General features: G+C 39.7%; 3 protein-coding genes across 4 annotated transcripts in view; 2 read left to right on the plus strand and 1 right to left on the minus strand.

Moving 5' to 3' along the window:
- Window positions 1-9,598: 9,598 nt before the first annotated feature.
- LOC109477715 (DNA-directed RNA polymerase II subunit RPB1-like) lies at window positions 9,599-10,732 on the minus strand. Its single transcript, XM_019779061.1, has one exon. It carries the CDS (start codon window positions 10,730-10,732, stop codon window positions 9,599-9,601), a length of 1,134 nt encoding a protein of 377 aa, XP_019634620.1.
- Window positions 10,733-12,129: 1,397 nt separating this feature from the next.
- Window positions 12,130-57,958, plus strand: LOC109477883 (heparan-sulfate 6-O-sulfotransferase 2-like). Of its 2 annotated transcripts, XM_019779338.1 has the most exons (3): window positions 12,130-12,771; window positions 36,152-36,166; window positions 56,751-57,958. In XM_019779338.1, the coding sequence occupies exons 1-3, from the start codon at window positions 12,248-12,250 to the stop codon at window positions 57,358-57,360; spliced, it is 1,149 nt and encodes a 382-aa protein (XP_019634897.1). In that variant the 5' UTR covers window positions 12,130-12,247; the 3' UTR covers window positions 57,361-57,958. The 2 variants fall into 2 exon arrangements, with proteins under 2 accessions (XP_019634897.1, XP_019634898.1); XM_019779339.1 differs by lacking the exon at window positions 36,152-36,166 and having other exon boundaries at window positions 12,131-12,771.
- Window positions 57,959-60,975: 3,017 nt separating this feature from the next.
- Window positions 60,976-72,089, plus strand: part of LOC109477901 (heparan-sulfate 6-O-sulfotransferase 3-like) — a 43,895-nt gene continuing 32,781 nt past the window's right edge. The window contains exon 1 of the mRNA XM_019779362.1: window positions 60,976-61,733. Within this exon, the coding sequence (XP_019634921.1) occupies window positions 61,219-61,733 (515 nt within the window). The 5' untranslated portion in view covers window positions 60,976-61,218. The remainder of the gene's footprint in view (window positions 61,734-72,089) is intronic.

Consider the following 72,089-nt stretch of genomic DNA (forward strand, 5'->3'; position numbering starts at 1 on the left):
CAAAACGTAACCATCATCACCACCTTAACAAGATAAATAGTGCGACGGGAAGGTTTTTTCTGAACATGACCTGCGACGGAACAAAAACAAATCATGATCAGGGAGGCCTGTCGACGTTCTTAACTTAAGGCCATGTTTATTTGATTATATGGATGACATCCACGCGGGCATGAATTTTCCAAGAAAAACGTTCTCGGCCATATTATTGTAAATCATTCAAAGAATCTGCAAAATGAGCAAATATATGTCGTAAATTGAAAAAAAATGATAACGGTACTAATGTCGTAGAATACCAAAATCCACTCCAAAGGAAAAGAAGAAAATGTGAAGAAATGAAAATGAAGAGTTTATTATTCACCATACCATATTCTGCCATTTGTTCAACCTTCATGACCACGTAGATTTCATAATGAAGGCAACTATTTTTGCCAAACGATTTTTTCTTTGCACGCTCGATCAGTTTTTGGGTTCCCAGAGGATGTCATCCATATTATCAAATCAACATGGCTATAGTGATTTGAACCTTGGCCAGAGATGTAAAATTATAGCTAATACTGTAAGACCTCACAGTGGCCCCAAGAGGATAGAACGTAAGCCGGCACAAATCTCCTTGACTTACCAGTGGATTATGTTCTTCTTGAGCGATCTGTGGTCGAATCATTTTTCCTGCTCGACACTGGTACATTTATCAACCTTACCTCATGGCAAAACCTATAGTCTGATACAAAGGATCCTACAACTAGAGAGGTTACATTTTCAAAGCAAAAGCATAATGTTCACCATCGCACGTCTGTTCTGTTAATTTTCACTCAAACACGTTAACGTTCATATATATGGTGACAGGAGTTTAAATCCCTCTTTCTATAAATTGCAACATGATGTTACCATGGTGACGGATGTCTGGTTCAGGCCATTGACCTTATTTGTTTGGAGAGGAAGGGGAAGAAGAAACAGAGCAAAAACAATATGTTTCCTTCGGTAAACTTAAAAGTAATGGACGTATTGGATTGATTACTTGAATAATTACACCAAATTCTCCCTACAGTCTACCTGTTGCAGTCGGTTTACCTGTGAATTTAATAAAACAAGGATGGATTATACCTAATTATGTAATTCGTCTTTTGCAACCATCAAAACGTAAAACCTAAATGTCAATTAACCAAACTGTTGATTTTACTTATTTATCTCTAATAACAACTATGTCAACGGGTTTCTTTGCAATCAAAGAACATATATTTGTATACGTGATATTACGTTTATGAAGGTTAGACATCCAAGTAAACAATATTCAAAGACAAATCAAAGTCTACCCATGGATAGATCTCCGTAATTTATCCAATAGTAGAGTTTGACATGTCTTCGAATGTGCATGATATCATTTCCAATGCATTCTCAATCACAAACAGCGTTTTGTGGTTAACGCGGACGCACAGTTGAGCGAACACCGTGAGCCGTTTTGCAGATGCATCATCAGAAATGATCATCGGTTAGGCCATGTTGATTTGATTATATGGATGACATCCTCCGGGAGCCCCAAAACTGATGCGCGCGTGCGAATAAAAAAAAAAGTTCTTTTCATTATGAAATCTACGTGGTCATGAGGGTTGAGCAAATGGCACAGAATATGGTTTGGCGAATAATCTAGTCTTCAAGTTCATTTCTTTACAATTTCGTCTTTTTTCGTTTGATGTTGGCATTCTACGACATTGGTATAGTTTTTATTAATTTTTTTGGTAACTTATATATGGTATATTTTTGCTCATTTTGCAACTGTTTTGTACGATTTACAGTATGGTTGAAAACTTTTTTTTTTTTTGGAAACGGCCGAAAATTCATGCGCGCGCGGATGTCATCCATATAATCAAATCAACATGGCCTTACCGGAATTGCTAAATCCCTTTATTGGACGGCGTTTATCACGGAGTACACATGGCTGAACCAAAACCACGGTCTTCTATCATAGCGGACTTAGCCTTTGTGTGAGACGCCATGTTGGCGGCGTGAAGATTAGCTTAACTCGACCCCGTGATTTTTTTAATTGAAATATTTATTGACAAACCATAGTGACGACACACTCACGTTATACCTATGTTCATGACGCCACCAACAAATGAGACAATCCATAATACATAGGACAAGCTTAAAGCACGAATTTAGATAGTAATTAAATGATGAAGAAGTGACCAAATATTTCCAAAGACTGACAGGACTGACATGTTAAAAGATTACAAGAACCGTTTGGAAATATATATAAATGATATAATGCAGACTAAATATATGACATGTACTAAGGTACACACACACACACACACAAACAAAAAAACAAGTATTTACATATATAGTACATATGTACACCTATAAATAAAAAAAAATGATGATGAAATCAAAAGATCACGATTCGTGCTGGTAATTTTTGAAATTCTCTATAAATATACCTGACTAAACCTACCCAATTTAATCTTGTTGATAATGAAATGAGGATGCGGTACCTAATTACAAGTAAGAAATTGACAAGAAGCCAGTTGGTATAATTAGGATGAGATGTGAGAGAATACCAAAGAATGGTATGGCAGAGAAACGATACGACTTGCATATATATTGTACCCTAAAGCCAAAGAAGGATGTCAAAATGGATCGGATGCATATGCAAATTTAGAGAATGTAGAATCCAAAGAAGAAAACTTGGAGAATGTAAAATCCAAAGAAGGAAATTTAGAAAATTACGAAGAAGAATGTAACAATGGATCCGATGCATTTTCAAATCAGGATCTAAATATATCTAATGCTGGGGTTTCACATGCCATCAACAGATGCCATCACCAGACATATTTAGATCCTGATTTGAAAATGCATCGGATCCATTGTTACATTCCTCCTCGTAATTTTCTAAATTTCCTTCTTTGGATTTTACATTAATTCTCTAAATTTTCTTCTTTGGATTCTACGACGTTTATTATTCGTGATCGGAAGAAACCTCGTATAACAAGTTGTTATACGAGGTTTCTTCCGATCACGAATTACGACGTTCTGACGTTCTTTCCTTCCTCTGTGCGCACCACGTCGTGAGTTCGTATGTTCAAGTAGCCAGCAAACGACCGGAATCAATATGTTCAGGTAGATAGCGGCGATGGGGAACACAGTGCTAATTGCTGCTTGTGAATGCTTGCGATGTTTTTAACGTCTTCATCATTCACAGCACGTTATAGCGCTTATCTTGTGTCGTTTAGACTGTCTAGGCTCTGCTAATCGAGGATTATTTCTAGAGTATATGTGTACTGGATATAGGGATTTTTCTTCTTACTCACCCTGTACTGTACTTTATTCCAACATTTTTTTTATATTCCAACATGTAATCACAAGACGTGGTGTCGGCACACTCAAGTTTTTCAACTTATATAACTGCCGCCACCAATACAGGGGACAATACCCTGTACTGTGTCTCACCTGCTTATGTTTCGATGTCTGTCAGACACCTTCCTAAGAGGTTCTGACTGGGGTTTAATGCTTCTCGGAAAATTGTTTCCTGTACTATGTAGGAAAGTAGAGAAAAGGGTGGCAGGATAATACAATAAATGTTTTCTGAGCTTTTTTACCACCTTCTCTTTGAAGGTTATGTTTTGCCAGCGTTTATTTGGATGTTTGTGGTAAAATACAAAAAGTCAAGAAGCTTTGAATGGATTGTCATGAGATTTTGTAGGCGAGTAGGTCTTGGTGCACCAAAAATGATCAGATTTTGGGCCCACTGGTGGCTGTCCTTGGTGCTGAAGCAGAACGTCCAGAGTTGATCTCTTTTTATCATTCACAGCGCGCTAGCGCAAAGCCTCATTCTCTGTCTCAGCCTATTAGAAAACAAGTTGCTGAATTCTGTTTTGAGAATTAAGGTAGACCTGCTCTAAGAATTCGGGTAAAAATGAAGACGAACTAGAAATATAACAATACATTTCATTTGAGAATTAAGGTAGACCTGCTCTAAGAATTCGGGTAAAAATGAAGACGAACTAGAAATATAACAATACATTTCATTTGAGAATTAAGGTAGACCTGCTCTAAGAATTCAGGTAAAAATGAAGACGAACTAGAAATATAACAATACATTTCATTCCATACATATGGTATGGTGTGAAATATAATAAATCATCAACTGTGTTTCGAAATAGGTGACCCCTCGCCACAGGAGATACCGTTATATCGCAATGATGCCTTCACCGAAGAATCACGACGATTTTACAAGTAATTTCAGTCGCCTTTTTTGATACATCTTTCAATTAATATTTTTCATTGAAAGTTCCACCCGTGTATGACATATAGAGTACAGAATGCAAAATAGTGTCTGTTAGATCCATTTCCGTTATCACCTAGGTCCAAGCTGTTGTATAACTGATGTTGTATAACTGATGTTAATTGGGGACAGGTGGTGCAGGCAGATATAGCAGTGGCACGGATAACCGAGAGACGTGAAATGTTTAAGAACTCTCAGTGCGACACTGGAGATAGTGCCCAAAGTTGGAATTTATAATTTACTCATAGCTTTTGGTATCTTAGGCCATGTTGATTTTATTATATGGATGGCATCCTCTGGGAACAGCAAAACTGATGCGAGCGTGCAAACAAAAAACGTTTGGCCGATTATGAAGTCTACATAGTCATGAAGGTTGAACAAATGACGCAACACATAGAGTATGGTGTGGCGAATTTTTCTTTGGAATTGATTTTGACATTCTATGTCATATATTAAGTATCGTTTTCCATTTTTTTATTGCAATTTAGGGCATATATTTGCTCATTTTGTAGATGCCTTGTAGGAATTACAGTATGGTCGATTTTTTTTAAACGGACGAAACTCCCTGCGCGCCTGGATAATGAAATCAACATGGCCTTGCCACTCTATAAAATAACTGTCTTCCAGAAATGCATGGATCAAATCCATCTGTATCACCCACTCTGTGAAGTATTTCCTATTCCAATGCCTTGATATCTACAAAAAAATGGTTACACTTTGGACCCCCAGGCGGCATTCCTTGGTACTGCAGCAGAGTTGAATGTTTTGTTGCCCTTGTATAACTAGTGTTTCACTTGTATCTCGTAAATAGTTCAAGGCTAACCGAATTGACAGTACTACACAGTAGCTTACTGTAGTTAATGCGGCAGTCCGTTACAACCAATGAACCTTGCCATTCGTGCATGCCCTTACTAAGGCTTACTTCCAATTACCAAGGGCTTTTAATATAAGGTTTTTGGGGTCAGTGATTAAAGTACTAGTAATTAGTTTAGACCGTACGTGCACTCACGGGGAAGCCTGCCTCCGGTCACCCTTACTCACGGGTACGCATTAATGAGCAGACAACCTCAAACGGTTCGATGTAAGTACACAGCAGTAGAACACATAGTTAGGCCACAGCAAGTACATTTTACGGATGACATTCTCCGCAGATTCCAAAAATTAATGCGATGGGGCAAAAACAAACAAGGTGGGCAATAAATAAGATTCCTACATTTTCCAATTTTGCGAAATTTGGCGAAAATTAATGCGCGCGCTGATATCATCCATGAAAATTATTTGCTGTGACCTTATGTTAGTCTTTGGAGCAAGTCCAAGTCTCCGAGCAGCGGAGAACTTACGGCAATCATTACACAACCTGCTTTGAAGCTTCGGTTTATCGGAAAATTGAGGAAATCAATGCTTTTCTCAAACCTTTCATGGGCATAAACTGGAGTTTTTCTCGAAGCTTTTGTGGACCTAACCGGAGTTTTTCTCAAAGCTTTCATGGGCCTAACCGGAGTTTTTGCAAATATGCAAAGATTTTTCGACCTGAAGCAGAAAGGACGAATAGGCTAGGAGGAAGATGGCTTGAATTGGAAATACATAGATGGAACTTCAATGTGTTATGCCTATAGCTAATATCACAAAGTATCCTAAACACACGCATCGTTCATAGCTAAGCCCATTGTAGTTCAATCCCTGCATTTCTGGCTGTGTCATCTGATCCGACACTGAGTGACGCAGAGAGGGTTCTCGTCTCTTTATGATCAAATTCTCCCCTCAAATCATTCTAGAGTGGAGAGTTTTGAAAGGTTGCCAATTCTAGCCTACGGTCCAGGCAAGTGTGGTTGACTGAGATAGCACGCGTCTCTAAGGGCTAGCATAAAGGTTCGAATTTCTGACTACTTTTATATCACGCTACCCTCAAGGTCCGCTGAATAGCAGAGCAAACTTAAAGAAGTGTACAGGGCTTTCAAGTGAAGCATTTGTGTTTTCATTGATTCTGAGAGAGCAGGGTGAACACGCATGCCGTGACATTATCGACCTCTAGGAGTGATGTTGAAGAGTTTGAGGCACAGAGCACGATCTGTGTTGCTTTTGAATATGTGGGAAGAAAAGTTGGAAACCGCTCTTTGAAATTCGGTAAAGGTCCCGCTTTGACAGGAGATATACACCTGCGTCATATTCGTCTCAGTTGCTCTCTTTTATAGATTGATAACTATTTTTTTATTTCACTACACTATCAAAGGAATGTACGTCGATGAAGGTTATCCTGGTAATGACATACACAAGGAAATTCACTGGATAGGTTTTCAAAAGAATTTAGATTAAAAATCAGAAAGCTCTTGACTTGAGTTATGTTCAAGACTAGCGACCATTTAGAGGACACATCTTCACCCAGCTTGTAGTCAATCGCTTTCACACATAGCCGAATATGGCCTTCCGCACACTGTCGAACTCCCTCGAACCATGGTTGGGAGTTGGTCGGGAGCAAGGTTGGCTGTGGCTGGCTGGTGTTCGGCGAGGTTGGCTACTGTTCGGCTGCGGTGTGGACGGGAGGTTGGGCCATGTTTGTGGGCTGGTTGCATTGGGAATGGGTCACCAGTTGCCAGGTTAGGATGTGTTTGGCAGTCAAATTATTTAACTCAAATTTGATTCGACTCGTATCGCAAGGTACACGTGGCCTAAATCTGGTCAGACTTCTATGCAACCTATACCGCCAACCTTGGTTGTTTTGTGGTCGACGTCGGGGGAAGGTTGTGAATGTGTGACAGGGGCTTCGCACACGGAGCGTCTTTCATGAAAATATAGAGGGCATTTCTAACACCCGGGCCAGCATACCTCTTCGCGTCTTGGTTCACGCTGCAATTAATCTATGCCAATTCGCAGACGTTAACACCTGATACGTGTGCGTGAAACTATATAAACTATATGAGGAAAATTAACCCCAGTCTAGACGCCTATCATGTTTCCAATCTCCAGCCGTCCGTGTGATATCCGAGAGGGATTTGTTGTATCTTCTGACGATATGAATGCTGTGTGCATTGTTCCTCCGGGGGTCCGCTAGGTGTGTAATCTCTTGACTGATGTCCTTTCAGCCGCTGTACAACCCAAGCCGCTCTGGAGAGGGATTTACCGTGGTTAGAGTTCGCCGACGTGGACAATTTTGCAAAATCCCACGCTAATGGCTGCGCGGCACGCTCCCAAGGATGATTGGCAGCTGTGTTAGCCGATACTTTGCCTGGTACGGCACCTATGCAATTGAAAGACGCGTAACTTGATGATTCAAGGTCACACGCGATAAATTTAAATCAGAAAGTTTAATTCACATTGAGTGCGGTTTTATAGAGATCATCGACGTGGGCAATAGTACAAATAGGCCAAAAGCCTTGGGTGATGGGGAGGGGGGCTGGGGCGAGCTCCAGACATGACAGACAGCCGATAGTTTGCGTTATATAACCTATATAATTAGAAGAGACGGGTGGACTACTGGTATTCATGGTTGGTTACAAGTGATGAATTTTCCATAAGTCTCAATGCCTGTCATCTTAAAATGCGTCACGAGACATATGAAACACAATTGGAATTCCTAGAATCGCGTGGACTGGAAAACAAAAATTTCTCCGTATTTTGCATTCGCTTCCAAGTAACATACAATCACGTGGAACTATCGTGCCATTCAAGGTTTTCACATTCCCAGGATGCATAGCGGCGGGGATAAAAACTCCCAGGTTGCATAGCACCGGTATTTACATTGTTATAGGGAACCCAAAGTGAGAAGGTTCGACGCATTGAAATTTATGGTAAAGTAAGATTGAAAAAATGAATACGTTTGGGTTCTTCAGGGTACACTCTACAAAGTATGTAGAAATCGACTTACATTTGTCGGCTCGCTCCGTTGTCAGTAAAGCCATCTTTTATGTGTCGCCATGCGGGAGTCATGTAAACTGCAGCCAACGCACAGTTAACAGTAGATATCCAGGCGCCAGTCTACGGCGAATTAACGAACAAACATCATAATTCAACTTATACGGCCACAAACCTGACGCATTCCTCTACCATTCAGCACAGTTTCTATCTTGATGTCGTGCACAGAATATGTCAGTAGCTTTTCAAGTGCCGCACTACTTGATCGGACTGTTGTATTCCAAAACGTGTTGTGATTATTCCGAAACATGTTTTGGTATGGACTGCCTTGTGCCGCACTACTTTGTGCCCGAACGTTAGGGGTTCGCCCCATAAATACTATATTATTAGCTGTTGTATTCTAAAAACGTATTGTTCCAAAACATGTCAATTGGTGGGCACGTTTTGGAATAAAGATTCATTCCATTTCTTCATGTTCTTTAACAGAACACGTTTTAGATGGGCCCATCTAACTTTTTTGGTCACCCACCATGTGAAATGTAGGCAACTCGCCTTGATATATGGGATGATTATAACGATTTCTTCGTGTTCTGTTGCATTCTAATACCTAGTCATATCGCATTCTCAATGTATGTTGGCAATACATATCTAATGGTGGCAATAGGGACTTCCCAAAGACAGATTCAACTTAACGTTTTCATAACGATTTATACGATTTTTACATTCAACGTCATTTTCAAGTTCAATACAAAATATCAACTTCAATAAATATGGCAGTGATGGGGACAGTTTTGACTTCACGACATATATATATGATCACATCGAATGACAATCCAAGTACAGCTTCTTTTTGTTTCAAATTACAGTTCAAACCCATATACAAGAATTATTTACAAAAGCTGCAACTATTTCTTATTTCTAGCAGAAATGACTATTACAGAACAAATATCGGACTTACTGACAATTCAATCAACAATATTCCCAAAATACCAACGGCCTGAATTCACCACACATCTCTATATGCACGTTTCACAATATCAGATATGCAAAGATAACAACGCAACAAAACAAGTACAGTAATACCCAACATAATGAAATTACGAACTGCAACGCCGAAAAATACAGCCGAAAAATAAAATATTATAAATGTTTAAAACATTTGGGCGTGGTCTGGAAGTTTGGCAATGTTTGGCTGGTGATCAGGAGGTCAGCAGTGTTCACAGTCAAATTCGACTCAAATTTAACTCAAACTCTATTCTATTCGCAAAGAAAGGTAGTCGTGGCCCACATATGGTCAGACTGCTCCCAAACTTCGACCTTGGTTGGTTGAGGGTCGGGGGAGGTTCTGAATGTGTGACAGGATATAGGCCTTTACATTGCATGTCATGGGCCTGTGCTACTCACTCAGTCCCGTAGCTACAAGCCGTAGCTAGGGGCAGTCTACAAAAGTTCTCCAACTCTGTCGGCAATTTACAAGTACGACAGATAAAATGAAATGAACACGAGATCTTCGTCGTCTGTAGGCAGATCGGTGGTTTCGGCTCGTAGATCTGGGGAGTCGGCTCGAAAGTGGATGGCTTGAAGATCGGTGGTGCCTGGTTGTATGCCGGTGGCGTCTGGTTGTATGTCGGTGGCGTCTGGTTGTATGTCGGTGGTGTCTGGTTGTATGCCGGTGGTATCTGGTTGTATGCCGGTGGTGTCTGGTTGTATGTCGGTAGGATCTGGTTGTAGATAGGTGGGGTCTGCTTGTATATCGGTCGCAGTTTGAGCTGCTTGTAGAATGGTATTGTCGACTTGTAAATCGTTGGAGTCGGTTCGGAGGTGATTGGGGATGGCTGGCAGATGGTTTGGGTCGGCTGGCAGATGGTTGGAGTCGGTTCGCAGATTGTTGGGGTCGGTTCGCAGATGATTGGGGTCGACCGGCAGATGGTTGGAATCGGCTGGCAGATGATTGGGGTCGGTTCGCAGATGATTGGGGTCGACCGGCAGATGGTTGGAATCGGCTGGCAGATGATTTGGGTCGGTTCGTAGCAGGTTGGGATCGGTTGGCAGATGGTTTTGGTCGGTTGGCAGATGGTTTTGGTCGACTGGCAGATAGTTTGGGTCGGCTGGCAGATGGTTTGGGTCGGCTGACGGATGGTTTGGGTCGGCTGACAGATGGTTGGAGTCGGCTCGCACATGGTTGGAGTCGGTTCGCAGATGGTTGGGGTCGGCTGGCAGATGGTTGAGGTCGGCTGGCAGATGGTTGGAGTCGGCTCGCAGATTGTTGGGGTCGGCTGGCAGATGGTTGGCGTCGGTTCGCAGATGGTTGGGGTCGGCTCGCAGATGGCCGGGATCTGCTTGTATATCAATGAGGTCGACTATCACATCTATCGGGTTGGCTGGTGGCGCAGCCGGAGACGCTATCCACACGGCACAAACGATGAAGACAATGGTGGCTACTGACGCCAACAACCCGAAGCCGGCCCCAATCAGGATGTGGACTACGCGATTCTTTTGGTTGTAGAATCCTACCTTGTCGTTTTCCTCCTCGCGAGATTCCTGCGTGCAAGGAACAGATGATGGATCCTCCCCGCGGCTCTTCTCTGAACTCACAGTGTGCATTCTGTCCAAGTCGGTAGAGGTCGCGTCTACTAGGTAGGTGTCAGTAGTTTCATACTTGGTCAATGGTGGCCCCGAGAAATCAACGGTTGCGGTTGAAGTTTCTACACAGCCATCGAATCTGCTTGGTGTGTCAGTTGGCAGTTGTGCTGGAGGGATTTTGCCTGGTGTTGTATCGGGTGGAAGGGTGATTTCTATGTCATCTGCAACCGGTGTTTTGATTGTTACAGCTGGGGTTGGTGCTGAAAAGATGACATCGACAGCGACTGTAGCAAGTAAGATCAGACTGGCTGACCGACACACTCCGCCGATGATCATCATGCTTGTGGTTTGCAATTCCAACCTCTCCGATCCCACATTAGTAACATCGCAGACCTATTATGGTTCTCCTGGAAGATAAAAAGAAAGAAAAAATGTATATATAACTAGAAAGGTAAAATTTGCAAAGCAAATGCATCGATTCGTGTTTACCTTCATGTGGTCTAAGCCAAACTACTGCCGCTGTTTATTCTTACTACACGTAACACTACTTTAACACATCTAACGCGTTCAATAACAAATTACGAATCGAATCAGGAAGACATAACCGCACTCCTCTAGAACAAAGAACCTGTCAATTCTGCAGTTTAGGCCGAATAGAAGATGAAATACATTTCACAATAGATTGCCCCTTGTATAGTAGAGATAGACTCATATTTTTTAGCCATGTATTAAATATATTTCCCCACTTTAGTTATTTGACTAGTAAAGAGAAATTTGTATTCCTTTTAACTTTTGATAAACCTACTCTAAGTAATCTCACAGCCGCATATATCCATACAATCACTACCAAGCGAGATGAAGCCGAAAAGAATAGAAATTAGACATTTATTTACACTCTTATATGTTCGTATATTTGTAATGTATATGTTTATGTTCATGTTCTGTACCCATGCGACCTGTACTTAGTTCTGTAGAACACAAATGTACAATAAAGGTCTTCATTCATTCATTCAATAACGTAATACTATACATGGTGACCAGCCCCTCCAAGTCCATTGCTACATAATGTATGGACCTCTTGTAGATAGTGGCAGTTATGAAGGCCATAGATATCTCTACGGTGTAAGATTTTGGGGCATTTTATTGGCAAAAGCATGAAGAAGTTTACGTGCAATAGGAGACCATGCACCTACAAGATTTTCCATTGCATATGCAGCCACACAATGTGCTTATTGGCAATTTAGGTTTTTTTCTATAATTGCCAGCTTATTTATCATTGTATCACATAGAAATCACATTGTAGCTCAGAGAAACTGGACCCCATTTTCACATGACTTGCTCCCTTACTCATTGGTACCACCTAGCGATTCGGACCGTCACTACATAACAGATCCTGTTCTCGTTCCCGGGATATCCCAGGATACACAGTGCACGAGTTCCGCCATGACGTCACTCGTAAACATGGCGGAAGCGGATTTACTTTGTTAGGACGCCTCTAGGTTTTAGGACTGTGATTTTCTCTCTCTCAGTGCTGCGATGGCGGAAAAGCAGTGGTTAAAAGCCTCTGTGGGTGCTGTGCTAGGACTGTTAGCGTTCGGACTGATGACCTATCAGTATTTGTGCCCGGGGAACTCTTGTGTGACACGGGCGGACCGCTACGTAAGCTACGGAGGCGACCGGCCCGACTACGCGGGGGCTGTGGACCGCTTGCTTCAAGGACCCCGACGAAAAAAGTACACCTTCCGTCCGTCGACTCTCGACAGGGACGTCGACTTTAACATCTCAGGAAACGATGTCATCGTCTTCCTGCACATGCAGAAGACGGGAGGGACGACGTTCGGCCGGCATTTGGTGAAGAACGTGGACTTGGAGAGACCGTGCCAGTGCCGGCGGGGGCAGAAGAGGTGCCAGTGCTACCGGCCAGGCACCGACCGGGACATCTGGCTGTTCTCCCGCTTCTCTACCGGCTGGTCCTGCGGTCTGCACGCCGACTGGACCGAGCTGAAGGACTGTGTGCCCGACATGATGGACAAGAAGGAGAAAATGGCCAAGAAACGAAGGTGAGTTAGAAAAGGAAACAAAAGAAAAGGATACGATCACTTCCTGTTTTGTTCTAGCGCCATGTCATTTTTCCTGACGCAGAATTACCAGTACGTACGGTAGGCTTTATTTTTATAGTGCATGATACGTAAATAATTTATGGCACATAATAAAAAAAGACAGTAAAAACATACAAGCAGTGAAGTGTCTTCAACTTCAAGAACTGTACTACAAGTTAAAGTACAAAGCTCTCAAGTTGAAAATGACGTAGTCGTTCTTGCTGTATCACAAACAATACATCCCACGTGTTGTTTACATTTGAGGTGACACATTTCACACGAGCTTTGTTTCATTTGACACTTTTTTTCATCACTCCCTCACTGTTTATACACAATCATGGTGACTTCATACACACCCCCTATGATCATAGAGTAATCAACCATCATAATTACTATATGATTTAGCACAACTCAGTTGTGCTAAATCATAATTATGATGGTTGATGTAATCCAGCAAGTAGAAAGTATTCTGAAATACACTTATTGTCAATCAGAAGATCATTTGCATAATTGATTATGTTTGTGGGGTATGTGGTGCGACGGCAGAGCTTTCGGCTCAGAACCAAGAGGTCCTGGGTTCGAATCCTGCCATGTCACAGACTTTACGCCCTTGGGAAAGGAACTTTTGTAACAAAGTTTGTTCTACTTTCCTCACTTCACTCAGGTGAAAATTAGTGTAATGCCAGAATGATCATTATCATGATCACTGGCATTAAAGGAAGAAGAAGAAGAAAATCTCTAATTGTTGGTGGAGGTATGATATCGTTGATTTCTAGTTTCAGTTATTTTCACTTCAAGCAGACCATAACCTAAGGAAGTGATGATGGCATTTTCAGGACAGGTCACTGGTTGTTTATGTTGCGTGTATAATGGTTCTGTAAGCTGTCCTCACAGATAATGACTTGAAAGGTTTCCATATGCTGGTGTAGTTTGCCTGTCAGCACTTATGCTATACACATAACGCTATGACCCCTATGACCCAGTATATGACCTAAGGGCATTTAATAGGATAACCAATCAGGGATGAGGTACTGTAAATTCACTTATTGCAGCACTGTTTGCAGTGCACTTGTGTTCAGTCAGGCCAAGGAAAAAAATATTGTGTTTCCTGTTTCCCGACCGACCCTAGAAAAACCCTGCTGACCCTAGACTTTTTTTGGAGGTGGACCCCTGCAAGGGACATAAATAATTAATTTTTTCGAGATGATCAACCTTTTCTGGCTCCATGATCCTGAGTGATAAAACGTTGTACAATTGGTTTTCTAACATTGACATTGAAAGTTATAGTGTCCCTAATGACTCCCTATGCAAGTTTTACTTTGTTAAACTGTATTGTATAAGTTGGACCCCTATATAGATTTCACTGAAGTCTAAGAAAAAAAGATAATCCCTACCTACCGACCCTAATTTTTTCAGGACTGAAACAGGAAACACGATTTTTTTCCTTGCCCTCATGGTTCAAACAAGTCCTCCCAAACTTGGAATTTGTAGTTGCTACCTGTCTATGCACTATTAGTCAGTACTGTAAATAAATACAAACTGATGATGCAGTTGAGTTACATGCCTGTATCAACAATTAAAAATGAAGCACATCTTTGAAATGCTTTGTAAAGCGGTGGGTTTATTACAGCATGGCTGGAATTCTCCCCTCACTGTTGTTTATTCAGGAGGGAACCCTGCTAACCCATACTGGAGTAATCAGCTATTATGTAAACTATGTAAAAGATGCAACTTGCAGATGTGTGTACTGTAAATTCTGAAATATTTGTGTGTTTTCAATACTTGCCGCTTTTTTCAAACTCAAGCCCTGGATACAGTAATTTACAATTGATTTTCACTGTCCTGCACAAGTCTAGTATAGTAAAGTTTAAGTTAAAATGATTTGATGAAGTTTCATCCTTGTGTTGTGTGAAAATTATGTCATACATACAATAAACATCATTGTCATTGTCATTATAAGGATCTACTGTAGATATTGAAACTTTTACAGTGGTTTTATTTTTAATGGCATTTTTTTTAATATTATACACATGTAGTTCTGCTGTACTACAGAATTGCTTGAACTGAAAATTCCATATAATGCAAAAACTTCTCTTTCCCTCTATTAAACCACAGAATAAAACTGCTGCAAAGGTAACTGCATTTACTGTGTGTTACAGTAATCAAGTATACTGTTTTCTGATTGGTCAAGACATTTATGGGAGTGGTTACACTGTGGCAAACCTATGTGATTGACAGGAACAGAAAGGGAATTTGGCAACATCCCACGTGGGCGGGGCCCTACTGTCATAATTAATCATAAACATAAGGGAAATATCATGGGCTGTGCAAATATGGAAATTCTATTGATATTACGTATTAGCTTGTTGAAGCTTCAGTTTAACGAGGGTCTGCATGGGGGGGTCCTGGCAACGGTTAACGGAAAATTCAGCAGGGCCGATAACGCTTAACGGTAAATTCAGGACGGTCGGCAACGCTTAACGGTAAATTGACAGGCTTTTTTTCGAGCTGCACTGGATTTAGTATCTTGCTTTGTGAGAAAGGTGATCACTGACAATACAATGTACATGTAATGAAGCATGCATTTAAGGTATGTGTTCCCTGTGTTTCCCACCTGCCCTGGTCCCCGAGTGCGTCCACAAATAAAGGTGAGTCCGAGTCGACGTCGGCCAGCTTGCATTTTTTCAGTTTAGGATTTTGAGAGGGCGCTCGTAATCTAGGGGGTCCGGGGGATGCTCCCCCGGGAAATTTAGGATTTTTAAGCCTTCAAAAACGCAATTTCCAGCATTTTGAGAGGCAAATCATGGTGTTGAGAGTGTTTGTCGGTCCTTCTGATGTTTACATGTTTTTACTCAAGATTTTTGTTAATTTGCCTGTCAAGGTTGACGGATTCGTTAAAAAAATTCTGTAACTCTCCGCAAACTTCCGGAAATTGACGGGAAAGCTGGTTCTGGCTCAGAGCCGAAGGGACCGAGCGCAGAAGCTTGAGTCGAGTTCCAAAAGCGCGAACAATGTAGGGGGGTCCGGGGGCATTCTCCCCCGGGAAAATTTGTATTTTTAAACCTTCATTGGCGCATTTTCTTGCACTTTGAAAGGCAAAATTAGGCGTAACGAAGAATTATTCATTAACGCTTAACGCTGAATTTAGGATGACAAATAACGTTTTACGTTGAATTAAAAGGACCAATAACGCTTCACGAAGAATATACCGATAACGCTTAACGTTGAATTAGAGCGGGCCGGCAACGATTAACGGTAAATTAAAATAGCCCATAACGGTTAACGAAAAAGGGCATGCAGACCCTCTTTAACTAGTTTGGATAGGAGGTCAAAAGGTCAGACACAGGAAGTGGGGTGAACTTGACCGACCACAAAACCCCAAAATACTTCCCGTAATTCTAAAGTCTCTACCTAGTAATTTCTTTTAACAGTGAAGAGAAAATTAGACTATCCTAGTTTTCAAAACATAATACAGGCCATAAAAATGTAGACAACTGTTAGGCATCTTGATATATTTACTGTAAACTAATTAACTTAATATCTGTAGCATCTAGATATCATCATAATTGTAAATTGGGATTTTATACAGTCACTGCCAAACTAGCCTTAAAACTGGGCCCTTGGGAAAGTGAAAATTAAGTGGTGTCTCAGATTGCTGCACAGATTGTGCCTTTCCAAAGAAGCATCTCTAAGAGCCCTTAATTGCATTTTCTGTTTGTAGCTTGGATGTGTGCAGATGACCTTGATTTTAGAGCACCATTTGGGAGACGTAAGTGAAGAGATGGGAAAGATACCGAATCATCTTACCCAGCTGGTGCCTTCTTCCCTTAAGAACCACCTTTTGCCTTGTATACGATAGCAACCCATTTATAGTCATTGCGGAAATAACAAGTTTGCTGCCAGACATTTTATGATTTATTCCATCAACATGTACTACACATAACTAAGAGCAGATATCCTGTAGAAATTGAAAGTTTTGATTTTATTTCCAGGATTATTGTTTTGCTTGAGTCGTCAATAAACACCTACATGTAAATTGCGGGCAAACCAAAATGGAGCTAAAGCTGCAATGGAATTCAACAATGACTCTCTTTGATAAGGCAATGCCAGTTTGGTTTTTGGTTTTTTGATTTGCAGCTTGAAGATTTAAAAGATAACAAACATTATACACGGATCCTTTGCTGAGGTAAGAAATGGTTTATAGTTTTCGACATTGTAGATACAAATGTTACAAGGTAATAAGTCATTTGGTCCTTTTCTTTGTAACTATATATTATATAAGGTCTGACATTGAAAAATGTAGCATACAGTATTTCCAGTTTATTGTATCAATAAAATCATAACATATCTGAAGTAAAACCCATCATGTTTTTTATTTGATAAGGAAGATGTATTTGCTATTATATTTTTCAAAATGTAACTTTGTTTGTGTCTATAGACTATAGAGCTTATAAGATTGCGCAATTCAGCCAACCATGTTACTGCAATGTGGTTTTAGAATATGCTATATGTGAATAAATAAACAAATTTCACTACATTTTATGGCAAAATATATAGTATTGGCCTTGATGTGACATCCCTTAGGGCCTTTGTGATGTGTTTCAAAGATAACAGCCTACCCAACAGTTACTTATCCTAAATGCCATCATTTTTATATCGCGGAGCAATCATAAAACTGCCGCCAACAGCGAAACCATTTTTAAGCAGCCCGCAAGTTCTCGAAATTGTCCAGATTTGTTTGATTGCAATATTTCATCTGACAGTTATTTTTACATATCTCCGGTAATGTTGAATTTATTTCCAAGCAATAATAGATGAATACATATATTTCACAGCATTGAGTCTTTTTTTTATTCCTGGACAACTTCAGAAGCTCTGAAGCAAAATTGAACCGAATCTCCAATACAGACTTTGAAGTTATTGTTACCGAATTATGAATTATAAATAAAACTAGTAGGAGCTATTTTTGGTTCTCGGTATGGTATTTGTGGCATTTAAATACATGCTTTTTTGTGGCGTAGATCTGAAAGTTTATTTTCATTTGAGACCGTTTAACCATGATAACACATTCTTGCTTCAACAGAAGCATTCGGCCACGTTAGAATCATTGTTATAAAATATGCAGCATTGATTCTTGTTGCAAACTCACAAAGTTCTATAGATGAAATATGATCTGGATGACAAATGCAGCCGAAAAATGTGCCCGAAAGCAAAATTCAATAGTCATTGCACGTTACCGTTATTCATTTCCTAAGCCTGCCATGATTTAGGAAATAATCCCTTGGTTTGCTTTGTGTTTTTCGTGTGAAAAATGCTTGCGTGTTTGGGGAAATTGCATGTGAATCTGCCACAAAACCTTTAGCAATGTGAAGTAAGAATAGTTCGACTTACCGTAAACTCTTTTAAGTTTGCAGCACATAAAACTTTACATCTCGAGAAACGCAAATGCAAAAGAATTGCGAATAGCGGTAAATCATGATTTACACAGTGTAATATTCATCTGATCACCATGACCAACTGCAAGAAGTACAATCAAAGTATTGTCTGCCCATTTTCTTCATATAAACCATCAGCCACAAGCCAGCCAAAGCTCAGCCAGTGTGGTAGGCATTTTATTGATTAGAATCTGGGGTGACATAAAATACTGTGCAGTCAATAAAGGGAAGTGTTAAGGGCGGACATGTATGTAAATGGCCAATTCCCATGATGGTAATAAGCTCATTCACTCTCTGTCAAGGTCCTGACATGCAAAACTGTTGTTTAATGGAAGATATCCTCCCAAGGCAAAACTTCCTCACAAAATATAGTCGTAAATTCACGATAAAATATGGGCTAAAAATGTGTTAAAAGCAGGTTTTTGTGAAACGCTCTCTTGAATAATTAATCAGTTTCTCAGCAGATATGCCGTGAAATTCAATGTCAAATAGTCGGTGGGGGTCGCGTTGTTCTTGATGCGGTAACTTTTTACCTTTTTGCTCATTCAGTGCCTGCTTTGCGTTGCAGCTGTCAAACTTTATTACCAGAAGGTAAAGGTGATAGAGCGAAGGTAGGTCAATATGGGGGAATACCTGTAATCATTATCGACAAGTGTTATTGTCTGCAAATGGTTTAAGAATGGTTTTATTGGTCAGGACCTGGGCAGAATTGAAATGAGAAAATTACAGTTTCATTTGCACCTGTGTGGGGATGTTTCAGGAATGGGTGGGGGGTACACATGATTGTATAAGGCCATACCAATTTAATCAATTGGTTCTGGGATTTGCCCACTTCTTTTTTTTTCTCATTTGCAAAAATAAAATACAAATTACAATGTATCTGGTTCTGAACCAACGTGCTCAAAGTGCTCATATTTTGGCGCCAACAGTTGAAGAAAGTCTTTTAGATGTTACTGTTTTATCAGCTTCGAATGAAAGCTCATCTGTGTTGGTAGAATCCATTAGTTGCAGTTACTGTTATAATAATTGTACATTGTACACAAGAAAGGAACTCATCATAAAATCTCGTCAGCGAATGGATAATACATCTGAGGAAGGTTGACAAGATAAACAGAAAATATATCGGTGCCAGTTCCATTCTTGTGTTGGAACAAAGCTTTAATTCTACAACTATATTTTCCATCTATCAATACAGTGGTTGCATTAGTGTTATTTCCAGCCCTGATTACTAGTACTGTGGCCTAAATTCACTTAAAGAGGGCCGATCCAGGACTTGATGATCCGAAAATGGGCATTATGTCTGGGAGGCAGGAGGTCAGTAACATCAGTGCAGGGGTCACTAGCACGGAATGGCTGCAGAAATTGAGGGGGACTTAGTTCACTACTGATGCTGGGCTGGTAGATAGAGCCATGCAAGAAGCAGTTTAACATGGAAGCATAACAAAAAAAGATGTCTGCACATTGTAAGTCTTTTAACTCTCTACCTTCTAATTTTTATTGTAATCTACTGGCCAATGGGACAACAGCAGTTAGAAAATCACAGAATTGTTTTATGTGTTATTTGCTGCAAAGTAAGTTGAAGGGGTGGAGTGCAGAGGACCAAATTCGTGTTTGTGAATTAATTTTGCAATGGTTTTACTGTAGAGACGTTGCTATAAAAACTGTGAGCATAAAACCACAGTAAATATTTTGTGTCTTACAGTATGTATATGCTTTGAACTTTTGGAGGAAATTTTGGCAAACTAGCATTTTCAAAAGTTAGGGACACGCTCGTTTTTTGATCCTCTCTCTTGTGTGTGTTCAATGCATTAACACAGAATATAGGAAGAAATTGAGGTGGCTGCAGTTCACTCCCCATGTATTAGTGATAGATGGAGAAACGAAACGCCTGACAACACCCTACTTTAAGCATGACATTGGGAGAGGGATTTTCGTTCCGTGGTATATTTCTCGCAAACCGGGATTCTCTTTTATCTTTGACTCTGATCAAAATATACGTCCCTGAAACCTGCACAGGCCACTGACACAGAGTGTCTCCAGCAATTGGGGTGGACACAGGTCAGTACCAATGTCTTGGTGATAGATAGCACAATGGAAAGGTACACAACACTTGAGTTTAAGTGCAAATGTTTTGGACAGGACATACAATGTGCATAAATATTGTATAGCTGGCATTGACACACAGAGTGCCACACCTTTGAGAAACCCACCATTGAACGCGCCCTCACATCCCAAGTTTTTACTACATGTACTTCAAATCTTCCACAGATCCTTCAAACTTGACAATTAATTCAGGACAATTTATTACAACATACATATTAAATATTGTTCATAGTTGGTAGTTACAAAGAATGTCACACCTTTTGAGGAACCTACGATTGAATGTGCTAAGCCTTCAAGGCCCCTCACATCCCAAGTTATTACTACATGTACTTCAAATCCACCACAGATCCTTCAAATTTGACAATTAATTCAAGACAATACAATGTACATATTAAATATTGTGTATTTGGCATTGACAAAGAATGCCACACCTTTGAGGAACCTACGATTGAACGTGCTAAGCCTTCAAGGTCCCTCACATCCCAAGTTATTACTACATGTACTTCAAATCCAAAACAGATCCTTCAAACTTGACAATTAACAAGACAATACAATGTACATATTAAATATTGTGTATTTGGCGTAAACAAAGAATGCCACACCTTTGAGGAACCCACAATTGAACACGCTAAGCCTTTGAGGTCCCTCACACCCCAAGTTATTAATACTTCAAATCCACCACAGATCCTTCGAACTTGGCAATTAATTCATCTCTAAGCCGCTGCCTTGGATTGGGCATCAATACCTCGGGCCCCAAAGACTTTCTTCCTCAGAAGAAGTGCCGTCTTACATTATTCATCAGGAACCCACGCTCCCAAGACACGTTCTCCATTACACCTACTGATGAGGAGTCTATACCAGCCCCTCCGTCCCTGCACAAAGTCCTGATACATTATTGATTGTGAAGTAAGTGCTCATTTGCTCGCATTCAGGAGCCATTAAAAGTCAGGTGCAAGGGTGCCCCACCTAGTGGGATATCTAATTTCCCAGCCCGGGAAAGATTGAGTGCGTCGACGGTTGTTTGAAGTTCTTTAAAGTGTCGCTCGGAGGACAGAGGGCCCATCAGTCATTCCAGAATGCTGCCGTACCCTCTCCACGAAATAGGTGCAGAGGCAATAATTAGCTATTACAGTTCCAAGTCCACGTATTGCATTCTAATTGCAATAATGCAAGGAAGATGTGCCCTTAATATGAGAGGGGGACAGAAACTTACTGCTGCGTGCAATATCATGATAATTTATTGCTGAGTACTTTAATGTATAATTTAAGTTTGGAGGACAAGGAGAAGGTGGCACAGAAAAATTAATGTACTGCTGAGTGCAATACATAAATTTTAATGTTAATTAGGCTGAGTACGGTAAAGTCATTGAAGTTCCTATATATTTGGTGATCAGATGAAGTTACAGTGAGCAACTTATAAATTTACAACTCTTTTAGATGGACCATGAACTTGTCTTATTTGATTCCTAACAATTCAAGAAGGCTTTAAAGAATCCTATGCTGCAGCCTCTAGAACCCCTTGTTGGCCTCCTTTCTAGTTTAAACATTTCATTCAGAATGCTGACCAAGATAAGATTGAAGAAAGCCTCAGCGTACTCCTGTAACTGTCACTGTTCGTAAACCTTCCGCCCGAGATGCAGGTACAGATTTCAGGACCAATCAGTTTTCAGCTGGCTGTAATAACAGGTCAGCATTATCCTGACTTCCCAAAGGCAGGCCTGTGATATTGAATGATGCAGGACGAGTATAATGGGCACTGATTAGATCAAAAGAGAAACAGCAACCGTTATACACTCAACAAGATTTCTGGATGAAATATTCATGTGTCCAGATGGAACAGCTTTATCATTGATTTACCATTTCTTAGCATCTTTTTCCTTTATTAGCTATTCTAGGATGAAATGGATTTTAGCATATTATTGCTTATAGTCGCAAGAGAATATACAATGTTTTTTTAGCGAATATACAATATACCCTATCATGAAGGGAATATATGTCTTAGCATTATGATAATGAGAGTTTACTTTTTTGAAAATAAGAAATGTATTCTCTTTTCAAAATTAAAGTGAAAGCTGCTTCAGATCATCACAAGGGTGATAGCTAATAATATAACTGATATGCATGTAGTAGGAGGTTTAAGAGCTCCAATAAAAATCCACACATTACACATTACACATGTACATCTACATCTACATATACATTGTATATAAGTTAACCCGGTACATGGACCAGTGCAGGTAGACATCAGAAATACCTGCACAGATCCAATTTTTGCCTGCAATAAGGTGCATATACACCCAGTATTTTGAGCCCTGACATCTGCGCTAAAAGACATATGGTACAAAACATCACAAGTATTGTCTGTTACCAGTAGGCAGAAATGAAACTTTATACATATTATAGTTTGACATAGTTAACAAATCCTGAACTAGAGTACATGTACATATGCTTGTAATCTTTGCGGTTAAGTGTAGCGAATGTCTGCTCTCTTACCTGTACAGCTAGCGTCGTGTCTCTAACTGAATATGCAGAACGTTAGAACGACCGCGACTCTCAACTAAGTCAAACCGATGGCGGTATTCTCTTTGATCTTTGTCCGCATTTCTTGCAGGCGTCATTCTTATGTTATTATGTATGAGCTGAGATTAAACATAAAATGCGCGAGTTGCATTTCTGTTGCCAGCACTTGAAACCCTGGCAACACAAGTGTTTGATATATAATGTGGTTATACAGGGTGCCAAATGGGCTTTTTATCTTCCGTCTTTCAGCTCACTACTTCAAGAAAACCTTGCTTATCTATAAAAGAAAAATAACGCCGCCTGTCATAATTCTTCGGGGTACATGTACTAGTTTATGCATATATGGTGTGCACTTACATGTATTAATAGATTGACTGGAATTTTGGACTAAGTCTCTTGCATGGAAAAATTACTTGGGTCAGATACGTAGTTGATGAAGGTGAGAGATTTGAAAGTTCAGAGTGAGTCAAATTCCTTTTGAGTTGCTAATACTAATAAACTTGAGGTTCATGTAAATAGAAAATGTATGCCAGACATCCCAGAATAAAGTCAGTCAGAACCGTTTTAGTTGGAAAAGAGAACTTTAAAATGTGGATGTATCTAAATAGGAACAGTTAGAGATACATTTTATATTGAAAATGTTTATTAATATGAAGATGTCATTTGGAAAAAAGAAAACTTTCAAAACATTACTACAAAAATGTACTTGTTTGCTATTAGACTTCAGTTTCAGTTCAGTATGATTTATTATTCAAGTCTGTCTAGCAGTCTATGGTTACTGTCAATTATAGTAATCGAGACCACCTTAATATTCTGTTGTCAAAACGTGTCAGAAATACGCTCCCTCTATTGACATAATTCAGCCAGCCCTATAATCATAACGCCTGCACTTGAAAGGTGCGTTTAAACTTTGAAGAACTTGATGTAATATTTATAAAGTGCAGGAGGAAAACTTTTGTGGCTTATAGACAGTATTTTTTTTACTTGTAAGTTTTTAAGAAAACTTAACTTTACATGTAGAAACAGTTGTCTATACTAGTTGAATAAAAATTCAGTTGTATTCAATTTGGCAACTTGAGTTTGTTGCAACTTGAGTTGCATTTTACAGTTACAATTTTCTGATGACTAAATACTCTCTGAGTATTATTCCCTACATTTATTTCTCTCTATTTTCAGTTGGGTCGATCTCATTTAATCTTTGGGTGCTAGGAAGAACCTGGATCAATCCAAAGTTTACTGAATTGTTTATAATGAATGATAATTTGTACCAAGGAGGGTCTGCATGGGGGGAAGAGGCCTCTGAGGCCGGGTCTGCATGGGTGAGGGGCAGTCTTTTAGTTACTGGACTATAGTGGTCTGTTTCTTTGTGTACAATCTAACCTATATCTGTAATGATGAAAGTTCTCAAAATTTGGTTAATTTTGTTAGAATGTAAATTACATGTCTTTTGTTTAAATAACCCCCTCTTCTAGAATAGATCCCCCTTTTATGTAACAAAAATTAATACATTGTAATACAAGCCATGATGATAACTTAAAACTTTACAGTGATTGTTGAAGGCATCAGTTTTCCAAAGAAAAAGTTTGATAGATCCATATGGTATCTATCTTCAAAGTCAGCTTGATACAGTTAATACTGGGCAATTAGATTTCACTTGCTCTGTGCAAGATGTGAGCCTCAACAATCGCGTTTTTGTCAGTATTGAACTGCCGCTATCAAAGGCACCTTAATGAGGCTGAGCCCTCCCTTTTGACGTATTGAGAAACATGAGGCGGGGGTTATTTGAGCACTACGAGGAAAATCATGAGGCCATGAATATTTCAGCGCCGGTCTTAGGGACGCGACTGCCTCGTCAATACGTTGCCTGACAAGGCGGGCGGGGGAAAATTGTTCCTCACACTCGGAATCAATTTTCCTGCAGGGTTGAGATACAATTGAGCAGTTTATAGGCAGGACTTCCCAATCAGAGGGACTGATGTTGATCTTTTGGGCTTCCGGCCTCATGTATTATGCAGGCTTGGGTGTGGTGCGAATTGATCGCTCTTCAGAGAAACTACTCTACCAACTACGTTCACACTACTTTACCTACGTGTGAACGTAACTTTAACTACGTAGTAGTAGACTGTCACTATTGGTACTAAAGGTACAAGTACTGAGGTTTAGGTACAGGTCTGGACCTGATGAGCTAGGGGACTTTTCCGGAATTACAAACAATGAACATACTGTCTGTCTTCTGTGTCAGGACCAGTGGAAAAAAAAGTCATTTGGTAAATACATGTATAGCCAGCTGCCACTGTACCTGCAAATATCGTGTGTTACTCGAGGGGCAGTTATACAAGCTTTACAGAATATGAATATACAGATAAAACTGTATCACCTTCCTTTACAAAAATGTGCCTTAACAATTTTCAAAAAGTAACCTGTAATGTCTTCAGTGATGATAGGAAAACGAATTCAAGATAAGCCATTTCATTTTTTTGGGACAAACTCGTACATAAAAAGAATGTCAAGGACGAGTTCAGTTCCTGAACTTGTGCTACATGTATTTGTGCTGTACTCCTGACCAATAGAAGTCTTTTCCCAATATTTCTCTCTTGGAAAGTTAGCTTACACAGCTGCATATGTTCAATAATTCAACCTTCCCTATACTCAATGTTTAAACTTTCTCATCAGAAGTATAGATGCAAGCAATATAATTATTGATGACTTATGAATTTTTCAACAGTTTTTCCTAAAGTTGGAAAATCACTATAATAATAGTTATCCCAGTGCAAGGCAAGGCAATTTGGACCTAAGTGGTCCCAAGAGGAGGTAGCTATTAATTAACAGTCAGGGTACTAATTAGGCACTAATGACGCTTGTAATGTAAGTGATTAGTGTGGACCTGTTTTGCAACAGATAGGCCTCAAGCCGCAGGTGTTGGGAAGATAAAATATTATGTAATATTGATTTGTAACTTGAATGTGGTATAATTTGAACGATACTGAACTCTAGGAAGTTGCAGATTTCATCAAACTCAATCATTAGCTTTCATAAATTCCTGTCTTTGAAAAGTTTGAAGAGCCATCAAACTTGCCTTTTTTGTTTTTCCATAACTCTCTCACAGGTTACCTACATTGTAAGACACAACATTTTAAATGTTGAGACCTTCTTAAAAATTTCTTGAACACCCAAGATGCATTTTAGTACTAGATCTCTGAAAACACCTTTTTTTCGGAAACACCTTTTTTTTACTGGCAATGTAAGGGTAACCGATGGAATAATAATGGGAGTTGAAACCACACTTTGCAGTTCCCAGCTCCTTGGCAAGCTTATATCACCACCATTTTCATCAGAAGAAGATCCTTTTTGTTTAAAGAAAAAAAAAACTAGAAAATCATGGCTACCATGTACTGCACACCATAAATTTTATCTGATAAGATGTCACTAACCAAGATAGAGAAGCAATCGGTCCGGAAAACCGAGAGAGCACATTATGGTGTCATCATTAATTCATACGTCAGGGCCAGTAAAACGGAAACACCTGTGCCAGGGGACTTCAGGGGAAATAGTTTTAGTCTTACATTTTATTTGTGAATGTTCTGAGGGACACTGTGTCCTCTATCATCTATGAAAGGACATTTGCCGCATCATAGTAGATTTACATAATATGACTGAAGAAGATGACAGACACTGAGACAGTCACCGAAATGTAAAAAGCCTCAGGTCATTGGATAAAGAACGTCAACACATGTACAGCATCTTGCCAACCCAATGAAATTATTTTCACTGAAGTTCCAAAAAATTGAAATATATTGCCAATGCTCCAGATAGTATTCCTGGTGTGTTATGTGCAGTAAGTATTTTGCATTTAGGAAAAGACACAAGGGATGCTCCTAGTGTTTCAATTTGAGTTGACCTGCAAAAATCTATAGATTTTCAGCAAGTAAGAGACCAGGTGTCCTTTTGCCACACGATTGGTTTCTTACCTTGATTGGATTAAAAACTAATCACCTCTGCAATTAAGAACAGGCCATTTTACTGCTGCGCCAATTAGGCTAATTTCACACAAACTTTGTCTTTAATAGACATGATGTAATAGAATTAGTGTTTGTGTCTTTAAGGCAAAGATCCATAATTCTTGCTCACCAGCTCAAAATTTTTTGTCTGAGATTTTGAACTGAAACGATATTTTCTACAATCTGAGGAACCAGAATGAAATAAGATCAATATCCTCTTTGTTGTCCATTTTGCATTTTGAAAAATCTCTCCCATTATACATTTAGTTAAACTTTCTATTGTTTGAGCAGTGAATTCTGACAAATAAATGACCAGTGTTTTAGCCAGACTGAATTTTTTCCATAATCACAATTTTGTTTGATGTAACATCATATCGAGTATCCTGCCGAAAAGTGCCAAAATCTTGACCGAAACACTACCCGTACGTCCTTTCTTTATGGAAAGCCTTCAAGAACAATAGCCTTTAATTCAGCACCCTGGACAGGCAAGCAAATTTTGCTGGTAGACTAAGCTTAGTTTAATGACATCTCTTTCCATATCTTTACACACCAATTTTTGTCTGTTAATGATAGCAGATTGGGCAAAATTTTTGTATTTTTGGGACAGTGCTGAGACAATAGGAAGAAAAGTTAATTTCGAGGCCTGACACAGTCAGGAGAAAACTAGGGCAGAAAGTGGTTCATGTTGATTGACAGGCAGTTGGAGGGTGATCATTAAACAGTTATGGCACCTGGACAGAGGAAACCGCCCTGCTGTAACTGTCATGAATAATACAACACTCTGCCGGAGTAACAGCTTTTTGTTTTGGCAGAAGAGTTGAAAGATTTATAGACTAGAACTCCCAGCACTTTGCAAGTTAAACCAGGCTGTACGAATAAAGTTCCTTTATGCTTTTTTTTTCAGAGAAAGGTTTTAAACTTTAGTTTAGAGGAAGGTTTTAAACTTAAGTTTACGGTTTGTGGCACAGTAAAAATCGAAAGAGTTTTCTGTGCTTTTGAGTTTGCAACCGGGTACCATATGATAAATACAAGCAATTATAAATTATATACAAGCAATGATCCTTGTACAAGTGGCTAGTACAGTTTAAACCATGATGGGCTGCTTCTAGATGATTTTTCCTTTAACTACAATACTTATGCAGAGAAATGGTATTCTATATCATTCAGTATTACAGACAGGTACATGGGTGCTACTATGAATCACAATCAGCACCAGGGACAGATCCTAGTATCAATATCCTCTGACAGATTTGTAATAAAAATGATGTTCAGTCCTTTGCACAGATAAATCAGAATCAGTACATGAAAGTTATTCATCACCAGCAGTAGGTACGGTAACAAATCCAGCTCTGTTTCCAGCAGAGAAAAAGTAATATTCGGTGCGTAGAGATTTACAACAATGGTAGTGTAGAAGCTGTGCAACTTAGTTATGACAGATACATGTATGGTAGTGACAGAATCAATATTGTTTATATTTTACAGAACACCACATCAGTCAGTACCAGAGACAGATATATTAGCATGAGGGCGCTCAGACATCAATGAAATTATGAAGTCTATAGTATGTCCTCAAGCAATGGTGTCAAAGATATCTTTCTTCAATCTTGCTACCCATCTAAGGCGCATATGAAATAAATGCTTGACATGATCAAATCAGCATATCAAGTAAGGCATAGGAAAAATGTTTTTCCTGTATCCCGACCGACCGACCCTAGAAAAAAATGCTGACCCTAGCCTTGTTTTGGGTGGACCCCTGCTAGGGACATGAATTTTTTGAGCTGATGGACATTTTCCAGCTCCATGATCAGACATCTGAGTGATGAAATATCGTACAGTGTGCAGATGCAAGTTTTACTTTGATAAACTGTATTGTATTAGTCGGATCATAAGAGATCGCCTGAAACAGGAAACAGCATTTTTTTCCTAGGCTAGGCGTAATGTGTGTTTTCTCATACTCATCTAGCTCTTTAACATATTGATGCAGATTTGCATGCAAAAATAAACTTTTAATTGGAAGTGTTAAATCATGACTTTGTCAGGAAGTCTGCAATTCTTGGTTGGTTTTGGAGGTAGGTGATAGATTGATCAGCTTACAGAATAGGTAGCCCTAATGCTGATGTATATATCTGCTGGAATATTGGAGGCAAGCCTCCCCATCTCCTGTCCTGTTATCAATTTTATAAATCCTTCCAAGATAAGGGATGCAGCCTGGAAAAGGAAGGCCTCTATTTGTCACCTTCTTATCCGTGTCAAATTTTGCCGGAAGGCCAGTTTTTCTTGCAAACTGGAATAGGTCATTTCACTTGAAATTAACTGTCGGCTCGTTCTGTCGGGTTCTGTCCGACATTTGTCACAGTCAGCGTGTAACCGGGCGCTCTCCCCGTAGCGCTAAATTTTTTTTCTCACCGTTTTATGGAGCAAGAATTCGTGTTGAGCCGTGAAGGTGCACATGGGGGTCCAGAAAGGCTTTTTCGCACATTTTGAGGGGCAAATTTGAAACGGCGTCATCAACATTGTGGAGCGTTTTGGTTGAACTGTTCACAATTGGTGGAAAAGTTTTGATTTTTGTTTGTAAAGAAGGGTATTGTGGTTGAATTTGATATTCCCAGCCAAAACTACTCAGTTTCACCTGAGTCAAGTAAGAAAATACTACTAGGTGTAAATTGCCTTTCCCAAGAGCTCAACATTGGGGCAGGATAGAGGTGTTCAACAACTCATTCTTTCCTAGAACTATCGCAGAGTGCAACTCGCTGTCACTGAGTACAGTAGGGGCATTATCTTTAGATAGCTTTAAACAATGTTAAGAGTTAAAATCGTTCAAGGGTTAGGTGTAACAAGTCGTTTGGTGTAATGTAGCCATCTGCCGCACTGCGTGCCTGTGATACTGGTGTGTAATACGCAGAAGGGCGGTTATACCAATACAGAAATATAGATACAGCGTGCTACTGATTCAAACCCCAAACCTTTAGATGCTACATAAACAACCCTAGGATGTCCTTAGATTGAGCCATTCATTCATTTACAAGCCACACCCCAAACATGTAATATGGTGCAGATTTTTCACTTCAAAGATGATTATGAGCATGAAAAAAATGCACCAATCGAGACCTACAATGTACTTGAAGCTAACTCTGATGATGATGAAAAAACATAACATACCTTTTGGATTTCTGCCAAGAATCACAACAGTTGAGGCATCAAAAGGCTGATGTGGTTGTACAATGATACAAGGAAGGAGCCAGCTCTTGTACGAATCGAACCAGTGTTATGTCAGCTGCATCTCTTATTTTGAAGCACGTATGTCGAACATACAAGATATAATACAATGTTCTTTCATCAGTCGGTCTCCTAGCTACCACATCATTAGTGCCTGTTGAGCCTGAGGGTGTTCATTATGCTCTCTTCTCTATTCACAGCTCAGAACAAAACACCTGCAACCTGCAATTTTCAATGACTTTTAATATACGAGTGAAGCCGTAGCAAACTTCCAATTTTTCAAGAAAAATTTTATTTACTTATTCATTTATGACAATTTTTGACATACATGTGAAAGGCATGATGGAATACATTGTAGATGTTCATATTTCAAAGCCACCATATACCAATAAGGTTATACATAAAATCATGATTTTTGGCTCCTACAGTAGCAGCACACAAACAGCCAAGTAATTTGAGAAAATTTGCAGTTCTTAATTTTTGTTGTGGTTTTATGTCCCAGCCTACTAAGGTTGATGTGCAGTGAGATACTTTTGAGATTGATTAGCGAAATGGTAATCAAGTTAGATATTTGCAAAAAATTTTGTATATGTTGTTGGAAAAAATGTCTGACAATGCACAATATCTTGCTGGTACTTATCGAAGGCATCAGCTTTTAGCAAGGTAAGTTCATATCTAAGTTTATGGCCACAGGTGAGAAAAATTATGAGTTTGTTAGCCCAAATTTACACTTACTTTACCCTAATTTTTTCAGGACTGAAACAGGAAACATAACATTTTTTTCCGAGGACTTAATGGTTGCCGGCCATATTGCTGCCACCATCTCAATGCGGTAATGGCCTGCACAAAGGTGGCACCAGCTAATTGGCACCATGGAGTGGTCTGCGGAAATAGACAAGCTGGATAATGAGCAGCGTCAGGTCCCCTTTGTTGTGTAAGGCCTGACGGTGTGACATACAGGTACTGCGGAGAGATGACCCCATTAGATCCAGACAGGAGTTCCATCAAGTCCGACATGGAAGAATGAAAGGCCACAGCTTCGGGGGCGACAGGCCTCGAAATTAACTTTCCTTCCTATTGTCCCGGCCCTGTCGACCCCAAAAATACATTTCAATTGTCCTGAAGTGAGGATGAACTGTTACAACCTGTCAGGCCTCAAAATTAACTTTTCTTCCTATTGTCCCAGCACTGTCCCAAAATAAATTTCAACTGTCCCGAAGTGAGGATGAACTGTCCCAACCTTTTTTTGTGGAAGTGTTGTATGACTTCAACTTGAAGTCAACTTTATTTTGCTTATGTTCACTCTCAGGCACACTATAGTTGCAGAGTAGACAGGAAATTCGGGGGCATTTTTCCAGATCCAAAAGCCAGGATATGCCTGATAAACAAAAGAAGTACTGACAATCTGGTGTTGACTACTTTTCTATTGTCCCAAAAATGTCCCAAAGTGTCTTTTTAGTTGTCCCAGCCTGAATTTTAGTGGTCAGTGGCCATCGGACAACCTTTAATTTCGAGCCCTGGGTTGGAGATCGAGAGGAAATTCCTACCACCCATTGTCATATTTTACTGTACGGCCTGGCAAATGTGCAAACTGTAATGATACCTGAGCAAGATTGATGGCATTGTTATAAGTAGAGAGCGAGGGAGAGAGTATGGAATGGAATCTATTTGTGAGGTGACATAATTGACTAGCAAGAGAATTAGCTGTCAAGTTACATGCCTGCTTTTCTTCCTTACATTGTTTAAGGAAAAATTATTTCCTAATGTAACAAAAATGTACCCTTTTTAACTATTTTGAATGTATTTTCAATAGGTTGAAAGAGAGTGAAACAGTCCAGAATTGTTACATCTGTCCTTGGTGCTGAATTTATGGTGATGGTAGTGCTTAATTTATTACAGTTTAACAGCTTGTGCACTTTTAGTGTTGTGATTTACTGCAACATTTTATATTTGTAGTCAATATCTGGCCTGTTTTTAAGACACCTCTCATCAACAGCACATGCAGAACCCATCGGAAGGCAAAATTTTGAGGGCTGTTGCACAAGAAAAATGTTTCGATGGCCCACACTAAGGCCACACCGATTTACATGTATTTCCTTGATTCTGGGAGATTTAAACGCAGAAGTTAAGCAGGAAGACAAGATACAAATGGAAGGCTGTGAGGAACATTTGCCTCTGATTATATCATCTCCTTAAGGCCTTCCTCTCAGACACTGTTTTCCAGTTAAGCACATCCTTGAATCGAAGAAGCAACAAATGAAATTGTTGGCCTACAGCCCTGTGTGCGATTCCAGCCTACAGCTGGACATTATAAATGGGGGCTTAATGGCAACACCTGGTAGTTAAATTTAGTGTTAATGAGACTGTAACGACTGGGCCCGTGGGGAACTCAATGATTTACAGCTCCTGGACCTGTAAGTATCAGCTTTCAATTGCCACGTAGGTCATTAGGGTACTCACTCAAATCGTGGCAAGGCCTAGGAAAAAAAAATGTTGTGTTTCCTATTTTCCCGACCAACCCTATACATGTAGTATAAAAACCTGCCGACCCTAGACTTTTTTTGGGAGTGGATCTCTGCAAGGGACAATTTTTTGAGCTGATCAACCTTTTCTAGCTCCATGATCTGACACCTGAGTGATAAAATGTTGTACAATTAGTTTTCTAATATTGACATTGGAAATAAAAGTGTCCTCATTGAAGTTTTACTTTGTTAAACAAAATTGGACCCCCTATATAGATATCACTGAAGTCTTAAAAGAAAAAGAAAAAAAAAACACAATGCCTACATTTGTACCTACCGACCCTAATTTTTTCAGGACTGAAACAGGAAACACAAAATTTTTTTCCTAGGCCCAACACCATTTGTACTGATGGTAATAGAGAAGCAGATAAGAGAAGCAGATAAGAGAAGCACCAGTAAGTGTTATTGCGAATTTACCCTTCAATATACATGTAAAGTAACAATTTTATGTTGAAGTTCAGATCCTAAATATGACAATGCTCACAGCATTCCTTACATCCATTTTGTTGAAACAATGAACCACAACATGGCACAAAGTTTTGTACCATCTAGAAGCTTATGAAGAAAACTTAGGAACCCAGAAATGCTATGATGTGAGATTGGTAACCAACAGTGGCTGATGAGTGATAGATGGAAGTTGTTCCACCATGGTGGTGCCGTAATCCACCTAAGACCCCAGCAACGTGAGGAATCTTGGCATTAAGATTCTATGCATAGATTTCTGATAGCTCATTGACCTGAGGAAGGCATCATCTTGTCGAAAACTAATCCTCATACCTTTGCTCGCAAATGATCTAGCGGAAACTGCAGTTAGCGGCGGTCTCCAGCGGCCCAAATAACAGGGCTTATCACTCATACAAGTAAGCCTAAACTCCAGCTTAAATGGAGGTTAGGCGTTAGGTTACCACTTTGCTGTTATCTTCAGATGTGGATGTCAAATTGCTACCATTTTTTCAAATTGCTTACCCCCGAATCACATGAAATCATATTCAACTCGTAACAGCTTTGTTTTTGTGAGATTTATTTGAAATGAGTCATGTTCTTGTATTAATAATAAGCTGGAAGACTCTAGTCCTACTAGCCTTTGCTTTCCTATAAGACATGTAATAGGAGACTTTCTGGAAATAATTGAATGTACTGTAACAGTAATAGACTTACCTTGTCTTTGCTTGATGCAGGTTTTCACCATTGATCAGTGTGTTTTTGCAACACCTTCTTTCGACTGTGATCGTAAAATGCGATGTCTGCAGGAAGCAAACAAATTTGTGGTCTCGCAGCATGCAATTTATAAACACGCAAATATCTATAATACCCTGCCTCAAGGTACGACATACATGTACATAATTAGGAAACATGTGAAGAAACATGAGCATATCCTGTGAAGTCAATAGAATTTTTATACTTTCGACTGTAATTGTAGCGATGTCTGCAGGAAGCAAACAAATTTGTGATCTCACAGCATGCAATTTATAAACACTCAAATATCTAATACCTTGCCTCAAGGTATAGCATACATGTACATAATTGGGAAACGTGAAGAAACCTGAGCATATCCTGTGAAGTGAAATAGAATTTTTATACTTTTGACTGTAATTGTAGCAATGTCTGCAGGAAGCAAACAAATTTGTTGATCTCGCAGCATGCAATTTATAAACACTCAAATATCTAATACCTTGCCTCAAGGTATAGCATACATGTACATAATAGGAAACATATGGAGAAACATGAGCATATCCTGTGAAGTAAAATATTACCATTTCTAGCAGTCTAACCCTTGCGCAAGAGGGGGGGGGGCAAATGTTAAGGCACTGATAGTGAGTAATTGTTTTGTTTTTACCAGCTCTGCGCAACAAATATAGGATAAATGGGAAGAAACTTTACATCAGACTGTTAGATATATGTACATGTACATGTAATGTTACATGTAATCTACTTTCTAAAACTGTAGCAAAGTATAGACTTGATTTTTATAGTTTAACACAGTTCTGGAACCATCTAACACAGACTGTGCAGCCTCAACTCTTTAGCATTGGACATGAAATACTACTATTCGTTTTCTATTCAATGTCTAAGATGTATTGTGTCGCGTTGCTGCTCTGTCTCTGCAGATGAATTTCTCTCAGCAGTGTGATCTATGGTGTATATTACAAACATCAGACCCCGTGACCAATGTCAGCATGATAAGAGATGGTCGCAGCTTTCCAGAGGGCTCAATGTCCTGCAGAGATGGAAGCCTGCACAAAATTGTGTCGTCAGAATCAATATGGGGGCTCCCGATAACGAATGGCAGCTGCTGAAGGAAGCAGATTTACTCGCGATGTGGCAGCGCATTGAGCAAACCGAAGCCCCCAATGCAACCACCTGTCTATCTTACCAAACTCATACATAAGGCGCTGTGTGCGCTTCTGTGTGTAGAGGGTACATGATTGACAGAGAATCTGATAGTCACTACAGGTCTGTGTTCCAAAATTAGGATGGAGAGATTTGGGACAACCTTATTATCTTATAAAATCGTATTTTCATTGCAATTGTGATGCTTATTGACACTGAAGAAGAGTATTGGATGTCAGTGGAAACGTCTAGAATTTACCGCCATAATTTATCCAGCTACACATAGTTAATTGTAATAGTACAGTTAATTTTCTATGAGTATTGTTAACCTGGATGTCTTAAACCTTTACCAATGTTTAATATCAATGGTTTGCACCATCAGTGGCAACAGTTGGATCCTTAGTTTGTAGATTTTTATCTCTAATGCACTGGACTGATATCCCCCAGTTGGATAGTACCTGCTTTGCTTCATGATCAAGCAATAATGTGTAAAGACAGAAGTGCAGTTGTCAGCAAGCTAAAACAGAACGTATGGCTTCAAACCTGTGAAGTGAAGGACACATTTCTGGGAAGTCTGCCAGTACTAAGGGCTGTTCGTATGATGAACATGCCTTTCCCTTGATTAGATTTAGATTACAAGGTGTTGCATATGCTGTGGGACTTAAGGTCAGTCTGTACAAGACTTTGCATGCATAGAATGTGATACTCTGTGCAAGACATTGTGACCTGTTCTGGACCAATACACATAACTCTTTATCTGCCTATATCTATATTATGTATAGTTTCAAGCTGCTGTATTTCAGCACTTGGCACATGCAGAATGGTCTCTAAGTCATCAGTTGGGCAGTTCATTACAACATTTTCAGATTATTTTTGATTCTGCCACTATGTATCATTCTTCATTTTGTGTTTGCAGCACTTGAATTTCACTGTAAGGAAAAAAAATCAAGAGTTTGTTATGTCTTTGCATTCACCGTTAAAAGCACAATTATTTATACTGACTGTAGTTACTAATAAAAGCAATGCAAGGGCACATGTTCACAGCCATTTTACTTGAATGTTCCACTACTGTTAACACTGTTTTAACAAAGTTGTGTTTATTTCTTTTCTTTCCATGTCACGTATGTGATCTTCATCCATGATGTAATGTGCAACATGATGTCGTCACTGCTTCATGATCATCCCACTTATGTGTCAACTATAAATCTAATATTAGTAATGCTAAATCCAGGTAATTCTCATTTTTTCTAATTTCTATAAATTTTATTGTGTGATTATTTTCCTTCAGGCGGTGAGAGTAGTGGTAGTAGTGGTGGTGAGATTTTAACTTTTTTTCAAAAGTCTCAGTCTAGAGTTTTTAGTCCTCTTTGAAACTTTGCTGTGGTTTGCATATCAGAATAGTAGCGGGCCCAGTATGCTTCTCTGTGGTACACTGGCTTGTGTGAGTCCCTTTACTACATATTTTCCTTGTCCTAGCTAATTAGTAAACTACATATTTTACTGCCAGGACAACCCAAAGTCTTAGTATTGACAACAGTACTTTCTCAGCCTCAGAATTATAACTAGTTACAGTGCCAGAAAGTGTTGCAGACTACTGACAGATTCCGTGGGTGTCAGATTGATCACACGTTTTTACAAGGACAAGCTGGGCTGATGACAAAAGAGCCGTGCAACACGTTCTGTTCGAGAAATTCTTTACCAGCCCCATGAAACTTTAGGGGCCCAAACGACCCATGTCTTACAAAGCCTGATGTACGAGCTCATCAGACGGCGCCATCAGTCCACGTTTGCTCATGTCATTCAGGTCGCCTACCTGTTTCTTCATTGCCCAACCACGGGGCACAAATTTGGTCAAATCTGAGGCTGCACACGTCCCTCCTAGGTCTGTCCTCTCAAGGTGGAATAGGTTTTACACCCCTTCAGTAAAATCCACAGACCTGAAGGGGCCTGTAACTTTAAGTTGTGCCGGGTACTCTCTTATCTCTAGTGTGCCGTGGTGACTGCTGTGCTTACTAGATGAAAGTGCGACACAGGGTGTCCAGCCATAAGGCTGCACGACTGGAAAATCAATGGACGTCCGTCTTGTGCGGTATTGATAAGAAAGGCAAACTGATTAGTGTGTGTGTTGGTGAAGCATGCCTTCTTAGTGGTGCTAATTCCGCCATGATTAATCCTGTGTTCCGCTGGGCTCACTACGCAGGCAATCTACGCCATTCGCTGAGTGCAAGACGACATGCATAATGTAATGGTTGTGTCTGTGTGAAGCCATAGCTTAGTGGAATGAAAGAGAGGATTTTGTAGGATTGTGTACTAGACAATTCTGCCAAAGCATCCACTGGAAAGGTGTTAGAATAGCAGAAGAAGAAGGTTTAGCAAACTTTTTTTATGTGTTTCTTAGTTCCAAACAACTTCTTAAAACTAAAGCAAACTCATCTTGAAAGTTCATCTGTGTTGCTAGAAGTCATTATAAAACAACTGTAATGGCCAGCACAAAATATTGGACTCACCCAAATTTTCGACTGTACAACTCCAGTCTCTGTCAAGCAAACTCTATGTTTCTCAGTTCTAAATTCTTTCATTTGAAAACTTGACCATCCTTTTTCTGTTTCCCATTTCCAAACAACATGTTCTTGCAAACATAATAATTCAGTATAATAATAATAATTCATTTTCTCATTTCCAAAAAATATCCTTCTAGAAATAAGTGTCTTATTTGTGTTCTGGCATGTTGAACAACTGAAGTGAAGTTCACTGCAAAAATCTGCATGTATGCTGGGGGACACAGAGGGACCAGACTTGCCTTGTGATTAATGACATATGACGGCTGTCCCCTTTAAACAGACTGGAATATGACGACGAATGACACACTAGGGACACTCACTGTGACGTCATACAACACACTCATTCACTCTGTGCAAGAACCAGTGTCTATTGGGAATGTACACATCTGAAAAATTGTCTGAGGATCATGCTAAAATGTTCCAGTGATCACAAAACAGCCATTTTCAGAAGGAGAACTTTTAAATTCTGAGAATCTGACAAGATTCATTCTTAGAAGAATATAGAATTCTTTTGAGATATTGAGATATTGCTGCAACATTACCAAGAGACAGGTTGTAATGTACTTTTATTCCTCAACCTGCATGTATAACTACATGTAATATCTTTTGTGTCACCTCATATTTCCACCTGTCAGAAAGAATGAACACTTTCAAAACCATCTGTCAGAAAGTTTCAGGTTTTTACATTTTGTGGCAATTAAGTTCACTGACTGATACTGTAAATTCATTTCATATTGCGGCTCTTTTAACAGGTTTTGAAATTGTGTATCAGAGGCGGTGAAGCTTGTCCTACAATGGACACATTATTTGGTCGTACTGCTCTTTAAGTTGCTGCCATGTAAATTTTGGTATTGCATATAAATAAAGAAATATCACCCCATAATCCATGACCAGGTCAAATTAAAGTAAACTGGTAAAATCACATTGCATTCTGATGCAAATCGTGATCCGGTGAAATCGGTTTGAAACTACCTCCCGAGGTAGTTTGAGATCGAGGCGCTTTCAATGCCATTTGGTGTGTTCAGATGGGGCCAATTGAATCCGACTTTGGTGGAATCTGGATTAAAACCGGTTACAGCGTATTCATGTGAACAGGGAATTATCAATGGCCATGGGGTCTTCATGTAGACTGGTGATCATGATCACCAATACAGGTTTGACTGTAATTATCAATGGCCAGGTGGTCCCTACTTACACTAGTGACTTGACTGCTTATTTGAACAACTTGTATTAGTCTTACACATTCCCACCCCAGTGTATAGTATCAACGCCATCCCATCCTCACCACAGTAAGCCTACATGGGTGGGTTCCTGTCAGTCTTTCCACACAAAACTGGCAACTTCATTGATCTGGGAGGAGACCTTTATCAACAGGAGAGCCCACAGTTGGGCAAGTTTAGACCTGACCTGCATACAGATGCATCAACCCACTAGCTGCAGGGGTTGTCACAATTTTCCAGCTCTCTTCTCTGAGAAACTGTATACTGTAAGTCACTTTATGTCTGCAGTAGCAAAAGTTAGCAGTCTGAAAAAAATGAACATGTTCGCGGAACTATACCTTCGCAGTGTCGGCAAGTGCAGCAAAAAGAAAGTCAGCAAATTATTTGTTCACGGTAATGATAAGCTTGCAGTACAGAAGTAACCATGAAAACATTGAGTATTAAAAAAAAAAAGTGCTGCGAAAAAAGCATGATTTACAGTATTAAATAGGATACAGTAGCTCTAGGCGTCTGGCATCATATTATAAGAAGATGTTATGATCTGTCTTGACTCACTAATGCATCTTTTTCAGGTTCAGTGTCTTAGGGTTGGGAGAAAGCTATCATCCATTTTATGAACAGCAAGCAACCTGTGACATACCTGAATTAAAAGTCAGACAGGCAATTTGTCATGTAAAACAGTGTATGGTAAAAGAGTCTGTGTCTAGATGACACCACAAAGATCAACCAGAGATATTTTTAATTTTTTTGTCTGAACCAACTTGTTTTAATGACAAAATGGGCATCCCAGCAGCTTGCTTTGGCTAAACAGGAGAATTTTTGTCTGAATATCTGGACGTGGATGATTCAAACACTTTTTACTACTTTTGGGAAGCTACATTGTAGCTGCTGCCGCACAGTGTAAATGCAAAGCTGGTGTTAGTTATACTGGCTATACAGATACAGATACAGACAGACATGCCCTTCGGATGCATTTTGTAAACCAGGCACAACCTTTTTTTTATACTGAATGCATGCTGCCCTTTGCAGAGCTGACATCTGGGCAGGCCATAGATGCATCCATTCACCGACGACTAATGGTCAGGCTCATCGAAGTGCAGTCCTGATTTGTATTTAACCCACTTAAACCTAATGCAGCACTACTGTAGACTTACGAGTCACCATTACGCCACTATTTCATTGGTCAGCCAGGTGCCCTTAACTGTAGCTTATCTGCGACACCTAACCTGGTGTAAAATCTTTTACACTCCACACGAGGTGCTGTAGTCAGATATAAACACGCTGCGACCTTTTATCCGGCATTCATCTCTTTTAACAGTACCATCATCCTCTAACTTATCCTGTTCGAGCAATAAATTTGGAGGAAAAGTGCTGCCTAAGCTGTAATGAGTTTGCCAATATTCAGTCAACTGCTGGACGGCATAAAAGCGGCAATATGAGCCGGTGTAAGCCCATGCTTTCCCGGCGCCCATTTCTTAGCTTCTAAAAGGATTGTAAAGTTAATAAAACTGCACAGAATATGGAGGGAAATTTGCTACTTTGCCGCAAGTGATCCTGGTTGACCTGTAGTGGACGCACCTTGCAGGTTGTGCTTGTGTGTCTTGGCCCTGTGATTTTAACGTTAAGTAAACATGATTTTGATATCCACGAATATAACTAACCTTGTAATTTTGCCTTCTGTAAATTGATACTTGCAGCAAAGAAGTCATACTGTGGATTAAGTGAAAATTTATCATGAATATAATATTTGTTTTAAAAAAGCCATGTATTATCTAGACCTATATTTATGTCAGATCTCTGATAACTTTTTTTACCAATATTATCTATTTCAAAATCAGCTCGCTTACCAACATTGGCCTCAACTTTTAGGCAGCTTTTTACATGCCCCTGTAGAATATATATGGCAGATATTCCTGTATTTGATGAAGGGAAATCTGTTTAATAGCTTGCCAACAAGGCTTATGATTGCATTATAAGCAAGTAAGAAAAGGATTCATTTACTAATGTTGTGTGCATTGGGTGTTATGTGAGCATCAGGGCTGTCCTTGGTGCTGAAATATCGGTGCCTGTGAGGGTGTTGGTTCATCTAGCAAATATGGGAAACAGATCACAGATGGATGTCAAGTAAAGGCTTACAGAGCTTTGAGAACTCAAGAATAGACACATGTTTAAAGTAATTCATAGTTTCAGGCACTTTATTGAAGATGTCTCAAGACTCATTGTTTCAGGCACTTTATTGAAGATGTCTCAGAACTCATTGTGTCAGGCACTTTATTGAAGATGTCTCAAAATGATATCTTAAGACTACAGGATACGATCACAAAGATAATTCCCCCTCCCCCATTTCACATTCAAAATCAATGGCAACATATCAAAATCAGGTCATCGCTCATTGGAGAATTTCAGAGTACCGCATGCTATTAGGCATAGACCTATTTATATTCTTAATACTTGCAAAGCACACTCTTGTAGGTTCTGATCCAATCTTCTCACTAGACTGTTTAGTATGTATGTTTGTAGTTGCAGGGCTCAAAATTCTTTTTCTGCATATATGCACTGGCGCACGGTTTCAAATTTGCACCGAACAAATTTCACCTAAACAGTTTCTGTGCTTTGTCAGTCCATCTCAAAAGTTTAGTTTGAAAATGTTCCTTTTAGTGCTGTTTTCAATGTTGTTACTTTCTTTAAGAATGCTACACTGAAGGCCATGTATTTTGAACTACATGTACTACTTGCAATATGGCAACCTATAGCTGTCCTAGTGTCATGTTTTGTCATGGGCTAGCTCTGACTTGGTGTAGATAGAAATACCTGAAAAGCTTCAATTTTACATACACGAACCTGCACATGCATGTGTACATGTGTTTCGAGCCCTGAGCTGCCTTATCAGACTATGTTATGGTAAAATTTGTCACTTTGATTGATGACCTTATGTTTGTGATCAATCTCAGCAAAGACGATTCTCAATATCATGTCCAGACTTAGCCTGCTGAGTTGTTACAGGATTAGGCCCAGCTTACGGCTGTCATTGCAATATTGCAACTGTTTCCATTCAGTTATTGATTCGACAACATGTACCATTACATTATGTCATTAGGATTCAGCATTGTGTTTCTGGTAGAAAGACATAATGAATGGACTCAAAAATACGGAAACTCTGGATTGTCACTGTGCTGGAAAAAAATACATGCATATGCTCCATACTTTAGATTTATGTACAGTAGCGTCATTACCTCCGGGGAAGGAGACATCCTTCCGCGAGGAGGTTTTACTATTGTTCGAAACATTTCTGTCAGCAGCTGTTTCTCGCGATCGGCTGGACGGATTAGTCTGTTGTTCGGTGTACGTATTGCTATTGGGCTGCAGATGATGCAGAACGTTTTTGTTTAATTGTATATGTGTTTATGGGCGTCGAAATAAAAGGTTTTTAAGTGCTCCGGACACCCCCGCCATGCTGAAAATGTAATTTACCATGTTGTTAAGGAATGGGGAGGTTTCAGTTTTGGGTCTTACCATTTAAAAGGGGTCAAACAGAGGGGTGTCTGCTTCCGATATGTATTTTGAAATATTATCGCAGTTGTATCTCGCGTTGGGGTAGACTGGACTCGGTGTATGTTCTTCTAATGGGCTGTAGATGGTGCAGGTTTTTTTGTTTTTATTGTATATGTGTTTTGGGGCGTAAAAATCTGAACGCGCGCGGCGCTGGGCTGGCTGCCAGCGCAACTTCCGGGTGGGCCAATGGGTCAGGGGTCAACGCCCTCTTGCGCAATCTTGGATGTTTTCGGCGTACAGTACGACTTCTTAACTTACAAATACCGTGGTATACTGTCTCAGACGTTCTCGACATGCATTTTTACCGTGGGTACATGGCAGATGAAAATGTTGACCAGTCCTGTATTAACACAACCAGGAACGCTAAATCTAACACATAAAATTCAACACCATCAACTATACAGAACAAACAACATGGAAAAATATACAATAAAAAGCCCGGAGGTATAAAATCTCAGATTTTACTTGTTAGGTCTAGAATTATTGTACATGTAAACTGCAAATGACTTGGTTCAAAAATACTTGATGGCAGAGCCACATGTGCTTTATGTAAGCACAAAAATATTTCTGGATATTGCAGACACTGTGTCTACACCATAACACCCTGGGGAGCCTGCCTAATGTCAAGTACAATCCATTAATTACAGGTTTTGTGTTTATTATACATGGAGAGACATGGTAGCTAGGTCATGTGTAAGTAAGTTGATATCATGTAATGCAATTTGCCTAGTTTCAGTGACAATCCAGATCATGAAGTGTCTGTGAGCTTAAGCTTTGAAATAGAATTATTGATACAATGAATTATATGGTACTAGTAGGTATTCCAAGCATACCCTGGGTTTTCAACTCTACTCATAACTGATATTATGTACAAAATGTATATGTGAGGCCATGCTGAATTGACGTATGGCTGCCATATCTTTTCACTCATCAATTTTTATCTGTCTGTATAAATCATAAAATCTGGAAAAGAAAGCAGAAACTTTACCATCAAAAAAGTTTTGTCTCATGACAATTATTCGAAGATAATAATTCTACCACAAAACTTTCAAACCCAGTCAAAAAGTGTTATCAAAAGTCACTGAGGCATATAATTTCAGAATCCAAGAACATCACGTTCATGTGTATCTCAATCTGTAGACTGTCTCTACATCATAATTAGAAATATTGAGTTGCCTCTATGCAGCTGTGTGACCCTACAGTGGCGTTATCTCTCATGCACATCCCCACAGATGACAGTTAAGGTGGGCCACGTCTCAAGGAAGTTACAGAACAAGACAGGAAATCAAAGATATCATACATGTCTGTGTGCGTCCAGGAAATATTTAGAGACTATGGAGTTTTTGTGAATTTTTTGTCTGACTTTTTTAATTGAATTTCATTATTGTGCATTTCTCACGGATTCTCTGCAATGTATTTTTTTCCACTGGCTCCCATAAGGTAACATATAATGCCATGTATACAGCAGGAATTTGAAGACAGGAAATGAGATAAAATTTACTGGGACCTTTGAACTGTCAGACGAGTCACCCACATGCCTATAGCGAACATGTGGGTATAACTACCAAAACACAAGCAAACAAACAGCCCCACTGAAAGCAAAACCTCAATAACATTAGTAAAATTTTCCAAGGGGAGCATGCCTATCCCCCCCTCCCTCCACCAGGATTGATGTCAAGAAAAATTGAAAAAAAAATCAGTCCGGCTGAAACATATATGTTAGACAGAAAAGTGACGTCAGCTTATCTGCACCAGGTGTAGTCTTGCCTCCAGGTGTGCTCTTACAGACAGACTCCACACCTTAAGTGGCATTATCTATCACCATCAGGGAGTTGGCAGGTTATCCTGTCTCTGTCTGCTGTAGTGTTAGATTTCCCTGGAGAAAAGTTAGTTCAGTCAGTTTCTTATGTGTATAAGTGAACTTCAAATGAAATCTCACATGTGTGGTAGAGTCCATGGTTGTCAAACTTATGCTTTCTTCCAACGCAACAGAAATATTTGCCATGAATTTTCAGTTGATCTCATCAACCTTTGTCAGTCTGATAACTGATTGACTGCACCGACTTTCCAGAATCCGAAAGTACAATGACGTCAGGAGAGAATCAAGAGTGTCTGGAAAACTTCAAATCTACCACCCACATGGTTCAACAAGTGATAAGTGAAGAAAGTTTTTGTGTACTTTAAAATTGTGATTTGTGTTTGATCAGGTGAAAATCTAGATAGATCTTACTGCATATTATAGATTACAAATTCTAGATCATACATACCAATTGTTTTTCCAAATTCTATATAAAATGCCTAACAGTGGCAAGCCAACCAATCCAACTTGGATTGTCCCCAAGAATATAATTTGCCATTTAACATGCTTGGCCTGATCATTTCCCATTACCATGTAAAAAATTACCTGTCAGTGTTTTCTAACAGACAACTAATCATAGTGTCAAGTCCAAACAGGAAACCAAATATGCCAGGTGTCTTTCAATTATTCATAAACTTCGGCAAAGGGGTGTTTGACTGTTCACAACACTTCATGAAAGAATTGACTCAAGGATGGAGTACTGCCAGAAGTTCTGTGTCTCTGAATTTTCAGTACCATTTATGACAGTCACTATAATTTTTCTGTGTGAGCTTCTCTCATGTCTGAATTTCTCACACCTGTATACATTTTTGTAACTGATGCAGAGTGCGGGGCTCAAAATATTTTTTCTCATTTTTCTGCAACCTGGAAAATTACCTGCACCAAACAAGTTTTACCAGCGCCACTTAGACTTTGAGAAGTACATGTATGGCTCATACTAAAACTGTACAGAGAGATATCAGAAATACCTGCACAGCCCCAATTTTACCTGCAATAAGGTGCATATGCACCCAGTATTTTAAGCCCTGGAAATGGCTACAAGTAACAGTCAAGCAAATTGAAGACGTCATTTACTGTAAATCACTTTATATTCTCGGTAGCAAAATTTCACAGTCTGAGAAAAATGAACACGTTCTCAGAACTATATGTTCGCCGTGGTGACAGGTGCAGAAAAAAGGAAAGTCTGCAAATTATTTCTTTGAGGTATTGATAAATTTGCTGTACAGAAGTGTCCACGTAAACTGCGAATATTAAAGTACGGAAAGGTAAATTTGATTTACAGTATGTTTGTACAACATTTACCGGTAGCTGTATGGAATGTACAATTGTACAAACATGTAGCATCCCAGCTTTGTAGGCACCTAGTGCAGCAGCACTCCCGCTAGCAATGAAAACCTTTTTGCCTTTTCCCATGGTTTATGTCCACATGTGTGCAGGCCGTAACGACATCCCTGTTGTTATCAGTGTACCCAGCCCAACCAATTAGAAATGTAATCAGTTTAGAGAGTGACCTGTGCCAGTTATGGCAGGACAAATTAAAACAAGTGGCCTCGCGCTTGTCAGCACACTGAGGCCATTCCAAAACAATCAATACAAAACTGGTTCCTGTAACAATGTTACCGTCCCTGGAGACCCTGTGTGAAGAAAATTGTGATATGTTCGCTGTGAAAAGATCTTATTTTATTCATGAACGATGTCTCCCTTCCGACACCCAAGGAGCTTGAAGGAGTCAACCTTAAGCTTCCTTCTGACACACTTGAGTTCTTTCAATCCATATTCAAGTTTAACATGCAGGCTTGGAAGATAACATCTCTTTGTACTCTGTGTAAAAGTCTTTTTAAGAACGGCAAGTACATGTATTTAGACTAGATTTTATCATGCATAGATAAAGATCTGAATTGGACATGTTTTGAAAACATTGTAAGCATCAGGGCTATTGTTGCCATTGGTTAACGTCAACTCTTATAACTCTATTCAAGGTTCTCTATGCTAAGACTTCTCAGTGTTAGAAATATACCCATCTGCAGTCTGCATTTTCAGTATAATTGCAGAACAAAAATTAAGCAACCTGCAATTTTACAGACTGAAAAAATCAGGATAGGGGTTCAATGGTGTTTAAGAGCTTTTGAGTTTACACTTTTGTATGTATTTTTCAAACTGCATGTAAAATGTTTGCCAACATGTATAACAATTTTGTATACACCATGGGTTTAGATGCAGACTTTTAAGTGTGTATTTGCAGACAGTATTTCCAACTTGTAGAACAACATTTTGACATTCTGCAATATTTCAGAACACAGAAAAAAAAGTATTTTGACCACTAGCTGCCTCTACATTTAAAAAGAACAGTGGTAATATTTTTAAGCCTCTTCAAGAAAGTCTTGAACAGTCACCAGCAAGCAATATCAGAGGTTATTTCTTCCAGCCATGGAATAATACTCCTTTATGAGGTGATTTTGGGGGTCTGGCAAGGCTTGCAATTATCCAGCAAGTACATCATGCAGGGGAAATTGTAGCTTCTATTCTTTATTGATCAATATACAAGTGTGCGCAATCAAGGAGGGATGGCATCCATAGGGGCACTTAGATTAAATCAGATCAGAAGGAAGGGTACTTGAAAGAACAAATTTAACCTTTCTACAAATACTGAAATGTCATTCTTCTAGAAAATGGCCTATGTTAGATATGCACATTGTTAGAGATGTGATGAATCAGTTCGTTGACAGTGAAACACTAAAAGAACATTGCAGCCAATAGTTTCTGAATTTCAGGTAATTTTAGACAAGTTTGAAAACTAGATATCACGTGTAGACAAATCCACATGCAAGAGGAGGCCTACGTGTATATACAAGAAATACTAAAAATCAAAATATCACCAAAAACATAAACTTATACATACATCATTAGTAAAAACTTCTTCATACAAAACTGTAATGCACATTAAATTTACTAGTTTACACATTGTCATACATTGTATGACTGACATTTCTATTAATGCAAGCAATGTCCTACCATATTGATGTCCTCATGTTAAAACTGAGTAAGGACACGTGTTAATGTATGAAAGTACTCTGTGGTCAAAACATAGCCAGAAGACATGCACAAGAGCCATATTTGCGGGGTATAAAACCATATCATTACTCTGCAATGAGCAATGGGCTGTCAAAGGGATTATGCTTCCATGTCTGTACCTTGTGTTTGAGCACGGAATTCAGCAATAATCTGAGATGCTGTCAGTATATGGAGACCTGAGTCTTCATGCTAGGCCACATTACATTGCAGAGACCAGGTACCTAGGATTAGGGGTATATGTCAGTCTGTCAGTTTTCAGACATAAAACATGTCATATATGGATACACAGTGTTGTACATATATAACACAGACACAAGGTGGAAGATCCTCTTAGATATTGCATATTATTAGGGAGAAGTTTGGATCATAATAAAGCAACTGCAGCGCTCTAGGCAGCCAGAATTGTTTTTCCATCATCTCAGTCTTATTTGACGTAACACAATTTTGAGTACTGGAGCGACAATCCTAATCATATAAGGGTGTCTGGGGGCAAAATTTTCCCTGGGAAAATTTTGAAACCTTGACCTACTAACACACTATTTCCATGTTTTGAAGGGCAAAATTTTGTTGCTTGACTGCTTAGTTTAATGCCATCTCTTTCCATATATTTACACACTGTCAAAGATGGTAGATAAGGCAAAACTTTTGTCTGCCATAAGTGCACGTGGCAGAATTCTGCCAACTATTGTAAGATCTAAATGTATGTTGAATTTGCAGGGACTTGATTTTACTGTGAAAGAGCTAGGTCATCTGGGAATATTGCAAACATGACGTAACTGCAAGGATTTCAAGATCCACAGTAAACCGGTAGATTTAAGTAAGTGTAACTAGGACCAAGTATGGGCAGATGGTCCACAAACTACATTGTTGTAGTGGATTATGCTTTCCAATTCCTTCTAATTTTACCTATAGTTCATTTTCATATGCACAGAAGCTGCTTGGCGGAATAAGTGCCATATGTTATTCCAACCAGCCATTTAGTGTAGCTGATACGATGTCAACAATTTATGATGCTAGAAATAATTTTGGATGTAAGCAAGTTCAAAAGTAATATACACGACTGACTCCACATTGTCTCGTAGTAATTTGAGACACACTATTAGATAATGAAGACAGTTCATCACATAGCAAAGAAGAACTTTCCCTAAATGTAATCAAAGTTACATGTAGGCTACTGTTTGAGCAAATTGGATTTTCGAATTCCTTTGATGGTGCAATCAAAGAGCACATTGCCTCTCGGCCTGGCCATGTTGTAATGCCCGCAAGATTCTTCAGTTGGGCAACTAATGAGTTCTCTGGTGCTTTGGATGCAGTGGACCAAGCCAGCGACCTAGCAAGCACCTCCCTCATGTTACACCCCACATTTCATAAGGGGGGTTATGAAGCCGTGATGGGTTTATCAAAGGGAGAACATGCACCGTGATGACTCCAATTTGTATTCAGCTCGTATCAACCGCTATGGATCCAGCTGGATATCTGAACCATGCAGGAACTGCCATTACCACACCTAAGGGATGCTCTGCTTTTCAACAACTCAGTTGAAAGACCTCGCAGTCACCGACTTGACTAGGGTCGGTACAGTTTCATATGCAGGGGTCTGTTTTGTAGTTGGAGGTCAGGACCAAAGTTTATCGGAAGAAACTGCGAGCAGCCTTTTTCCACTAGTCTTCAAAGGAGCCACCATGGACTTTCTGCCATCTGTATTGATTTTTCTTGAATTCCTTTTTGGAATGGAGCCATTGAACATGGAGTAAGAATCTGTCTTTGCAAACCACACCCAGGATTTGCAACTATCTTTTTGTGGTATTCAGTACTTTGTGGGTTCAGTTCAGTTGTTAGTGGGTTCATCATTTTCCCTTGCACCATGTGTGCACAATTGATCACAGTTTGCATTTACCTTTACTTTAGTACAGCAGTTTCCAATGTAGAAGGTAATATATGTCTTCCTCAAAGAGCTTAGTGATCTTGATATTATAAGTTTAGTTCATTGAATAGCTAATCTTCTGCTGGACATGACAGAGAAAATGGCCAATTCATATTGTGCAGTATGTATAGGTTCATCAAGGAATTTGCTAGCAAATGTCACCTCTGCATTGATAACTACCCATAGGCTACATACTATTGTCTAGTGGCATTACTGCCATTAGGATGCTCGGTTGTGATCGTACTGCCCATTTCAGGTGAGAAGAGGTGTCGTTAAAAATGGCAAAGGCCAGCAGTGAGTGAGTTCCAGTCCATTTACCAGCTGTTAAAACTTACGGGATGTACATGTAAACACAGCAAACAGGTGCAAAATGGGTATTCTATGGGCAACCAGGGATTTTTTTACTTCTGCTGCTGAATATATTGCTCCCTGTTACATTCCCCAACAAGACACTTTTTTATTAGTATGAAATCTCTGTATTATCACAAGTATTATAAACCCCAACGTGATGATTGTAAGCCAGAAAATATTGGTGCTTAGCTATGAACATCTGACTTGAATTTTGATGCAAGCAACATCATATCATACATACAGAATACTACACAATGTACTCTGTATGGCCTGAGGTACTAGCCTGACGGCCAGTCGCCCAATGGCCGAAACTTGGTGTATCTAAACAAAAAGTGTAACAGCATGAATTCCAACATTTGAATTCGGTGTTCAAAGTTTAGAAAGCGGCGAACTTGGTATGCACGAAACGCAGTCAAATTATTTTAGGGAACATTTTTTTAAAACCCGGGCCGTACGCGTAAAGAACCCTGGGCCGTACCACTAGTAATCACACGGGTCGGAACACCCGTATCAAAGGTAATCACGGCGCAGTTATGACATAAAATGTCATACTAGTGACAAGTTTCCCAACTGCCAGGCTTTATTCCTGGATGAGCCCCACACCCCTACAACCTACCAACCTTACACAGCATGCTGAAAATATCAGCAGATTGGAACTTTGCAGCCAAAGCTTTACATACCACTGTGTATGGATCACTGGGCCACTATCTACATGAAACAGTTATGTAGCTGACTGAGTTCCATAAGCCACAGAATAACCACCGCTGAGCAAGTGCCATGCAGTACTATAAGTATAATTGACACGGCATACAAACTCATATACCGGCCTAAATAAAGGCATAAATTTACAGTAAAAATGGACATTCTTACACATGTACATACAAGGGCTTGGCAAAAAGGCACAGCTTGAAGTACTGGGGGCATGCACCTAAGGCCTTAGTGCAGGTAAAATTGGAGCTGTCCATGTATATCTGATGTCTACTTGCACCTTAACTGTACTGGTCCATGTACTACAAATGTATGCAGAAAAAGTAGGCTCAAAGTTGGCTCCATTTCCCAACCACAATTTATAACCCGCACTGCCAAAATCCCCTCCTTTGATAGAGACATGGAAGGTGCTCGCTCTCAGATTCCTTTGCACCAATGCTGCTTTCCCTGCTGGCCTTGAGATATTGTATATAAGTTGACATAGAAGAGGAAATTGCTTTTCCAGGCTAGGTAAACCCTAATGGACCTGTAGGTATTGTACATAGTACAGACAGAGGAAACTCATGGGACAGCTGATCACAATCACTACATGATGAAGTACAGCAGTCAAGCGTGTCCTGGTGTGCCCGTGAGCAGTAGACAGTGTGCGAAGAGTGAAGAAAATCAATAATAGCACATACAAGTATCCGGGCAGCTAGCTCAGGATATTTGTAAGAACGTTTTGCCAGAGCATGCAAGAGTTGTCATCCAAAAATCCCATAATCTTTCCCCCTTCTAGCTCATAGCCTGGCTAACAAGATGTTTTTTTCGAGAGACATTGGTTCTCTGCAAACCATTCTTGCTGTGAGGATGGTACCCACTGGTTAACTCACCAATGTAATTTGTTGGTTCTCGTATTTTTTCATAACAAATTTGAAGGGACAGGGGGAAAAACATACTTAGGCATCCAGTGATAGCCCCAAATGCTATGATATGGCCATGAAGTCAATATACCAAATGAATTTAAACAATGAATTTTTATTAAAATAACTGTATTGATGTATGGAAAAACTGTAACAACTGCATAGGAACAAAAGGACTTTCTTCAACTGTTGGGGCCAAAATATGAGTATTTGGGAGTTGACTTGATCAGAAAAAAGGACAAAATTCCTTGTCCATGGTGCTGAATTCAAGGTGATTGTTAATGTTGGCTTTCTTTAAGAGTTATGCTTGCAGGATTGATACATTGTTGTACTACCTTGATATAGGTTAGGCATCCTTGTAATTGAGATACACAAATGAACAGTTACTCAAGCAACTAGATAGATTTTGAAAACTGTCAGGCATTTCAAGTAGCATCCACTACTTCTCATCATGCATTGACTAATGGAAGTCACTGACCAAAAGCAGCGGACACTACTTGAAACATCTCAATTTTCATATCCAGTGCATTGGAGTAACTTTATCTACCTCACTGGATAAATTCGGAGTCATGATGATGATGAGTAACTGTTATCTTGAATGTGTACATTGTTATATTGTATAATTCATACTTGAAGAAATGCAAGCTATGTAGGGTCAAATTTACCTAAAGGTTTGTGGCATTCCTTAGTCATCTGAAGATTAAATATTTTTTTATGAGCAAAGTTATGGTAATTGTTAATTCAGAAAAGCAATGTGATAATCTGAAGATTGAAGAAGTTATGGTAGTTGCTTAAACGCAAGGTAATAACAGCAAACAATTGCTTGTTTTTGGACACCCAGAGCTAGAATAAGACGGATTACTGGCCAGGGAAAACCCACTGAATCATGACAAATTTGCACATTCACCTCTTTAATCTCTGACTTACTGTACAAAACCTCAAGTCAGCCTTGTGGTACAATGATGTTGTTTTTTTAATCCATAAACCATAAGTCAAGTATATACAGCTTGTGTTCTACACATGAACCCTTGAAAGTTCTTAAGATGTGTGTAATTTTGACGGATGAGCGACTCATGACAAATGTGCATATTCACCTCTTTAATCCATACAAAACCTCAATTCAGCCTTGTACTATAATATTTTCTTTTTTTAATCCTTAAACCATAAGTCAAGTATATACAGCTTGTGTTCTACACATGAACCCTTGAAAGTTCTTGACATGTGTGTAATTTTGACGGATGAGCGACTCATGGCAAATGTGCATATTCACCTCTTTAATCTGTACAAAACCTCAATTCAGCCTTGTGCAACAAAGTTTTTTTTTAGTCCTTAAACTATAAGTCAAGTATATACAGCTTGTGTTCTATACATGAACCTTTGAAAGTTCTCGACATGTGTGTAATTTTGACGGATGAGCGACTCATGGCACATTGTGCATATTCACCTCTTTAATCTGTACAAAACCTCAATTCAGCCTTGTACTATAATGTTTTCCTTTTTTAATCCTTAAACCATAAGTCAAGTATATACAGCTTGTGTTCTACACATGAACCTTTGAAAGTTCTCGACATGTGTGTAATTTTGACGGATGAGCGACTCATGACAAATGTGCATATTCACCTCTTTAATCCGTACAAAACCTCAATTCAGCCTTGTACTATAATGTTTTCCTTTTTTAATCCTTAAACCATAAGTCAAGTATATACAGCTTCTGTTCCACACATGAACCCTTGAAAGTTCTTGACGTGTGTAATTTTGACGGATGAGCGACTCATGGCAAATGTGCATATTCACCTCTTTAATCCGTACAAAACCTCAATTCAGCCTTGTGCTACAATGTTTTTGTTTAATCCACAAACCATAAGTCAAGTATATACAGCTTGTGTTCTACACATGAACCTTTGAAAGTTCTTGACGTGTGTAATTTTGACGGATGAGCGACTCATGGCAAATGTGCATATTCACCTCTTTAAACCTCAATTCAGCCTTGTACTATAATATTTTCTTTTTTTAATCCACAAACCATAAGTCAAGTATATACAGCTTGTGTTCCACACATGAACCTTTGAAAGTTCTTGACATGTGTGTAATTTTGACGGATGAGCGACTCAGACTCCCCTTCGGCAGACTCAGCTGGAAAATTAACAATTTTCTGCTGGATGAACAGGACTAGTTACTGTGACCTACTAACATTAAACTTCGCTGCTGGGCTTGTCTGGCATCTCACGTCAACTCTCGTAATTCCGCCTGGCACACTATAAGACCTGAATAAACACATCTAGAACCATGCACCCTGATATCTTTTAAGTTGTTCAAGACATTCTTGAGAAGAATAACACCATTTCTTGTAGTGGTCTTAGAGTGCCCTGAAGAGGTATCAGAATTGACATTATCAGTTTTCCAATCTCTGAAAACTGTACCGTTTTTGTTATGCATTGAGACTGAGTGTACTATGACTGGATATTTCTTACAACATTGTCACCACTTGAATGGTGCTAAAACATTACAGATATAGCAGAACAGTAATGTCTTTGCATAGTGCAGGAATTTCCCTGCTGTCCTCTCATATTTGATTACATGTACAAATGTATTTGGCCCATAGTCACATTTTTCCCTCCAGTGGTTGTGGTTGACATTCAAAAGGATACTACCGGCAGGTGGCCTTTACTACAACCTCATACTGTGTAACTTAAATCCTATAACTGAGTTGTTTTCGGGTGAAATGTGTAATGAAGCAACTTTGACAATTACATGTATGTGTGGCCCAGCAAGATCATTGAATAAACATGTGTTGCTGTACCAAAGTCGGTAAATGTTAGTCCATTCTGCTTACAGTTGATGATGGAGCTAGAAAAGATTGATCAGCTTGAAAAATTATGTCCCTTGCAGGGGTCCACCCCCCAAAAAGTCTAGGGTCGGCAGGTTTTTCTAGGGTCGGTCGGGAAACAGGAAACACAACATTTTTTTCCTAGGCCTAACAGATGTGTAGGTTTAAATCAATAAACACAGCTGCTACCAAATATGTATCTCTTCAGTTCTGACTTATTTGCCATGGGAAACTATAAGCATCAACCCTGCAGACTAGTAATAACCAATGTTACAGTACTGGGGATGTAGCCATTGATTTTAACCCGGAGACCAGACATTATGTCACACCTCAACGAGCTGGAATGATAGATAGACGTTATAAATACAAGGCTTAAACCTCGGATAATAATATTAAAGATACCATCAGCACTTAAAGGTGTCGTGAGCACTTAAATCATGACGGATTTGTTTTTTTTCTCGGTCCATCAAAATTTGAAGATTTAGGCCACATCAGTTTGATGTTGGTCCTTGGATTTTGTAGAGTGAACTGAAATGAAATTTCAACATAAAACAGATCTAGACTCTGAGGTAAACATTTTCACCTTGGATGCAAGTTTTGTTCTACTCTCTCTCTCTCTTTATATATATATATATATATACATGTATGACTGTCCTTTTTCTAAAATTCTACTCAGGCCACACCAATTTAATATGTTGGTTCTCTGATTTTTCAGATAAAATATGAAGTGACAGGGCAAACAAAAAAAAACAGGTCAAGGCATCCTATTATAGCCCCAAATGCTACAATAGGAGCCGTGAAGTCAACACAAAAGACTGGGTTAATATCTAAACAATGAATTTTGAACTTTTAAAACCACTGCATTGATAGATGGAAAAACTGTAACAACAAGAAAGACTTTCCTCAACTGTTGGTTCAAAATATTGAGTTGATTCAGAACCAGAATCTTTTTTTTTTTTGCAAATCAGAAAAAAAGGAAGAGGCGAATCCAAGAGCTAACAAATTAAATTGGTATGGCCTTAAAACTTTACGAGGACCAAGGTAATAAATTCAGTGTGGCCTTATTGATGGATGATCTCCGATATGTTGTCTGGATTTTGATGATTTCTGAGTTATTTGACAGAAATCCCCTCCAAGGCCGGACCGTTTAGACTCACATCAGCACCTTTCCTTATGTACAAATTGATCCTCGCTGTGAGTAATCAATAGTAGATGCACCAACAAAAATCAGGATCCATCCTGCTCATCTATAACTATCAGTGGTGCTTCAGAAATTGTATCAGACATTCTGTAGATACATTTTTAGATGACATTTAGTTTTTGTATTTTTTTCTGACATCTAAGTGTGCTCATCCACAAAACCCTTTGCCACACTAGGTGCCAAGCTTTTGAAAAATCCATCCCTTTAAATATTGATTATCTAGAATATCTTACATAATGCTCTGCCCCTTGGGAAGTCATTCTTCAGGTTTCTAAAGATAAGGAAGATGCTTATGTTCATTGTTATGCTCATAGCCTGGATATAAGGCTTTCAGGCTTTATAATTTAGTACAATGTATCCTCTCTCTCTCTCTGTCACTTCTCTTTTGGCAGGATCACCCAAGAGAGCTGCCATTCAGGCTTTTTTTGACAGAAAAGAGCATACTAAAGCTAAACAGGGTTGCATCCAGGCTACACCTTACACACTTTGCCAGTTAAGTCTTCTGTGTAGTATGGCAATTTACAGCAATGTAGTTGATGTACAACATTTGTCTCTATAATGATAATGTCCACAGGGCTTGTAGCGGGATCAGCATCACATGCATTTGTACACGTTATCAATCATTTTAGTCTAATCCTTGGAAATGGTGCTATTTCTGGGATGTTCTACACCCAACAGGGTCTCACAATGTCACAATTTCAGACCTGCCCTTTCTGACAACCACAGTGATAAATTCAGCAGCTTTAAAATAAGAGCCTTTCCTCGGTACATGAAATAAAGGCATCCATAATCAGAAAAGGGCCAGCTCAGCATGTAGGGCCTTTAATGTTTACATGACCAGCACTTAACCATAGATATTGGATATAAATGGTAGTGACGGGCGTATATATATGCATGAAAGGACACTCCCGTCTCTTAATCCAGCGGACTTAAATGGAGAATACCTACGGGACTAGTTCCATTTTTTCCCCCTGACAAGCTGGCGCCGAGATTTATGGCGTCTTTTATGATGGTGCATTATGCCGCATTGTCCCGACTTTTAAGGACAAGTCAGGCCAGGCCTTTGATGGATGACTTTTGCCCTAGCAGCCTTCAGACCAACAAGTAGTTTGGTCACAAAGTTAATGTACCAATTATCTGTAGGGCAGGGAGCTTGTCTGGTATCTCTCTTTGAGAACTTACAATGTAGAACTTAGCTGAAAGTCTATATGTATGCCTTGATGGAACTGATGGGTAGATTATTTTCATCCACATGCTTTCACTCCCAATAATCCTTCACGTGTATGTGTGAGCATGTTATATAGATCCCACCACAGTGAAGGAAAAGAGTACTAGTAGTGTTCTATCCAAGTGTGAGTAGATCAAACCTTACGGTTTTGTCTGATGCAGCTTGTACTTACTGTGCAAAACTGGTGCACACGTGTTATGCCTAAAGGCAGCTTACTGCATACTTACAAAAAACAAAGAAATAAAATGAGTTGCTATTAAGTCTTGCCAATAAACAGATCAAGCAACTGGATATGACTTTGGAAATGGTCAGAACTTTCAGGTAGCATCCACTACCTTTCGTCAGTGACACTTATATTATAACAGGAGAATTGCAGGAGTTGCTGTAAAGTCTGTTTTGTATTTGCCACAGGTATTTCTACATCACGATGCTGCGGGAACCTGTGGCCAGATACCTGAGCGAATGGCGCCACGTACAGCGGGGAGCCACGTGGAAAACTTCTCGACACATGTGCGACGGAAGAATGCCAACAGAAAAGGAGCTGCCATCTTGTTTCGACGACAACTGGGTGGGTGTTGGCTTGGACGAGTTCACAGATTGTCCGTGGAACCTCGCAAACAATCGCCAGACCCGCATGCTGGCAGACTTGAGCCTTGTCGGCTGCTACAACACATCCCGCGTAAGTCAGGAGCAGAGAAACCGCATTCTTCTGGGAAGTGCGAAGACCAATCTGCGGCGGATGGCGTTCTTTGGCCTCACAGAATTCCAGAAGAAAAGCCAGTACATGTTTGAAAGGACATTTAATTTGAAATTTATAGACTCTTTCAACCAACAGAATGGCACAACAGCAGGAAGAACACCCATCTCAGAGGACCAAAAAAGGAGAGTAGAAGAACTTAACGCCCTTGACATTGAACTTTACGACTATGCCAAAGACTTATTTTTACAGAGACTAGAGCGGCTAAAGCAGCACGACCCAGACTACTATGATTATGTAGATGAGGAGGTAGCCAACTGGTGAAACTCTTTCAAGACGATTTGCATACTTTTAACCATCAGTAAATCTTGAATGCATTGCCACAATTGCCACATGAAGAATGGGACAATGTAACAATACCATGTTTACCTGACCCTTACTCAAGATAATGATAAACTTTGGACCATTGAATGAAGTATGTTCAGAAGCAGTGTCTGAATATGTTACAATAGACGTGTAACAACAATACAGTCCATTGGTGCTTCATGAAGTTTGATGGTACACATAACCTTTTGTCTGCTGCCAACAGTGAATGCAAGCTTGATTTCATGTATGACATCTCAAATCAAAATTGATTTTTGCTTACCCCTCTCTAAAAGTTGGCTTCTTTCTCAATATGATGATCCACAGCAAAATTGCGACAAGTTACTAAAATTCCACCATAAAATGTCATACTTATTTTTTACTCTTTGTCCTCTGAAGCTGTAAATGTTTTGACCATCATCAAACTAAAACAATGAGAACTCTCTATACCCTTAATTCTGTCACTCGTGAAATGAAGATTGCACAACACCTATCCAGACTTAAACTTTAAATAAAATCTTGGCAGCTGAGCAGTCATCAGATCACTGTGACACTTGTACAAAGCACAGTTGGTGCACTGTGTGCACTTACTCTTACTAGAAACTTTCAAAGTCTATCTCAGTCCCACCTTGAACAGATTCTGAAGTACATTATGTGTTTGTACGTTGTACATTGTATACCAGGTCCCACCAGCAATCACACAGAGTGTAATTATGTCAACAATTTACAATGACTATGGCTTAAAATTCTACACTTATATTCCCTTGTATCAAGAGGCAATTGAGTGACACTGTCAATAACAGATGTCTGGATCAAGACTCCAGGTTTCTTCACCTGTTGTAGTAATACCTGTAAAATAGAGAAAAACACATAAAAATTACCGATATCCAAGAAATTTCATTTCATGTGGTAATGTCTTTTTTTTCAGATGGCCATTTTTAATTTGCCTGTCCTTATTTTTGAATACCAACTTTTTGATACTTACCAAATACTCAACTTCTAGTTATCTACACAAAATCATCCCCACATCTCCATCTCATTCTAAAAGGTAAAGTACTAAAGAACATCAAGAATTCTGGAACTTCTCATTATTGTGTCCTGACTTACCTCTGTACTGAAATGATATGTCAAAGTTCATGTGGCAAGGCATGCATGTTGAGAACAAAATGTAAATATAGTATATACTTTTGTAAAAAAAAAACTGAGCCATATGGGATGAGAAGGAGTCATTCCAAGTTAGGGAACTGCGATGTATGTGTAAATAAGTGTTGACGTATGCATCTGAGCTTAGTGTAGGGGAGATGCTTTATGCAATACTTAACCCTGACCAATAATTATTTATTTGTAGAAAACTAGGTTTTAACTTTTGTAGATAGAAAAAGACAGATGTCTTAGTTAGCAGTGCAGTTTTTATGTTATTTTCAGATCATAATGCTATATCAAAATTTAACCTCACAATTTTCCATTATTGTGATCATGGATGATTTTATAACACATAAAACCTATGACAGAGGGTGTAGAAAGGTCATTTTCAAGCTTTACATTATACGACCATGTACAATGTATCTTTAATTGGTAATACTGTATATGAATACAAGACTCATATTTGATATTAAGTGACATGAATGCTATTACTATGTTGTGGAAGATATTTTGATGTATGTAAGTACATATGTTAAGTTAACACTATGTTTGTTGCAAAAATTTAGTTACACTATCCTTATTGGTATAAGTTTGCACATTTTGTACTCTTGTGGCAAGCTGTTCACTAAATACTAAATACAAACCTCAGTTGTTGCAACTCTTCTCTTTGGTAGAGAATCATACTTCCTAATGAATTGTCCATACCATAATGTATTGAAAATACAAATCACTGAGCATACTTATAGTTTCATTTCAACAAAGGAAATAATGGATTGTAATTGTTACATTCTTACTATCATATCACATTTTTTTGGTCCGAGTCAACTATATATAACGTCATGATTGAGCAACTTTTTAATTCCTATGAACGACTGACAAACTAAAAAAATTATATGTACTAGTTACACATTATTTGCTTTTGTTGTTGTCGTATATTTTTGTATGTGTCATGCCAGCAGACTCATAACTTGTAAGTGTCTTGTCTTTTACTGTGTAGTGTAGATAGAATTGATAGTTGAATTTAGTTTAACATAATCAGTTTTATTGATTAAATCAGACCTAGAAAGGTTGTTAACATTATCATGCCTTCTGTGTTTTTTTTAACCTATGCACAGCTCACAATACTAAAGTACTTTTTCTGCCCTCCTACCAGCACTTGTGCAGATGACATTGAAAATTACTATTTTTAGCATTGACAAAATTATTTGTCAAAATTACAGTTGGACCTGCATTCCACTACATGCAACTTACTTTCAGTGTATAACGCGTTCTTCACTGAAAGGGTTAGTATCCCCCCTCTAGCTCTCTATTTTTTCCATCGCACAGGGTGTTTTTAATAGAGCACCCACTAAGCTACATACCCCTCAATATGTTAAAGGTATCCAATGCGATTTCGGGGCAGACAACTTTGTGATATTGACGCATACTGTATCACATTAGCACATTTAAATCGGCATTTCATACTTTGAGAATTAAAACTGCAGAAACAAGCCCCAAGATTACTTTTTTTTCTTACCATTTCCGTCAGAGTTTTGGGAATTTTTGCTCCATGATGGTCAATATACATTGGGATAGTGTAGGTTCAACTCAGTGTGTAGATAAATGACTGGAATATTGGCTTTGAAAAATCGGGTTTCCAAGCCCTAAAAACTGCACTGGATGCCTTTAAAACGCATACTGTACTCGGCGCAAACGTGTTTAAATAAATAGCGTCATCGGCATTGCTTCTATTAATAGAGAACACCACGACTGGTTACGTATGATCACAGTCAGGGTAAGCATATGCATGCATGGTTGAATTTCATAACAATTTATTTATTGATCCCAGCCATTCAATTATTGATTAAGCAAACACAAAAAGGACATGATACATCGTTCTTTGAAAAATTCATGAGAGCGATGATGATAACAATCATGATGATTATGATTACCATAATAACACGTAACTCTATATAGCTGATAGTTGTATCAGTCATTTCGATCAGCGCAAAATTGGCTTATTCTTTGCTCGTCTGGTTTGCTAGGGCTTCTAGAGGTCCAGTAGTCACGCCCTCTTTCTTCTAATGGGCTTGCAGTCACATCATTGAGTCTATCCCAAAGGACCGTGCAAAAAATCATTCTAGTTTTCAACTGAAATCATTCAAACGGTTTGTTACCGAAATACTTTTTAATGCATCTATCTATTTTTACATGACTGTGTAGTGTCAATAAATAACGTCATCTCTCTCACGCCCCTTAATCACCAATGGACCACCCCCATTATCATGTTTAATGATCATTTGATTGATTCGCTGCGAAGCCGCGGACAAATATAGAAGGGGCTTCAAACGTACGGCAAGGATCCTTCCACACGCGTATGGTAATGACGTTTAGCCCTGACCAATGGGAGACAAAGCCTGCTCCTGCAGCGATAGGACAGTCGGTACCCACTTGCAGACCAAGATTGAGACTCCTGTGGATGGTTGGGTTCTTGGAATCACTCATTCTCCACCCCGGCATGGCAGCGTCAGGTGTTGAGCCTCTGTCATGTGTGCACGCCGGTTTAGACTCCGAATTCAAGCAGATGCAAATCAGGGTGGCGGAGTTTCTACGGTTCCTGTAGAGGAGGTCGTCGCTTCGGTAAGAAATTGGCGCCCGTATAGGTGTTGATAAACAGAGTTGGTTCTTCGATCAACGATGGAGCTACAGTGGTGGAAGGCGGCAGTAGGTACTGGCTTGGGCCTGCTGGCGCTCGGACTGTTAGCCTACCAGAGTTGCATGGACAACTCCTGTACTAGCCAGTCGGAGGGCTTCCTCCTTACCAACAGGGAAGACGAGAACTATGCCCCGTCAGACCGGCACGCAAGAGATTTGCCGCAGAAAAAGTACACGTTTCGCCCGTCCACGCTGGAGAGAGATCTGGACTTCAACATATCGGGAACCGACGTGATCGTCTTCCTGCACATGCAAAAGACCGGCGGAACCAGCTTCGGTCGTCAGCTTGTGACGAACATGGACTTGGAGAGACCGTGCCAGTGTCGGCGGGGGCAGAAGAGGTGCCAGTGCTACCGGCCAGGCACCGACCGGGACATCTGGCTGTTCTCCCGCTTCTCTACCGGCTGGTCCTGCGGTCTGCACGCCGACTGGACCGAGCTGAAGGACTGTGTGCCCGACATGATGGACAAGAAAGAGAAACAGCCCAAGAAACGAAGGTTAGCATACAAGTTCTGCTTTACCAAACGCACCACAAATATCCAGTTGTCAACTACAATATATAAGCAAATTCATCTAAAACGTCTGTTCCTTTTATTTTCAATTGGTTTCATCATGTCTTTGTTGAGTGCCTAGCAATTCACAGTACTTTATAATATAAATGGATGCGGAACGTAATCTCCCTACAGACAGCGTTTCAGACATAGACATGCCTGGAGGCGTAATATTCCAGCTAAGTACTTTATTACATTTATGGAAGGAAGCTGTTTCCGCAAAGTAATGCGGCATTTCCATGCAGTTAATCTTCTGTATTCGCATCTGACACAATCCAATTTCGTTGTTGCTGTTTCCGCCAAAAGCATTTTGCCTCCACCAGAAATGCAATTAAGTGTTTGGGTACTGGTAATTTCTTTGGCAGTTTTATTATTCATTTTTTATCAGACTAGTGATTTGTGCGCGTCTTCTTGTCATAGTTTTGTCACAGTTTGAAACATCATTTAGATTTTATTGTGACATATGACGAGGTGTATTGCCTTTGCAATTTGACATTGAACAGCATGGTCTCAGCAAGTACTGAGTGTGAATGTTCTGTCAACTGTAGGGACTTCTTTGCCCTCTAGAGACTTTTCAGTCCGCCATGTTTTTTCAGTGTATAACCTTTCTTCAAGGTCATGTACTTTTGAGCCCTTCTTCAAGTATAAATTTCACATATGTATAAATCCCCATGAAATCAGTAATGATGACCCTGCCTGGAGACAAGATCGACCCATTCAAATATACGTAAAAATTGATATCCGTCGCATTAAATATGAAGGAAGCAGAAAGTCCTTAGACTAAACGTTTTCTCGCCATTGTCCATTATGGCGAATCCAAGCAACGATGCCTTGAAAGGGCGTGTGAGGGAAATAATTACTAATTCATGATTTGACCAAGCCTATAGCTGATTGCTCAAGGTTCTTGGTTACTTGATATAAATGACTGGAGACGCTAGGTTTTTAATTTGTGCCACGAAGTCGCCTGGACTTGATGTTGCATGCCAGTGCAGAGATTCTGTCCTAAGTACGTGGCAAACAATTAAGTCCACCAGCAGCAAAGTAGAAGGCTTGGTAATTAAGATTATTCCTTAAACGTAATATCTTTTTCGACATTATTATATACGGAAAGCCACTAATGTCTGATGTACTGGGAACCACTTTGACTTAGTTTTGTCTCTCTGTGAAAATAGCCACAATGGAAACGGAACATACATCCCACGATTTAGAGACATTGTTGTCAGGAAGATTTAGGTACAGGAAGGTAGATCGTCTAAAGCAAGCGTCAGGAGTGGGTTGGTGGGAGCACTCGGGCAGTAACCTGTCGTGGCTTGACACCTTTTTCTATCCTCTTTCCTTGTCTATGCCTTAGTAACGTCGAAAAGTACAAAAAAGGAGAAAACAGTTAAGAAAACTCTTGTCTAGTTTTCTTTCTTATTTGATTTTGTTATACCCCAATTAAAAACGGGGGGTCTGCAGGCATACGTATACAATTGATGTCCCTGCAGATTACACGGTACATGAAAGATGCGCCGTCTACACCACAAATTGCCATTCTGCTTCGTCATTTCATTTCCTCCAGTTCCGCGGTCCTCCGGGAGCACCGTACACAGCAGTAACAAGAAAGGAGAAATAAAATGGGGTCAGAGATTGCTGCCAAGATTGCATGCCTGAAGAATGGCTGCTTGAAGAAGCTGTAATGGTGTTCTCCTCTTACCGTGTGTGATCGGCGATGTTTTGTTTTCTGGCTAGACCATTTGGATGCCCAGTGAAGGGGGTAAACAGTTGTCTTTGCCAGTTCTGTAAGCCAAACGGCCCGAGGGTAGAGACTACCGTCTAATGCACTGCTGAGCCCCTCTCAAAATGATGAGTCCGTCCGTGTAGCCCGCGAAGAGCGTCTGAAGATTAATCTGTAGCGACAAGTTGAGAGCTCTTTTCAACAAATGAGCCTTTTTGTTGGAGATTGCTAACAGGTGATGGATAGGTTTCCGGATGCGACGTTTTGTCTTTAACAATGCAGGCGGAATTGTGCCGTAATCTCCAACGCGCAGCCGTCCTAAGTCACGCCGTCCAAAGAGGTCCTGGCAAGAAAAAAGGTCGAAACGTTCCCTGCATGACTACTGTCTATAAATCTACATTCCAAAGGCGGCGTTCGATTCTCACAGCTGCCATCAAGCTTCAGTAATGTGAGCGAAGGATTTGCTTGAAAAAGGAACCTAGTCAATTGACGATTGAAATGGGACGCCTTTAGAGTCTTAGATGTTGGTGTTCTGCCAAGTCATGGTCGATTAAGATGTACTTTTGCAGCTTTCCTTGCGGAGTTGGCGTCTGAAAGAAGACAAGTTGTGGTGTCTTCGGAGCATGTAGGCGTGCGTGGGTGTCCATACATCCCTGTGGAGATTCTTGTCGACCTGTGGCTCATATATGTCATATTTGCATATAGCCCGAAGAGTGTTGCGCACTCCCGACATTTTAATATCTTGAAAAAGGTGAAGGTATGGTTGTACTAAAAAGGAACGCTTTGATAATGAACTCACCTTTGTTGCGTCTGAAGAGTTTTTAAATCTGATGATTGATTTAAGGTAGGAAGACCCACCAAGCAGTCTAGACGCACAGTTTCCCCAAACCATATATAACATACATGCACAACCGACAGGGACCACTGCATGTTGTTAGAATCCATGCCAGCGTTAGAATTGTTCTCTTTTGACGAATGAAAGGAAAACACACAACAGAAAGTTAGCTACTCTAGGCGGATTCCGAGACACACTCTGTCTCTTCATCAACCAGGTCAAGTCAGATTTCCTCTTGGAGTTCTCTTTTCTTGATGTTGATTATCACAAATGTTCTCTTGAATTGGTGCACAAAACTTTGTTGACAGTAATTCATGGCTGCATTGAATATGAAGTTGTACCTGAAATGTTGACATTGATACACCTGTCCGCAAATCGACCGTGTTGTGCATAAGCACGGTCAGTCACGCAAGTATTCACTCCAACTATTCAACCAGTCAACCAACTCTGCAGGCAATGCCGAAACCAGTCAACTCAATACAGAAGAGTTCATCTAAAAGCAAGATCTCCAAAGCCGATCAGTTAAAAGTTGCTTAAAGGCCCTTAAAGATCAGCTGAAATGAAGTTGAAATATTGTGATTTTCTTCGGTTATTTTGTGGATTCAAGAGGTTCTTTGCCTTGTGATTAAAATGAGATATTGTTTGTGTGATAATGCAACCGGAAAGTCATGTTAATACGTGCTCAAAAAGCGCTATATTTTGTAGAATTTAGCTTCCTCTGACCCAAAACGGTCTGTAAGCCTAATAGTTACCCTGGAGTCACACAAACTAAATATTCTACTTTTTAACGCTATATCAAGGCTCCATCTTGAAAACTATGGCCTATATTTGTTAAAGTTGCAATTGCTTAAAAGACGAATAGCTACTTCTATCCCAAAATGTTTCTAAGCCTAATAGTTACCCTGGAGTCACACAAACTAAATATTTTACTTCTTAACGCTCTATCAAGGCTCCCATCTGGAAAACGCGGGCCTATGGCAATGCGTGGGAGTTGGGCTGGTAATCTCTGATGCACGCTACGCATCGCAAGGTACTGATAACAATCAGGCGTCGGTGGAACACACGGAACATCAATTTTCATTCTCCACATCCGTTTCTACTGAGTGAAGACCCTGCCTCACCACATATTGCCGTAGGAGGGGTTCTGTCCTGTTTAACAGACAATGTTTGTTCTCTACGGTCTGGCGTGAAATACCTTTTATAGACCAAAAGATATACGTAAGTTGTCAAGATCAGTTAACGATGTGATGCTTTTACTTCACAGGTAAGTCCATATTTATATAGCGGAATCAAACCAGTCTGGTGCTCAATGCATCTATGTAGGAAAAGTTATTACTTTCGCCAAGAAGGTTATATTTTCAGTAGCGTTTGTGTGTGTGTGTGTGTGTGTGTGTGTGTGTGTGTGTGTGTGTGTGTGTGTGTGTGTGTGTCTAGCACGATAACTCAAGAAGCTTTTGATGGATTAGTATAAAACTTGGTAGGTGGATAGGTCTTCATGAGACCTCAAAATAAGTAGATTTTTGCCCCCCTGCCGGCTTTCCTAGGTACTGCAGCGTAACTCGGTTTTGAAACCTTTTGATCAGACATGCTAGGGTCACGAATTTTGGATGGTGCTCTTGGGCTAGGGAAGAAGTGACATTAGTTTGCCCCCCCTCCCCCTAGCAGCTTGATACGTTTGCTGTAACTTTTGGCAAAGCATCTGAAGTGAAATGAATAGGTGAGTTGGTGATAAATCGATAGGAACAGTGTGACCAAGTCTCGCCCATTACCTCCTCACTGTGACCATAGAAATCCATCATTGCTGAAACTCGACGACGTAAGATGGAAAAGCGATAGATGCTTCTGAGATCGAGCTCGTAGATCATTCACCATGTGTATCTGTATCGGTAGAGCCTGTATAACTAACCTTCGGCGTAACACACCAGCTTCGCAGACACGCGGCGCGGCGGCAGCTGGCTCCATTACACCGAACGACTTGTTACACCTAACCCTTGAACATCTAACTCTAAACATTGTTTAAATCTATCTAATGATAATGCCCCTACTGTACTTGTGACGTCAGCAAATTCCACTCTGCGATAGTTCTAGGAAAGAATGAGTTTTTGAACGCCTCAATCCTTGGTTCATAACTCTGGTACTTGAAGGCATGAATATTTTTTGTTCTTTTCTGAACTGGACTATTTCTTGTTCTTTTCTAAGCTCGACAATGGCACTTGGTAGCCAACAAGAAACAAAATTGCGGAGTTATTTCATCATACACATGCACAATATTTCTTGGGTTCACACAGGCCAGAAACGGGCAGGTCAGTCCTTCTATATGAATCCCGGCCTTGACAATGGGAGGACTGGTCATAATAGCCAGGTTGTATGGGCCGTCCTCATGAATAGTTTATACACTGCTCAGCAATTATGCTGTGCGAAGAGGCCACTCCATGACTAATGCCTGGCAGAGGTCATTTTTCCACTCGAGGATAAATCCATATACTGCTCACTCTACGTCTCATTTGTCCAAATGTATTAGCAAATATAGATATCAGAATTCTGGAGCATAATTCAGTGCAATATCGCAGGGTTTGATTCTGGTATGTCCATTTCTTTTAATTTGATATCTTCTTAGATATTTCGTATGAGGCGCGGCAATCACTTGTATTCTCTATAGCTTTGAAGAAGGGCGTTTATAATATTGACTTTAAACTTTAACTTTCAATTGCCCTGATTTAATAGCAGGGTTTGGTACCTACAAATGTATACAAGGGGCATTAATTATTATTCCGCATTATAAATCACTTTGCATGACTCTTTCGTTGGTTGCATACCTAAAATATATCTGAGGATTTGACACATTATTATTCAAACAGTGTATTTACCATGTAAAAACCATGTTGCAATAAAAAAATAGTATATGTAAAAAAAAGTGTATTTACCATGCAAATGTAAATAGTGCATTTACCATGCAAATGTAAAAGATTGGAGTAGTATTTTCATTTTAAAAATAAAATTATAAGCAGATGTTTATTTTATGAACGGCCGTTGAAACTTTTTTATTTATTTTCTAGAACAGAATACAGTTTTGGAAGGTCAATGTCCGCCTACATGGCCAATAAATTGAGGTAATAATAGGAGTCCTCGGGAAATTACCCCCAATAACACACAGGTCATTCTAGATAAAGTCACAATCGTCATAACAGATGGCACCGTCATTATCCCAAGGAGATACTATTTTTTTATTGCAACATTTAATGTCAACATTTGATGACAGCACACTCACGTTTTAAACTTACTTTCATGCTACCAGCAACGTAGAATATAATATATACATAAAACATGGAACAAGCAAAGCAAAATGTACATTAATAATTAAATGATAAAGATAACCGTTTTCCTTCTGCGAAGGTAAACATAAAAATAATGACGGCTACACTACATCAACTCCATGAAGTCAATAACCTAGCAGACACGGTTTTTACTCCTCTCTCCATCAAGGACTTTTAAATCTTCCTGGAATTCCGCTTGCCGACCAAGGTAAGACTTTAATAAAGCATATCCATCATCCTGCTGAAGAATCTGATGTAGATAGATGATGTGGTGGCAATGGGTTCGGTCCTTCAGGTCCGTATGTCTACATGGTATCGTCAGGGGTGCCGAACAATTCATCCACAAGAGGGTTACTTTATGGGACAAAATGCTACTTTTTTTATTGTTCACACAGTGTAATATAGTACATCACAAAGTGGTAGCGCACTCAAGTATATAAGACTTATTTCAACGCTACCACTTACACATAGTACATCAGCAAAAAGAATCCAATATGTAGAAAATGCAGATGATATAAAATGCTTCCTTTCAAGACGGAAGTAAAAACATCAATGGATCAGATTTTACATTTATTGAAAATAGATTTCGTGTTATATTTGCACGTTAACATAAAATCTGTTGATAGTTATAACGTTAAAATCATTAAGATCACAAGCAATTACACGTAAAGCGATTGTGAAAACATGTTAAAAGCAGTTAAAAACGAGCTATCGCTATGTCATTAAAAAGCAAGCTAGGTAAATCTGAAGCCTACTACAGTTACATTACATATTAGATTGTACTACAGTTACATAATATTAGAGTGGGTCTTGTTGTATAGACCAGGAAACAAAATGCACCCAAAAGGACTGTTGTATGCAAGAAACATATAGCATATATTGGTAGTCTTGGTCAGTCCTAAATCATTGAACAGCCCAGGGCCCGTCGGTAACCTGGTCTCGATTTCACAGCGTAACGAGAACTCTACAGTCCCCTAGCTGTCTCCTAGCACAATGTCCTGATGCTTTATTGATTGAGAAGTAAGTGTTCATTTGCTCGTATTCAGCAGCCATTACGGGTCCAGAGCCCGGTAGCCCCACGGCCCAATATTCAATTTCAACCGCCTGAAAAGACGCAAAGAGAAAGGCGAGTCTGTTAACGTTTGAAGTTCTTTTAGGGAAGGTCCCGGATGGATGGCTAGGGCGTGCCTTTTGGGAGTCCAGTCGGTAGAGCTGAGAAGAAAAGGATGCAAATTGAATACCAATGTTAAGCCTACGTTTTCATCAACCAAAACCTGATGAAAAAGCGCACAGAATAAATACCTTCTTTTCCCAAGGTTAGCAATTTCTACACATATTTAGTATCCAACAGACTAACTGAGCGGGTTCAAAAACAGTCAAATGTAGCCAAATAGAGAGAATATAATTGGCCAGGGGAGTTTGGCCACCAAAGACTTCATTTGCACTGACTTTCCTGGCCAATTATTTCCTTTTTTGCGGAATTCTACGATCCGTACCCCTGTAGGAAGGCATGGTGGAAGCTAACATATCGTATCATTGACCCTTTCATTTCAATAGACAAAATTTTAAGAAGAAATGTAGAAACTATACGACAGAGACAAGGGCTAGGCAGCTTCCATTTTTGCCTCGTCCACTTGTTCAATCAAATTATGCATTACTCAATCATTGCAGATCTTAATCATCGTACCTCGCCCATCGTTCACGTAAAACTTGATTACCGTTCACCTAATGAAGACCACTTTAACTTTCAATTCTTATCAAACGCCTTTTGGTACATTACTGTGCATATCCGGCCGATATCTCTTATCCCAAGCGCACCTGATTGAATTAAAACGAGCTCATTCGTTTGGGTAGGGCGTAGAAGCTTCGAGTTGGTCGCACGCAGATCGCTTTTACGTATCATTATGGCACCCAATGCATTTTTAGGGCTTGGAAACCAGATTTTTCAAAGTCAATATTCTAGTCACTTATCTACAATCAGAGTTGAAATCATGCTATCCCAATGTATATTGATCCTCGTGGAGCAAAAATACCCCAAATTCTGGGTACATGGCTGATTTTAGGGTACCACCCATAAAATAAAGGACTCATCTTGGGGCTTGTTTCTGCAGTTTTAAATACGAATTAAGTATTAAATACTGATTGAAATGTGCTAATATGAAGCAGTATGTGTCAATATCATAAAGATTGCCTTATTCAGAATATTTCTAGTTTTGCTGCTCTGAAATCGCATCGGATGCCTTTAAGATTGCCAGTCTGTATGTCTAACCAAGAATCTCAGTACGCCCGATTCCCCAAAAGCCTAGGACTTCCTCTGGAGAACAAAGTACAGTGTGCATTAACTTTGCTGTCCACTCACGTACCCGTAAGCGTTATTGAAGAGGCTACTTCAAAGGCCTGGCACCTTTATAGGCATGTGGGTGTTTGTGTGTTCGTCAATAGCCTCTTGGACTGCCAGGGTCCATCAGGGAACTAAATGCGCATGAAAGCATCAGCGGCTGTACGGTATGGTAATCTCACTACCACCGGTAATACCAACAATAGCGGCCGCTTTTTATTAGCCATTTTCTCTGCCGTACAGCGTCTTTGCAAAAAGGTTAGCCTGTAAACATTTATGGGTTGAGAGCATAAGCTTTTCTCTTTCGGCTAGGTCTGTCGATGGAGGTTTTTCAGGTGATTCCAGTCTTGGCACGATGTAGTTGATTGGGCTTCCACCTTGCTCACAGCCTAAAAGGCTCCCTTTTGCTGGCAAATTATGATGTATATGGGGTGACAACCTCTAGGTAATGGGGGCTAAATTGACTGAGCAGTGCGAACCCGGGGCATCGCTGGTGAGGCAAAAGGGTTATTACCGTAAGAGGACCGACAGTTGCAGGAAGGCACTGCTCTGGACATGCGTTTTCCTGAGCTGGACTAGGCTCTGGAAATCGACTCTTTCTCACACTTGAGCCAGGGAAAATACTTACAGAGCCGACAACATGACGTAGGCTTCACACACGAGACTAGTAGACAGCTGTAGAAAAATATCATATAGTTAAGACTTAAAACTACTCTGTAGCCACTACATGGTTGGATTCTTCTCTAGTCATTAGGAGGAAAATAACTATAATACAATGTGTTACAAATACACGTTTACAGAGAGCTATTTATCAAGGCATGGTCGATTTTTATTAGTGCATCGACCAGCTAAAAACAATAATTGTACTTGACCAACAAAACATGAACGTGTCCATTAACTGTGCAGCTATCCTTGAGATGTCTGTGATGAATTATAACATGGTTTGTAAACCCCATTAGATTCTATTCTATGTAGAGTTGACACTTTTCCATATTGATTACCCTTGCCATCCTCAATAATAGGAGAAACAGATGAGATATAGACTATTTGGGTCATATGAATATTGCAAACGCACCGACTTTCACTCAACAGCAAGTATTCGAAGAAAGCCACTGTTGTATCCAGAACTGTGCTTTATCCAGAACCTTGCTAAGGCGTGGTTCTGGATAGTCCACGCTTAGCCGCAACCGCATCTGGGGCAAATCTACGGTTTTGGATACGCGGAGACTACTTCAGTATCCAGAACCATGCCTAATCCTAACCCTAACCCATTCAAGCATAGAGCTAGATAGGCACGGTTCTGGGACATACGATAGCAACTCCTTCAGCTAGCTATAAGGACGTAAAGATGCGATTCCTAGTCCAGGTAGCTGCGTGTATGTGGCGGCATATTGAAGGCCTTCAGGCTCTTTGTAATTTTCAATCTCGCCCTGCCAGACACCTGCAGTAGACAGAGACTTAATCGATCCACGGTGTGGTGATCTTTAACACCGCTTTGATGCGCCTTGATGCAGCCGTCACTTACAACCCTCCCCCACTGCACCGTAAGCCGGCCAGTACTATCAAACACCCTTCTCGCCCACTCCTGTAGTAGGACTGGATTACGTGTGCCGAAGATGGACTCTTCAAAGTCAGCGTTAGACAATTAGACCGCTGGGGATTTCAACGTGGTGAGGGTGCAAAGAAGCTTTCTCTGCCACTTTTTCAGTGTGACTGGACTACGTTTTTTCAGAGTTGAATTCTTCAAAGTCATGCGATGGGCGTTCTCACCAGTAGGGTTTTTTTTTAAAGTGGAGAAAATACAGGAAAACTGAAAATAGGTGGGTCTCGAAACGTCTCTTGTTACTATATACGCTATAGCTATAAAGTTCTCAAGCTGATTTTTGCTGTTTTCAAATGTATTCAGCTATTATATGATAAAGAAAAAGATGTACTAAGCGGACGTAGGCAAAATCATCAGCTTCCCAAGACCTACTTAAGCACGTAGCGAAGCCGTCAATACATTTCCTGCAAACACAAGGGAAATAGTTTCCTGCAATCTGAATCAATTTTCCTGCGGCACTGCGATACAATTTACCGGTTTATAAGCAGTATTCCC

This window comes from Branchiostoma belcheri, unplaced genomic scaffold (genome assembly GCF_001625305.1).
Source record: "Branchiostoma belcheri isolate BF01 breed outbred unplaced genomic scaffold, Haploidv18h27 scaffold41, whole genome shotgun sequence".
NCBI lineage: Eukaryota > Metazoa > Chordata > Leptocardii > Amphioxiformes > Branchiostomatidae > Branchiostoma > Branchiostoma belcheri.

Coding starts and splice junctions, on each gene's coding strand:
- LOC109477883 (XM_019779338.1), top strand. CDS start 12,248: ATGGCGGAAAAGCAGTGGTTAAAAGCCTCTGTGGGTGCTGTGCTAGGA.
- LOC109477715 (XM_019779061.1), bottom strand. CDS start 10,732: ATGCACACTGTGAGTTCAGAGAAGAGCCGCGGGGAGGATCCATCATCT.